Source organism: Mesocricetus auratus, unplaced genomic scaffold, assembly GCF_017639785.1.
Source record: "Mesocricetus auratus isolate SY011 unplaced genomic scaffold, BCM_Maur_2.0 Super-Scaffold_4256, whole genome shotgun sequence".
Classification (NCBI taxonomy): Eukaryota; Metazoa; Chordata; class Mammalia; order Rodentia; family Cricetidae; genus Mesocricetus; species Mesocricetus auratus.
The window spans coordinates 74600772-74672860 of NW_024429182.1; the positions used below are offsets into that span (position 1 = coordinate 74600772).

Here is a 72089-nt window from a genome sequence, read left to right on the forward strand (position 1 = left end):
GAGTTTGTAGAGTTTCTGCAATTTGTGTTGTTGTTGAATTCTAACTTTAAATCATGGTGGTCTGATAAGATACATAAAGTTATTCCAATATTTTGTACCTTTTTTTTTTTAAATTTTATTTTCCAGTTTAAATTTAGATAAGAATCAAGGTTGCTTCACAAGTCAGTTCCAGGTCCCTCTCCCATTCCCTCCCTCCCTCCCGTGCCCTCCCCTCCCCCCCCTCCCCGTTATCCTCTCATTTCTCCAGGGAGGGTGAGGCCCTCCATGGGGGTGTCCATAGTGTGTCATTTCATATAGGGCAGGGCCTAGACCCTTTCCCAAGAGTTCTGGGTGAGAGTGCACCTCACATTGTTCTATTGGAGTCCAAAGTCCGTGTGTATACTTGGGATGGGTACTGATCTGCTGCCCAAGGCTCAATAGACTCCCTAGGCCTCTTCACTGACACCCACATTCAGGGGGTCTTGATCAGTCCCATTTTGGCTTCCCAGGCTAATGCCTGGGATTCAAGAGTTAACCTTTGTCTGGTCAGCTGTTTCTGGGGGGTTAAACCAGCCCAGTCTTAATCCCTTTGATCATCAGTCCTCCCTCTCTGTTACTGGCTTTCTTGAGTTCAGCTCAGTACTTAACCAAGGGAGTCTGCCTCTTCTTCGATCAGCCACTAAATAAAGTTTCTGTTTCCCAGACTCTCTGGCCATAGGATTGTAGGCTGGCACTCCCCAGATCTATTTTGTACCTTTTAAAGTTTGCTATGCTGCCAAGTATGTGGTCGATTTTTGAGATGGTTCCATGTGGCTCTGAGAAGAAGGTATATTCTTTTGTGTTTGGATGGAATATTCTCTATATGTCAGTCAAAACCAATTGGGTCATAACTTCTATTAGTTCTTTGTTTCTTTGTTAAGTTTCTTTCTGGTAGTCCTGTTTAGTGGTGAGAGTGGGGTGTTGAAGTTTCCCACTATCAGTGTGTGAGGTTTTATGTGTTATTGAGTTTTAGTAATATCTCTTTTACGAATGTGAATGGTGTTTGGGGCATAAATGTTTAGAATAGAGACTTCATCTTGGTGGATTTTTCCTGTGATGAATATGAAATGATCTTCTTCATCTCTTGATTGATTTCAGTTTAAAGTCTAGTTTGTTAGATATTAGGAATGCTACCCCTGCTTGTTTCTTGGGTCCATTTGATTGGAAAATCTTTTCCCAACCCTTAACTCTGAGGTAACATCTGTCTTTGAGGTTTGTTTCTTGTATGCAGCAGAAGGATGGGTTCTGTCTTTGATCCATTCTGTTAGACTTTGCCTTTTTATGGGTGATTTAAAACCATTAATATTGAGGGATATTAATGACCTTTGATTGCTCATTCTTGTTTGTTTTGGAATGGTTGGTGTTGATGGAATTGTGTGTGAATTTCCACCCCTTTTCTCTTTTGGCTGTTGGTAAAGTGGTATTATCTATTACCTATGTTTTTCTGGTTGTAGCTAACTTGGATTGGAGTTTTCCTTTTAGAACTTTCTGTAGGGCTGGGTTAGTGAATATGTATTGTTTAAACCTGGTTTTGTCATGGAATATCTTGTTTTCTCCAGCTATATTGATTGAACGCTTTGCTGGGTATAGTAGTCCAGGCTGGCATTCGTGGTTTCTTAGTGTTGATAGCATATCTATCCAGGACCTTCTGGTTTTCTGAGTTTCCATGGAGAAGTTAGGTGTGATTCTGATAGGTTTGCCTTTATATGCTATTTGACCTTTTTACCTAGCTGCTCTAAGTATTCTTTCTTTATTATATATGCTTGGGGGTCTTGATTATTATGTGGTGAGGGGACTTTCTTTGTGGTCTAGTCTATTTGGTGTTCTGTAAGCTTCTTTTACCTTCAATGGCATGTCTTTCTTTAGGTTGGGAAAGTTTTCTTCTATGATTTTATTGAATATGTTTCCTGCCCTTTTGATGTGTTTTTCTTAACCTTCTTCTATACCTATTATTCTTAGGTTTGGTCTTTTCACTGTGATCCATATTTCCTAGATATTTTGTGTTAGGGATTTGTTGGACTTAAGATTTTCTTTGGTCGATGAATCTATTTCTTCTAGTGTGTCTTCAACACCTGGGATTTTCTCGTCCAAGTATTGTATTCTGTATGTTACGCTTGCTTCTGTAGTACCTGACCCTTTCCCCAGTTTTTCTATTTTCAGCATTCCTTCAGACTGCATTTTCTTTTTATTGTCTCCATGTCAACTCTCAACCCTTGTACTGTATTTTTTGCTTTGTGTTTTCCTCCCTTTTCTGTATTTGTATTTCTGGTTTTTTTTTGTTCCATTTCTTTAAGGGATTTTCTCATATCCTCTTTGAGGGATTCTATCATTTTCATGAAGGTGTTTTTAAGGTCACTCCCTTCTACTTCATCTGCACTGGGGTGTTCAGGTCTTGCTGGTGCAGAATCTCTAGACTCTGGTGGTGTCATATTTGTTTTTCAGTTGCTGTGTGTGTTTTATATTGCCTGTTTCCCATTGCTTCTTCCAGTGGGTGTAGAAAGAGCTTCTTCCTCTTCAGGTGGATAGGCAACCATGGTTCCCTTTCGGTGGGTGCAAGCAAATTCAATACTCTGGCCTCTGCTCTCTGCTCTCTGTCCTCTGTCCCTTGTCCTGAGTGCGGGCAGGAGTTGACCAGCTCTCTCTGCAGGCTCCTGGTTGTTTGGTCATCCATCGGAGATGTGGCTACCTGGCTGTGGTTCCCAGGCCAGGAGATCTAAGAGAGGGCAAGCTGGAAGAATTCTGGTCTAAGATGGGGACCCAAACCCCTCTACCCTGAGTGTGGGCAGAAGTGGACCAGCTCTCTCTACAGGTTCCTGGTCCCTTAGTGGTCAGTCCCGAGTCGACCTGGCTGTACTCCCCATGTCAGGGGATCCGAGAGGGGTGAGCGGGAGGAATTCAGGTCTAAAATGAGGACCCAGAGGTTACCTCTCCCATTTGTATCTTTTTATGAAGGATTTAAGCGGTCTGCAAAGCCCATATTGAACTGGTTTAGGAATCTAATTTGCACTGGCTCACATTCTCTCTAATTACAAAGTATCTATTAGGCATTGAGAAAAAGAAGTAACCTTGGGAAATGTTGCATCCTCACCAACATCCACATGTCTTACTAAGAAAGAGCTCTTGGTTTGGATGAATCTAACTTTGCTCTTCAGTTGATTAATGCATACTATTACTGTCCTTGATGTGTTTGGCTTAGGGATTAGGCTGATCAACTAAATTAGATCACTCAGTGATCAGTTAAGACTATTTTAATGTTGGGGAAGAAAAGCTCTCTTGGGTTCTAACAATACTTGTTCATAAAGGAAGAAAATATCTGCTTCAGTAACTTGATTACCAAGAAGACAAACTCAGAAGCCAAGCTTGACAGTTGGCAGAAACTAAAGAACACTAATTGGGAAACACACCTGAAACCTGGATACTCCCTGGGAGGTAAGCCCATACATTCTATCCATATTCTATCTAATTTGATTAGGTTTTTAGTAAGCAATATCTAAAAATCGTTATTGCCTTAGACAAAAAAAGTTCACATACTCCATTCTGAGGCTGATTCAAATAAAGACAAGCTCATGTGCAAGGTGGAGGGGACAGGACAAGTCAGGCAATAGGAACAACATTAAATGTTTGGTAGGAGGACTAAGTGTCAGTGTTTTGCATTTGGTGGAGTACGTGCAATGAACAATAAAAATGAAGCAATATAAATATATTTATATATACATATATATCAAAGTGGCCTGGGAAGATGGCTTCATTGGTAAAGTGTTTGCCACACAAGGATGAAAACTTGAGTTTGGATCCCCAGCACCTATATAAAAAGTCAGCGAAGCAGCATGTGTCTGTAACCCCAGCAGTGGGAAACGAGGAGAAAAGTGGATAGATTTCTGGAGTCAGCGGACAAGCCAGTTAGTCAGTCAGTAAAGCCAGAGCATCAGAGAGGGAGAGCCCGTTTCAATAATGAGGGTGATTGAGAAAGACACCTGATTTATCTACTTCTCCCTTCTCCATATCACACATCCATTTACACATTCTCTCTCTCTCTCTCTCTCTCTCTCTCTCTCTCTCTCTCTCTCTCTCTCTCACACACACACACACACACACACACACACACATACATACACCCCAAAACACTAAAATAAAATAAAGAAGAGAAGAATTTGAATGAACTCATAAGAAATATATGATCAAAGTTTAAGATGCTGGATATACACACTAATTATCCAGGCCTGATGATTATGCAATGCAAAATGGAGTCATACATGTATACAAACATCTTATGCTGATCACAAGTTTATAAAAAATAATTGGAAAAAGATGGACACTGACATTAGCCAGAGTTGGAACTAGAGCAAAGCACATACCTATAAGCTACTGTTTCTTTTCTTGAAATGTTTGGCAAAGTCTCCCTTGTGGAAGCTCTCCAGCAGAACAACTGCATGCTGATTGACCTGAGGATCTAGTTAGAATTTAGATACATATGTTCTCACGAACGTCTCTCTGGCCCTATTGAGGGAGGCTCTGGTCTGGCTTCAAGCAAAGAGCAGACTGTGCAAACAAACTTGCCATCATCAAAAAGGGCCCTGCATACACAAGCCTTATCTAACATTCTTTTTCTTTAGGCTCTGCTCTGTAAGAGGGGAACTGATTTAAGCTGTGCATTTGTGAAGTATAGCTTGCTCTGATGCCCGAGGGAACTCAATAAAGAGACCGCTGGCAGCTGATTAGGTCAGAAATGCAGGCGTATCAAGGCAGACTGTTGACAAGGTAGCATGAAGGCAAGAGCTCCTTTTGCCTATTAGGCCTCTGTGCTGGGCTCATTGTTTGCACACCTAATGAGGAAAAGGACTCAGAAAGAATTTGAGGGAGCACAATACCTCCCTCTCAGCCTATAACAAAACTCACTGTTGCATAAAGTACAATTTAATTTACCTTCCGGGAGGAAAAGTTGGTGCTTAAACAGCCGGAGGATCCAGAAATGTAGACTGCCTGGCCAGGCTCCCCTCAAGAAGCCTGCCTTATTAGAGGAAGGAGCAAGCTGGATCCCAGAGGGAAGTTGTAATCCTCTTTGCTGTGTCAAAAAAAAAAAAAAAAGGAGCTTAACTCCTGATTTCCTGGTCTCTGTTTGGCTACAGGTGTTTGAACATGAGTTTACAGAGAGGTTTCCAACTGCTAAGACTAGAGGCTGGGCATGCAGGAGAGACCCAGCTGTAGGATATGGTTGGACATAGCTGTTTACAGACAAGGTGACTGGTGTTACTGATAAGTACTGCTGCTGACATTTAAGCTGAGCCCATTTTATAAGGTAGTTTCATTTCTGTCCAGATATTGGAAGTATCTAGGAATCTTCATATACACACACTGGTATACAACAATATTAAAGAAAAAGAGGCCATAAATTTGAAAGAGAGAAGGGGGTGATAGTACCTGGAAAGGGTTTAGAGGGAGGTAAAGGTCTGGGAAAATGATATATTTATATTATAATTTCAAAAAATACTTTGATGAAAAGAAAAGAAAATTTATAGTGAAGAAATTCCACCCAAAGTGAGACTGGGAATGGGATATTTTTAAAATTATGTATTTTTATTTATTATCTGTGTAGTGTGATATATGTGGGCATGCATGTGCCATGGTGCAGATGTTGAGGTCAGAGGAAAATTTTGTGGAGGCATTTGTCTCCTTCCACATTTACATGAGCTCTCAGGGCTAAATGTAGGCTACCAGGTCTGAGCATCAGGCAGTCTAACCACACAAACCATCTCATCGGCCTGATGACTATTTTTAAACATGTTTCCAAATTAGTTTATAGAAATGAGAAAAAATACTACAGATTAGATTCTCAAACTTTGGGGTGCACAAATTTATTGCAAGTGTTGATATGCTACAGATCCTGACTTAGTAGTCTGGAGTAAGACCTGATACTACCTTTCTAGAAAGTTCTTAGATAGTGCTCGTATTGCTGTGTATCTTGCAGTATTTCTCATATTTAGGTGTGTTTAAGACTCACACAGGACTCAGTAGAGTAGACACACAAGATTTTTAAAGGTAGAAGTAGACCATGGCCTCTCTATAGATACTAAGGTCCCAGATGCTACACCATTTAATGCATTGATTTCCAAACTTGGCAGCACATTAGAAACATCAGGAAACAGATATTCCAAATCCCACCTGCTTCCAGTAAATGTTAAAATTCAACTATGACTTTGAATTACTGGCATTAGCAACTTCTACAAAACTTCCAGAGTAATAAGGATAGCAGTTTCCTTTACCAAACTGGAGACATTGCAAATTTTAATCAAAGAGATGGTAACCAGGGACTCTCTATATTTTTTTACAGGCACTACAGGTTATTTGTCAAGCAAGTCAAATTTCCAAGTAAACACACACACACACACACACACACACACACACACACACACACACACACACACATTGAATATGGAATGAAATGACCCAAGGAATGTATGATAAAATGTTTGCACTTTTGTTTTCATCCAGGATTATTTCCACCTTTCTAGCTGCATCCTGGAAACTTGGATGCCATCTAAACATGAGTCTTTGATCATGTTTGATTTTTCTGCTGCTGAGAACAGTTAGTGGTCTTGAGAGTCCTAGGGTCTGCTTCCTTCATTTACAATGGGAAGCTTGCTTGCTGATGAATGCTCCCCAGATGCCCACATGTTGCAGGGACCACTGGAAATAACCAAAACCTGTAGGAGGTGGGAAATAGTGGGCTGCTTCTAGGTCACTGAACAGTTACCATCATGGAGAAGGCATGGCTTTTCCAGGCTCATTTTGTTTCCTGGTCCAGTATGTAAGCAATAAGCTCTGAAGAATCCTTCCACTGTGACATACCACCATTTCTAGAGGTCCACTTGGAGCATCTAATCTTATACTAGAACCTCCAGAACAGAGAACCCAAATAAACGTTTCCCTTTATCAGTCAATTGCCTCAAGCATTTTGTTATAGTAATCCAAATCTGATCGACACAAGAGCCACTCCATTATTAAGTCTAATGACCTTTTTATAAATCTGTTATAGGAAGGTCAATGTAGGTTACTTCTGTTGTCTGTTTCCAGAAATTATTATGCTTTCTTTCAGTAGCAGTCACTGGATTTTTGAGGAGATTTCTTCCTTCCCACTTTCGGATCCAGATTTAGGAACTGGCACATAAACTAGAATCAAGTCAATCAATGCATGGAAGACGTTTCAAAGATGGTCACACCCATAGCCTTCTGACCCAAATAAAACAGTGAGACAAACAAAGGGCAGCTGCTGCTGGGAGGTAGGCATATTCCCATTATCTTAAGATGATAGGGTGTATGCAGGGACTACAGAACATGCTCCATTCTGTGGGAGGGCATCCATCATTGAGCCCCACACCACAAGGCTCCATGCAATGTGAAAACTGAGAGACAGAGAAAAGTTAAATTTTTGTTATACCATTTAGCTACTGAACCCAGCTATGCCTGAAGGCACAGCACTCTGTTTTATATTATGTGAACCAATTTAAATTTTACTCAAACTGAATTTGTAGATTTGAATGTTCTCTCACTTAAAACTAAATGTGATTTTACTAATTCTGTTAGTGTTGTGCAGATGACACGGATAAAACCCACAAGAACATGGAGCTTGACCTAAATCTTGAAAAAACAAAGTGTACCCCAGAGGTGACTGAGAATGTCCCTCCTCTGAGTATTTCCCATCTTGCAATAAGCACTAGATGGCTGACACAGATGTGTCATGCCAGGCTATTGTCCTCCACAGTGAGGAGAGACAACTTCCCTAGCCCATCTTGACAGCATCTGAGAAGTTCAGTGCACTCCCTAAGATGTGGCTCTTGATCTCAGTTCAGCAGCCAACTACCATGTGACCAGTTAGCACTATGAGTTTGGGGCATTTTTGAAAGATTCATGATGATTTTTAAAATAATAAAATCAGCATATGACATCTTATTAGTTATTAATAGGAACGAAACTGCTTGTCCTCACTAGAGCAGCCTTCTTAGCCAAGAGCTTTTCTGCTCCTGGAAGCACCGTTGATATCTAGAGCTGTGTCAATGCTGGCCTCTCCTGGAAGGTCAGGACTTCTGAAGATGCTGCTGACATCGTGTCCTATGCACAAACACTACTACCCATGAGACTATGGAATCACCAGTTCTTGGCGAAGCCAAGGCTGAGGTATTCTCTGTTCTGACTCCAGTTGTGTTTCTACCACTCACCTGGATGAATCCTGGCTGAACTAGCATAGGTGAGGATTAACACCCAAATTCCTCATCATCTTCTACCCAATCAGAAAATCAGGGCTATTAAGTTAAAGGTCACCAAATATAATATATTTAGTAGCAATTGGATGTTAAATGCCACCTCAAAGGTTCCTATGATAAGGTGTCTAAGTGGTGGCTCCATTGGAGATGATTGGATCATGAAGGTTCTGGTTTTGTCAATGAAGGAGTCCATTCATGAGATCAAGGTTGAATGGGTTATTATGAAGTAAGGAGTGGGACATTAGGGATGTGAGCTGCAATGGTATGTTTTGTGCTTCTCCCTTCCATCTCCCATCTGCCACCCCTTCTGCAAAGTCACCTTGAGTGAATAAAATATCCCTGCTCCAGCCCAAGCTGTCTACTTCATTATAGCCCACAAACAAGAATCAAAAGATCATGGAGTGCAGTTGATAAAATGTCTGCTATGCAGGCAGGAAGACATGATTTCTCAGATTCCTAGAACTTATGCAAAAGGCAGCATGGTGGCATCTACCTGTAACCCCTGTGCTGGAGTCTGGTGCAGGTGGAAGGCAGGTGGTGCAAGACAGGTGGATCATGGGAGCTCATTGGTTAGTCAGTCTACCAAATCAATGAGGTTCAATGAGGACTACAATGGTCATGTTGGTCTTGGTATGAAGTGCTCCAAGGAGGTAGTCTCAGCCATTAGGGGGGGGGCATCATCTTGGCCAAGCTTTCCATTGTCCCTGTTCGGAGAGGCTACTGGGGGAACAAGATTGGCAAGCCCCACACTATCCCATGCAAAGTGACAGGCCACTGTGGCTCTGTGTTGGTGTGTCTCATTCCTGCCCCCAGACGCACTGGCATCGTCTCAGCTCCTGTGCCAAAGAAGCTACTGATGATGGCCGGTATTGATGACTGCTACATGTCAGCCAGGGGCTGCACTGCCACCCTAGGTAACTTTGCCAAGGCCAACTTTGATGCCATCTCCAAGACCTACAGCTACCTGACCCCCGACCTCTGGAAAGAGACTGTATTCACCAAGTCTCCTTATCAGGAATTCACGGACCATCTTGTGAAAGCCCACACCAGAGTCTCTGTTCAGAGGACCCAGGCTCCAGCTGTGGCCACCACACAAGGGGTTTCATACAAGAAAAATAAAGTGAATTAAGTCTGAAAAAAATCAAAGTAACACAATAAAGGCAACCAAGACAGAAGAAGTTACCCAATATTGACCTCTGGCCAATGCACACAAGGTACATGTGCACATATACACACATGCACATACACACATACATACCATGCACATGTATACATATACACCATGCACATGTACACAAATACGCACCAAGTACACACGCACACACACACATACACACACACACCACATGAGCATGTGCATACACACCATGCACATGTGGACACATACACACCATGGATACGTGTGCATACACATATACACATCATGGACATCATGCACATGTGTACACACCCTGGACATATGCATGTACATACACTCACACCATGTACATATGCACACATACACAAACACATTGTGACACAGACAGGCACATAAACTATACATACTCTCACACATACACAAAATGCAAAGACAAAAAGACACCAGGAGCCAAAATGAAGGCTCCTTCCTTTAGAGGAGCTGGTTTGTTATGGTGAGGAGAAGCAACAGACAGGATGTCTGTAGTTTGTATCCAGGAGATTCAGAGCATAACAGTTGACTAAAAGCTGCTTGGAACTGAGCTGGAACACTGTTTTCTTCATCTTGTGTTTTTTTTTGTTTTTGTGACTAATGTTTGCAGTGTTTCTCCTTTTCTTTTTCTTCTTCTGTGCATCTGTTGTTTTGTCTTCCTTCTGGCAGGCCAATGTCCTGCATATTAGTCAGGTCAATTTGTGAGGGTCATAGCAGCACCCATGATGCAACCAACAACACAGCTGTGATAACAGTTTTAACAGTTCTCTAAGATCCTCACACAGTCCTGTAAGGAAGATAAAAAATGGTGCCAACAGAGAAACTCAGAAAACAAGGGGTGACTAAGTTGTTTTTTTCAAATGTCGCACAGCCAAAACAAACAAATGAAAAACAGAAGTAGAAATGGAGACTATTATTATAGCCCAAAGGAATCCCCTTACTTTGTTTTAAACAGCAGAAAAGTTTGTGTTCTTACCAATGAGTAAAGCAGTAGAAGCAACAGAAAGAGCTCTTGAAACTCTCCTAATGGCTCCTGATTGTGAAGCAACGATTCCTAATCCTGGAGGTTATTAAAAACCTTAATGTGGGGATTTGTCCCCCAAGATACAGGAGTGCTGGAAGTTATGATCTATATGATTCATACATTTCTAAGGAAGGATAGGAGGAAGAGCAGAAGAATGAAGAGGAGGAGCAGGAGGAGGGAGACAAAATGAAAGAGAGAAAGGAAGAAGGGAAGATGAAGGAGGGAAGGGGGATGAACAAGAAGGGGAGGAGGGAGAGGAAGAGAGAGGGGATAAAGATCAGGAGGGGTAAAGAAGGAGGAAGAAGAAAGGTGGGGAGAAAAGGAAGAGGAAGGGGAGGTGGGGAAGGGAGAGGAGAGGAGTAGGAGGGAGAGGAGGATAGGGAAGAAGGAAAACTATTAACTTGGAGCTTAAAGACATCAGAACATTCATAGGAACCCTGAACTCTCACAAATGAGATTTTCAGAAAGGTCTAAAAGCACGTGTCATCAGTTCCCAAAGTGTTTTACCTATATTAGGGCTGAGCACATGAGCATGTGCACCCTAGGTGATGAGGGCCTGATTTCTCACTAGCAGAGAAAGAAAAATTAGTTCGGGAGGAAGAGCAAAGGCTGAACACTGAGTGAGAGACAGTCATATTAGAGAAACATGCATAGGTCAGAGACACAAAGACAAGACTGGGGGAGGAGGGGGACGTCACAGCAGTGGGACCTAGAGGAAGACTTATTTCTGCCATGTCTTCATTTCTAACAGCAGACTAGACATGGAAGCCTTGTGTCTACTGTAGTACAGGAATCAGGAGATGCTTAGGAAACTAACACTAATCTGGGTGATGTCAGAGGGACACAAGAACCAGCCAGAAGGAAATTCCACTGAGGAGGCTGCATCAATTTGAATGAGAAAATAAGTGACATACCAGGAGTCCTGAGCCAAAGTGTGAATTAAATGCCCCTGGCTCCAATCCCATCCCATGTTAGTGTTGCCTGGAAGACCAGAAGAGAGCAGACTCCTTACAGAAAGACTGCTAATCACTCTCCTGCCCCTCCTCCAACTAAGAGATGGGAGTTAATTCCCTGCCTGTAACCAGGAGCTGGGCTCATTGCCTCCACCCTAAAGCAAAGGGAGATAGTAGCTTTAAACCAGGTAAGATCTGGGGACATGGCCAGGAGCTGACACCTGATTTCTAAGAGCAAGGGCCTGGGTTTCCTCCTTAGCATTGCAGGAAACAAGAAGGAGGATCAAGGTGACTTAGTCACAGTTGCCAGCAACTGCTGGGAGCATCGTTCATGAAGCCACATGAAGGGAAGGGTTGTTCACAACTGGCTTTCTCCAGGGTCTTAATATGTAGCTTAGGCTGGCCTGGAACTCCTGATCCTCCTGCCTCAACCTCCCAAGTAGCTGAAATTATAGCCATTCACTGTCACTTGTGGATTTTTAATTTTTTTGTCAGTGTGTTATTAAAAATAGGGGCAGTGGTATGAATGATACCTAGGATAGCTTTTTCTCTCTAGAAAATCCTTTCTTTAAAATCTGGAGCTATTTCAAAATTAAAGATTTTGAAAATATGTTTAAAAAGGCAGTGGCCTATGTGGCAGCTATGGGAAAACTTGCCTGTTTTCCCAAATACTTAATCATGTTTGAGAATTGTCTCTCCAACAAAGGGTAAGAAATTGCCCATAAGCTAAATAGGATGATGCAAATCTCTAGTTGCATCACCTGGAAGACTGAAGCTGGAAAATGTCAGGTTCAAGGCTACAAAGTGGAACTCAGCAAGTAAAATGGCAAACAAGTGAAAACTGTCCATGCTGGTCTCTGTGGCTAGATAGGAGCACAAGCTTGTATGTTTCAGTCACTGCTTCCTTTAAACAGACCCCACTGTGAACTACACAACTCGTCCATTTCACTTGGTAGTGTGAGAACCCACAAAGTTCATGTCTTACTCGGTTCATTTCTCTGCTCATGATAGACATTCAGGTTGTCACACTTGGTTTTCCGTATTTCCATACCTTTCCCCATCCAGTGTGTCAGTGACATCAGACAGAATGATCTGAAATAATATACTTGGGAGCTGGCTATATTTCTCCTTGGCAAAGGGGACAGAGATTTCTTCTGCCTGTTCTAAATCCTTTTCTGGTCAATGGGACAGTGGCTTGTACTGGAGCATTGCCCACATTTTTACTCTTGGGTTCACTCTTTACCCTTCCAAGCCTTAAGTGGAAAAACCATTATTCCCTGTGCTCTGGGCAGCAAGGTGGCAAATGGAAGAAGGAATCAAGACTAGTCAGAAATGCACTCATCAGGCAGGGTGTTGGACAGGAGCTGTTACACCTGGGTGTAAACATGACAGTGGGTGATGCAGGTACAGGATGTTCAATGCTGGTGTGGAGGGGATGTCAAAAGTGTGAATTGTGTCCTGCTCCTCCATACTGCCTGCCACTGCAGCTGTTCTGATTTCCATTTAGAATAAAAGCATAGCCCTGATAGAGGGAGGGTCTGCATTCCCAATGACTTTTCTCACCTCAACGGCATGCTGCTGTCACTGGTCCACTTCCACTGTGCATCAGCCTTAAGCTGATGAGCACTCCCAAGCTACACCTTGCCTCAGCATCTTTGCATACATGTTCCCTTGAATACATGGAGGGCAGGCACCGTCTCATCTCTTAGTGCACCTCTGCTCCCTTCCCATGGAACTTCACAGTCTGACTGTCAGTGCTTGTTTTTGCATCGTCTTCACTAGCAGGTAATGCCCTAAGAAGGATTTTAATACTTTACCCATGTGCTCCTAGTACCTGACACTCAGCCAGCATTCACTAAGTAATTGCGTGGATGCTTGTACCAAGAACTGCAATGTGCTTGAGGTATTTCCATTTGCAAGCAGCACCTTAGCCTGCCACAGTGTCACTGATGCTGCTGGAAGATACAAACCCTGGACCAGAAATAAAAGGCAAAGGTGCTGTTCACAAAACAGCAGTTCAGAGCTTCAGCTTCTTCTGTGGATCTCTGGGCGTGTCTTCACAGGCTGATGCTGGGTGGCCAGAGTGACACCTGAACAGGCAGATGGGGCATTATAGGAGAGGGACCCCAGGCTGGGCTGATCTTCACAGCAGGTACCTGCTCCATTTCCTGCTTCAGAGGAAAACTTCTCTTAGGCTCTTTTGGAGGTTTCCTGACACTGACCAATTCTCCATTTTTTTAGTTTTCTGTCATCAACAGAGTGTCCATCAATTAAATTGAATTGTAGCATCATGAGAAGCCAGCACAAATCAACAAGCTGGAGGATCCAGCTCACACTCCACTACCAAGACAGTCCCTGTCCCAGCACTTTTGACCAACCATGACCTCAATGGGTCAGATAATTTAATTTGCTCAGGGAGCCACTTCATTCACTATCGCCAATTTATTTCAGAAGATGCAGCCCAATTTAGTGTAAAAGATACAGTTCTGAAGCAGCCAATGGAGAAGGGAGACTATGAAAAGCATAAGACATGGGTGTGATAGCAGAGTTTTCACGTCTCTCAACACCAACCCCAAAGGCCCCATTCACGTGGTTTAGGGTTTTTATGGATGGCTCATTATGCTGGGATGAATGGTAAGATCATTGACCAGTAGTGTTTTCAAAAATTCTAAGTATGTAGTAGTTGTACAAAGTGGCAGGCTTCATTATGAAGCTCACACAAGTGTTTCATGGGCTTTGATCGTATCATGGACTCTGATGGTATCTACCCACTGTTCTTTCCTACTAACCTCCATCCTCTTCTCCCCCAGGAATGGTCCACTTGCACTTGCGTATTCTCTTTTCAAGTATAGATTTTTCACATAGGGGAAAACAAGTATGGCCCATTGCCTTCAACACAATTATCTACAGTTCCATCTATGCTCTTACAAATGACATCATTTTTTCCTTAACAACTAAATCAAACCCCACGGTGTATCCATTCGCTTACTGATTGACACCCACACTGATTCCATAACTTGCCTACTGAGAATTACATCATACTCATGATCAGCTCAGTCTCTACCTTCCTTGTAAAACAGAAAAAAGGCAGAAGTATTCAACCATCTTTTCACATGGTTGGTTGCTCTAGCAACCAGCCTCCATCCTGAATCAGGTGCCCACTATGATAACCCTCATTATCACAGTCTCAGGTTTGGTGGACAAAATGATGTTCCTGTCCCTCAGGAAATCCTAAGTGCCTTAGAAGCTCTGTGTCAATGGGAAAAAAACCAAATACATGATGAATTTTTAAATTATCTCGTGGGATTTCTATTTCTAAATGTGTGAGTAAATATGCCCTACACACTGAAAGAAGATGCAGCTTCTATCATGAGACAGTCTCCAACAAAATCAGCCAGGCTGTGCCCTCAAGAAATGCAGACACGGAGGAGACCCATGAAATCTCTAGGGAATAATAGTGGATATGTACTTTCAACGCCTAGGACCCTCTATTCTGAAGTAGTTTAACAAACCTGAGCCAGCTGCAGTAAATGCAGATACTGGTTACACTTTCAAAATATTCAGATACACCCTGTGGGATTCTCCTAGTGGGGATAGAAGCTTGAAGTGGTAAAGAGCCCTGGTGCCTGGAGTCGGCAGCTTTGGAAGGGCCAGCACGTGAGTTGGGGTGCAGCTCTTGGGAAAGAAATGAGCAGCAGAAAATAGAAAATAAAAAAGTGACACTTGCGTCCATGGAACAGGTAACCAGGGGTCTGAGGTTCTGTGGGGACAGGATAGTATGTGCCATTTGAGTCCATGGAGCAGGTACCGAGGGGCCTGAAGTTTTATGGGGACAGGACAGTATGTATGTGATGACAGCTCTGTGTCCCTAGCACTTGCTGCCATGCCAGCACGCAGAACTTTCTCTCCAATTATTTGTTGAACTAGGACCTGGATATTAGGATTGAAGAGTAACATTTTCAACCACAGGGTTTTGAATTTTCCTCTAAAGAGGCACAGAGCTTTTATGGGGGAATCTTAGAAATCCAAATAACTTTGTCAGGCCACAAAGTAAAAAATTCATTAACATTTTATTTTCACCACATTTGTCTAAGAATCAAAGAACCTTTAAATTCAGCCTTGAATAGACCCGACTATGTATAAACCCAGGCAACACAGGTCCAAGGGCCTAAATGGACAGCAGAAAAAAGCATTCTGAATTTTTATCCAGGAAGCTGGCACCCACTTTAAATAAATGTTTAGTTCTTAAACATTTAGTTCAAGTATGGTGGTATAGGGGAAGGGTCTGATAGGAGCAGAAAGTCACTGGACTGGTCCTTGAAAAAAAAACTCAGTCCTATCTTGGGCTTTGGGTGCAGGCAGGACATTTGCCCATCTGGAAGTCATTAGCAGACAACTGTGAGCCTTGATATAGCACTATTCATCCAGGGCCTCCCTGGTAGAGAACAAGGCCCTCCGGATGTGAATCAAGCACCCAGAAAGGAGGACAACCCTGGAGAAGCTGCCAGTAAGTATCAAACTGGGTCAGGACTGTGTCTCCCAAGGCCTGTTCTCACCTTAGAGGGTGCGCTCTCCTCTGCTCAGAATCAAATTCTCCCTGCATCACAATAGCACTCTATGAATGGAGAGCACAAGGCCTAGAAGTTGAAGGTGAGAATTCAGGGACAGCAGGCTGTAATCCTAGCACTCTGTGGATTGGAGGCTAAGGCAGCAGTGCTGAACATTTGAGGCCAGCCTGGGCTATATACTGAGACCCTATAACAATCAACTGAACCAACAAAATCAATCAATAAAGGGACTGGAAGCAAGAATTCATTAAAACTTACTTTACAGAACAGAAGTGAAGAAAAGGCTGAAGAAACCCCCACATGCAGGCATCATTGCAATGGATGTAAGTTGGCACTATCTGTTAAAGGACAAAGGGCCTCTGGGGTGCTGCTGTCACACTTTGCCCTTGAGACAGACCAGCCCATGTAATGCGGTGCTATTTAATTTAGTGAAATATCAAAAGTAACCTGTCTGTCAAGAAAGGAACCCCTAAATAAAGCTGAATGGAGTGTTATATAGCCACGAGGGGATGTTTTTGAATGGAAATGTAGCTGCAGGAATGATTGAGGATGATGGCGTTGGGCTTAGAAACATGGTGATTCTATTTATCTATTTATTTTCATATGTGTGAAAACTTATTTCCCAAGATGGCTGTAATGGTTAACTTAGGTCAAGGGAGGGAGAGATTCAGGAATTGGGCTGGTGATGAGAGCATACTTTAGCTTTTTAGGGGAAATATCTAGTTTCATAGAAGAACATATAAATATGTTCTGTGTGATCCAGTAAATAGAGACAAAATTTATCCAGATTCTTGCTTTGTCCTTCACTGTGTGGCTCTGAGTACTTTTTAAAGCTTCTTTGTGTATCACCTTTCTCATCCATAGGCAGCAATAAAAACAATGACAACGATGCTGAAAATGATGACATTAATAATACCACCTCCTAGAACATTGTATGTATTCAAAGTGTTAACGTAGGTGCAGTGCTTAAAACCATGCTTAGCACAGAGGGAGCCATCATTTAAGGTTAGCTACTAGTAGTGCATTTCAAACAATTTATAGCACCAGTCAGAAAAGGAATGAACCGGGAAAGGAAAGAGAAGAAAAGCTTTTGTTGTTCTTTCCAGAATAGAGGCAGGCTGTGACCAGCATAGCATGTTTACAGAGCAGAGTCCTCGGTGTCCTCTTGAAACATCACTCTCCTTCTCCTATCACAGGGAGATATCAAGGCTGAGAGCTATTTCTTTAGCAATATCCAGTTATCTTGTGGCATCCAGGACCTATGAGTTGAAGAAATACCTTTCTTAGTCTATCTCCTCCTTTTTAACATAATCTAAATTTAATAAGTCCATTAAAGCACATGTTTCAACAAGAGACATTAAACTGACTACAATATTTAATAAATTTTTCTCCCCAAGAAGGGCTTTTAAATACCAGAGAGGCACTGGAACAATACTGAATTCATCTCTTTTATGCTAAGGTCTTGTGGATGTTAGATGGGGAACCTCCTTTGTGTGCCATTAAGATGAAAGTAATAGTTATGATTACCTTTTAAAGTGCTATTTGTCCTTCCCAGTCCTCTTGACAATGATTTTGAATTCTGAGATTCAGCTTTTCACTTTTTTTCTTCTTACAGCAGAATGAGACACTGTTTCACTGGAAAGAAAAAAAATTCCAGCATCCTGAGAATATGGACCACAGTCAAAGATATCTAGTTTCCTTCCAGGCTTCTTGGGTGAGTCTAGTTGTCTAGATTTTATGCACTTTGTCTCCTGAACTAAAAGATAATTTGAAACTTGCCATTGCTGATCTCGGCCTCTTTGGTTGTGGTTCTAGTTAAATCGTTGCTGCATGGCTGTGGAAGGAAAAATTTTCCATGAGAATCGATTCTGTAAATGTGCAGCCTTCTATTGCTGTGTGTACAGGGGGGTGAGCCAGGTTTGGCTTATACAACCCAAGTTCCTCCGAACTCATTATTTGCCTACCAGCTGAGTGTTGTGATTACAGGTCTATTCCACAGTGACTGCTCTCACATCTTTTTTTCTGTATGGACCCAGGTCCATGTGTCACAGGTAATACTTTTCCCTGAAGTCTGCGGGTAGAATGTTTGACTACTTAGAAGGTAGGGATGTGACAGTAGGAACTCATGCTATTCCAGAAAAGTCTTTTCTGGCATGCAGATGTGACTCTTGTAAATAAAAATTACAGAAGTGACCTGGGTGTGATGACACATGCTTATATGTAAGCACTTTGGAGGCTGAAACATGAGGCCAGTCTAGGACATGTAGGGATATAATGGGCAAAAATAAACAAATGTATATGTGTCCGACTCAGCAGATCTTGTGACAATAAAGGATGGCATCTCTCAGTTAGCGCTCCATCCTCAGCATCCAGGGCAGGCCTGTTCTTTGGAGAGTGCATGATTTGGGCATCTGCTTTCCCATCTGCCCCTGCATTTCTCTTCTGTGGCTTATGGCTTGAGCAGGTGTTTGATATATTTGGGATGTTTAGGCATCTCAAATATACAGTCAGATAAAAGAAAGAGAAAAACCATTCCATGCAACCCCCCATGCTTGATGCCAGCCCAAGGGCAATTGCCTTAATAGTACCTCTTTAATGTCTTGGGGGACTATCTCTTCCAAGGATGTACTCAGCCGCAGACTTAATTGGAGACACTAGTATGAATCAGTTAAGTCCCCGGGGAAAGGAATGAATGAGAGACCTATGTATCATTGGTGTTTCCTTGCACATGGCTGTGGGCTGCTCACAAAAGAGCCAGGGAGGTCCCTATATCAGCTGGGCTGACAGCCTTATGCCCCTGTGGTTCCCAGGAAAATCATGCTTTGGTTGATCATGGTATTTCTTGGAACACTACCTCAGGCATAAATACACAGCCAGAAAAACGATGCCATCCTGGAAGATATACACTATGTTCCTGGCAAGCGATGCTGGGCATATCTCTTCCACTGCCCGCTGCTCTTCCAAGTACCCAGCTGCGTGGAGGGAGGGCCCACAGCTTTGAGGCTGAAGAAATGAAGGAGCTGTGCATGCATACTCTCTGCTTCCCCCAGGATACAGATGGTCCTGTAAGCACCCGTTTGAGGCCCTGTGTAGCTTGTACACAGCATCTCCCATGACAATTGACTGACCTCCTATAAGAACAGAAAGAAGTCTCCTTCAAGACAGAAGTGTGCCCTACCCTACCCCATCCACTCAGGGCAGCAGCACCCCTCCCAGAAATACAGAATCATAATATATAAGCAATATAGCTGTGTCTGAGAAGAAGGGAAAGAGCAACAACAGCACACACACTTACACACAATCTCACACACACACAAACTGTTCGTGCTCAGTTTTCTCCCCAGAAGCTTCTCATGCGACAGGCCCCTGGACCTCGGAAGACAAGACCTTAGTTCATCTGGCTCCACGCCAGAGGCCCCTGCTGACCTCAGAACCCAGCACAGGGCCCCCAGTACTATAGAAAAACAAGGATCTAATCCACAGGAGACCTAGTCCATAGTTCCATGATCTGGGGAAGTCTATAAATGCACTAACCTTGTGTTTTTAGCTTCTGTGGTTTTGCTTCTCACTGACTGTTCTTGCTAATGGATATGTGTCAACCAGGATATGGTTTTTGCACATAAGAGGTAAAGAACAGTGAGACCTGGGGTTACACAGTTTGGATAAATTCCCTGTGTAACCTGCTGGTCATCAAATAAAAACTTTGTATTGGCTTTGAGAGTCCATGTGTTTGGCTGTGGATCTCTGCATCTGCTTCCATCAGTTACTAGATGAAGGCTCTATGATGGCAATTAGAGTAGTCAGTCACCAATCTGATTACAGGTGATGGCCAGTTCAGGCACCCTCTCCAACAGGGCTAGGAGTCTTAGCTTGACCAACCTTCGCCCTCTGCATGTGTGTGACAGTTGTGTATCTTGGTCTGTTTTTGGAGCTCCTAGCAGTGGGATCAGGACCTGTTGGTGCACTTAAGCTGTATTTTCCGAACCTAATCCCTCATGCTGTGTTGCCTCTCTCAGCCTTGCTGCAGGGAGAGGAGCTTGGTCCTGCCTCAACTAGATGTGCTATTCTTTATTGACACTCATGGGAGGTCTGCCCCCTTTTGAAGGGAAAGAGGGGGAGTGGATGAGGAGGGGGAAGATGGGAGGCATCAAGGTGTGTGGGGGGTGGAAATGGGAGGAGAGAGGAGAAACTGGTTGTTATGTAAAATTAATTTTAAATTCTTAATTTAAAAAGCCCATGTGTTCTCTTGAGGGGTTACCTTGTAATACTTGTTCCCAGCAAACATTTTCTGCAATTCATAGGTGTGTGTGTGCGCGCGCGAGAGAGAGAGTGCACGTGTCTGCATGTGCATGTGAGATAGACAGAAAGACAGAGACAGAGACATACACAGAGAAACATATGATGAAATATATATTCATAATGGAAGAGAGGGAGTAAGAGGCACAAGAAACACGTGAATATCTTCTATAAAAAGAGATTGTATCATGTGTATATAAGTGTGTGCTTGCTTTGCTTTACACAAACACCAGCCACTGTTCCTCTACCTACATCTTGTTTTTGATCTCCCCGCAGCAGCCTATATTGGAAACCTTCCCATATCCGCGCACACAGATAAGCTTTATTCTTCAAAAAATTTTTAATATAAAATATGGAAGGAAATCGGAAACCACAAATCAGATTTGAGACTCAGCCTATTTGCTGCTCTGGTCTGTGAGGGTCACTGGCTTCCTTCTGTGTGCTCTCGCAGGTGCCTAGAGGAACTTATAGATAATTCAGCAGGGGGAGGTGAAGAGGGAGGATTCTGGCTTGCTTCTCATATTGTGTGTGTGCCCTCTGCCTCTCTCACATACCCAGTGCTTCTTTCTGACAGATAAAGAAGCTTGGCAAGTCTGCAAGGATAGGTGCTGTTAGTGCCTGGATGTGGGTACTGTGTCTCCACTCAGTTCTCTCAGAAATCACTTGCACAAACAACACTTGTTCCCACTTGAACCATGGCTGAACATCTGCTTCTTGGAATCAAGCTTCCGGGCATACCAGCTTCAGCACAGTACTCTTGAAGATCAAGCCAAGTCAGATACCACAAAGAGAGCTCCTTGTGTCAACCAGGAAGCCCCAAAACCACCCTCAGGTACTAAGGCTCACAGAACTAGGAAGACCCCCTTTGCTAAGGTGAAAGGAAAGACATTCAAGTTCCCCTGGGTCAGAGTGTAGCTAATCACACTGCTTATCTATATGGTGTATTACAGTGGAGTCCCACAGAGAGCACTTAATTCCCTAGGTACTGATGATACTTGAGAAGCAAACCCAACCAAGGAAGTTCAACTGAGCCGCAGATTTGAGGGGTTTTCTTGGAGTCACTCATAGCCACGGGATACCAACATGGCTAGCCTCAGCTACTGGGTCTCTAGATACCATACGAAGCATGGTGGACTATTGCTCTAGTGTGGTCCTAGGCCCAAGCATACCCAAGGATCAATCATTGTAGGTCCCATTGATGTGACCCAGGATGAAGGCACAGGTCATCATGCAGGACCTTTGGGATGTGCAGGTTTGGTGAACTCAGGTCTGCTGAGTTACCATTTCTTCACAGCACACAGTAGAGAATGTCAGGAAGTCCTTTCTCTCCCTGTCAGCCTTCTTCTCTGCTGACCCCCAAAGACTGCTACTAACCTACTAAAAGGCTGCTGCTCCATATTTAGTGACATCTCAGGTGATCTTTGAGATGATTCCTTGTCCACTATTGTACAGAAGACAAAAACCAAATTCCAAGAGCTTGGATAATTTATTTAATGTCATACTGTAAGCATGTTCAGGGAGAGTATTCAGATAGGACTCTGACCAGAGGGACAGGCTGTAATGCCTGATGTGTTGCTCACAGGTACCAAAAGTGCCACACCAGACAGCAATCAGTGTGGCATTTTTTAAAAATAAATACCTAGAAATACACAGTTTCATGGGTTTTTAGTGTTACCACCACAAAGAACATTCTGTGTATTTCTGAGTTTATTTCATTTTCCCTCATCCTCATAGCACAATTTCATGCAATGTGTGCTGAGTAAATTCATGAAGACATCAGGGATGCAAACAGGACCCCACTTTTGCTATGAAAAGCCAGCGACCCACACAGAATGGGCACAACTCTGTCAGCCATCATGGACACTCAAGCCAGACAGCACCTGCACATTCTGAGATTGGTGACACCTGGAGGTTTGGGGAGGGAAAAGCTGCTGAGCAGAAAGGGCATGGCATTTGATAAATCTTGGAAATACGGTTTTAAATGTTAAATGTTTAAATTTCTTGGACCCTGTGCCAAATCATGAATCACTGAGTATTTACAATTCCCCCATGTTGCCATTTACTGCTTCTTTGAATATATAGGAAAAATATAATAGTAATTATTTCAAATTCATAATAGCTATTTTCCTAATCTGTATAATAGGCTATTTGAACATTGGAATAATTTCTGACTTATTCATTGTCACATTTCCAACATTCAAAAAGTGCCATGTATTTAGCGGCATTTCAGTGAATACTCTGGGATGGATTGATGCAGTATGGCAGGAGATACATTCTCTCTAAGATGGTTTACTCACACACACACACACACACACACACACACACACACACAGAGAGAGAGAGAGAGAGAGAGAGAGAGAGAGAGAGAGAGAGAGAGAGGACTACTTTTTTGTCTTTTTTTTCTTTAAGTTAGAAACAAGTTTGTTTCACATATCAATCCCAGCTCCCTCTCCCTCCTCTCCTCCCCATCCCTCCCCATCAGGCCCCCCAGTTCCCCATCCAATCTCCACTCTGATCCCTAGGTAGAGTGAGGCCCTCCATGGTAAATCTCGAGTCTGTCACGTCATCCAGGGTAGGGTCTAGACCTTCCTTCAAGAGTCCAGGCTGAGAGAGCATCTTTCATTGTGGGATGGGCACTCAAAGTCTATTTGTATGCCAGGGATAAATACTACTCAAGGCCCCATAGATTACCTAGGCCTCCTCACTGACACCCAAATTCAGGGAGTCTGGATCAGTCCCATGCTTTCCACACGGCCATCAATCTGGGGTCCAAGTGCTCCCCATTGTTCAGTCTTAACTCCTTTGCCCATCAGCTCTCCCTTTCTGACACTGGATTCCAGGAGTTCAGTTCAATATTTATCTGTGTGTATCTGCTCTGCTTTCATCAGTTGCTGGATGAAGGTTCTGTTTCCCAGACTCTCTGGCAGTGGCACTCCCGTAATTCATGTCTAAAATCCATAAATGAGTGAGTACATACCATGTTTCTCTTTTTCTGACTGGGTTACCTCGCTCAGGATGGTTTCTTCTAGTGCCATCCATTGTTTGTTAGGTTTTTTTTCCCGCTGAGTAGTACTCCATTGTGTAAATGTACCACATTTTCTCTATCCACTCTTCAGTTGAGGGACATCAAGGTTGCTTCCAGGTTCTAGCTATTACAAATAATGCTGCTATGAACATAGTGGAACAAACATCCTTGTTGTATGAATGTGCATCCTTTGGGTTTATGCCTAAGAGTGGAATTGCTGGGTCTTGTGGTAGACTGATTCCAGTTTTCCTGAGGAATCTCCATACTGATTTCCAAAGTGGCTGTACGAGTCAGCATTCCCATCAGCGGTGAAGGAGCGTTGCCCTTTCTCCACATCCTCTCCAGCATAAACTGTCATTGGAGTTTTTGATTTTAGCCATTCTGACAGGAGTAAGATGATACCTCAGAGATGACCACTCTTACAGATGATTCACTGTTTCGTCCAAATGGACATAGAACAAACAGGTCCAGAAGCCAGTGTGGCCTGAGGTTGACTTTTAGCTGTGTGACATTTAAGATTATTACCTTCAGGACACAGGTTGAGCACACCTAAGTTCTTGGGACTAGAAGTATTGATTTTGATTTTTTTAGTTTTGAAGTATTTGAAATTATAGCATATGATATCTAGTAGGTAGGCCCCAAGTCAAAGCATAAAACTGATTTTTGTTTCATAAATGCCTCATACACAGAACTTGAAGGAAACGGTGTATAACTTTTGATTACATCACATTTTATCTGAAATACATCTGGCAGTTGGGTGTAAACTTTCAACCTTTAGTGCTATGCCCATGCTCAATTATTTTAGATTATGAACCATTTGGATTTCAGAGTTTTGGATGGGAGACTGTCAACCTGTGTTGATTATTTTATCTGTGTCTCTATTTTCTCATCTGTGAAGATGGAGATAGCTGGGGACTCAGAATGTAAATGTAAATGATGCAGGCTATGTCTCTGAAGATGGCTACAGCAATGTTTTCATCTTGTAAGTGCTATGGCACCATGAACTTGACACTCTTTCCTGAAGGGCTGGTCTGTTCTCTCTTGCTTCAAATATAGACTCACCCTGTCACACATTCTGTTCACTTGGTTATAGTACACAAAATCTGGATAACTAAGTCTTAAAAGACATTCTGCCACCATCTTCACCTCTTAGCATACTGTGTTTTGGAAAGCAACCTCAATGCTGTGAGGAAGGCCAATCACTCAGAGGAGATTCAGTGTGATACTGGTTTTATATTGTGTACAGCCAGCAGAGGATGAATGCCATCAATGAAGCTATTATAGAAGTGTGAAGGACAATGAGTAAATGACCATTGGAGTTTTGATAAAGGAAACCTATGCTATATGAGGGAGAAATACTGGGTTTTAGTTTACCTAAGGTGGAAAGTGAAAAACTGGACCAGATAAGTCTTGAATTGTTAATATTTCCAGCAGAATACTGACTGTATTAATTGACTTCTTCACTATATTAAAATAAATATGGAGTGGAGGAACACATAAAGAAGCAAATGTGCAATGTTCAAGCAGAATTCATATAAAATACTGTCAAGCATGAACTTCAGGTGTAGGAAAGGTATTTTATTTCCAGTAAAAAAGGAATCTTGAAGTGAATAAAATCCTGAAAGGAAATGGTCACATATCACAGAGTGCTACTAAAATATGGCCTCAGGTTTTAGATCAAGGAAAAGGTATGAATACAGTATTCTATATTAAGGCCTCCAATAAACCGAAAGAAGTACCTTGCAGACCCTAGCATCTAGACTAAAGCACCTAGGAAAACATTAAGGCTGCTGAGGCCTAGGATCTTAACCTCAACCCAATGGAGATATTACTTTCTTGTAGAGGTTTGAGGAGTCAGGCTGGAACTGACCAGTAAGTTCCTCACTATGAAAACTCGCTCTCCTGAGGTTGGAAAGGACTATGCAAGCAGCCAAGGAAAAAAGCAATCAATAGTTGTAGTTAACTATAAAGCCTATGTACCCACCACAAAAATTCTACTAAGATATCCCCAGTAATGCAGCAGTGTTATTTTTTATCTTGAGCATAACCAACACCTGTGTAAACTAGACTTGAGGTCCTCTCAATAGCAAAGAATTCATTCCTGGTACTAAATCTAGCTAACTACACAGGAGAGGGGTCACAGGCATTAGAGGAGAACCTACAACTGCCACTTTCCTAAAACAATATAACTTCTAATTGTATTCATAATGCTTATCCTTACACCCACAGATAACTGTAGCTCTTACCTGATGTGGAATATTATTTTAAAATGTGATGCATTTGTTTATTCTGTGGGACATTTGTTTAATGATGCAAAGATGTGTTGTATTCTTTTATGTTGCATTTGTTTAGCTTTGTGAAGCTGTGTTACTTTGCCTGTCTAAAACACCTGATGGGTCTAATAAAGAGCTGAACGGCCAAGGAGAATAGTGAAGCAGGAGAAAGAATAGGTGGGGCTGGCAGTCAGAAAGAATAAATAGGAGGGGAAGTCTGGGAAGGGAAAAGCAAGTAGCAAGAGAAGGAGGAGGGCTTTAGGGGCCAGCCACCCAGCTACACAGCAAGCCATGGAGTAAGAAGTAAAGAAAGTTGTACAGAAATAGAGAAAGGTAAAAGCCCAGAGGCAAAGGGTAGATAGGATAATTAGTTAAGAAATGCTGGCTAGAAACAAGACAAGCTGAGGCTGAGCATTCACAAGTAAGAATAAGCCTCTGTGTTTGTATTTATTTGGGAGCTGGGTGGTGGGTTCCCCAAAGAGCAAAAGACCAAAAGAGTAAAAAACAGACAACTACACTCATCCCTTTTCAAAGCCTAATTTTTAAATAGATGGAGACTATTGCAGAAATCCACGAATGTTCAAAATTCAGAGAAAACTTGACCATAGGTGCCAAATCCCAGTTGGTACATCTACATCATAATCTCTATACCTAAAGCTCAAGGGGTATCATAAAAGAGGGAGCAGAAAGATTGTGAGAACCAGAGGACCAGACTGTCTGCTGCTGCATGGTGCCTACTACACATGGCAAGGAAACTTCACCCATGAAATCTCAGTAATCTGATCCCCCATACAAGACCTGAATAATGAAAACTCCAGTTGGCATGCCAAGGTAGATGGGGAAGCTTTCACAAGGTCCTACTCATAGATGAAGAGCTACAGGCAATAGATGGCTGATATGAGAGGGTGAATCTATTTTCTTCAAGGATGAGCCCCTTGTTTGGTTATCTAAGCCCATGTGGTCAACACTAAACATACGAGCAACACTAAATGCACTCGGAGTTGTACATATGTACATATTTATATACGCATATGTGTCTATGTAACAGTAGCAATTTAAGAAGTCCTGAATTTGAGAGGAAAACATCCAGTGAGTTGCAGGTGGGAGAGGGAAAGACGGAAATGATGTAAATACAATAATCATGCATGAAACTCTCAAAAAATCTTAAATTGAGAAAAAGGTGACATTAACTTTAACTAAAAAACTCAAAGATATTGTATAATTTCATTATCTTTTATGTTTAAGTGTGTGGTGTTCACACGGGTGTTGCAGGAATGTGTGTTATGGGTGTACATGGGTACTTATGCGTATATTTGCATGTAGAGACCGGAAGTAGAAGCCAGACATCTGCTTCAATTCCTCTTCAATATTGTTCTTTTGAACATGTCTCTCAGGCAAATGCTTAGTTGACAAGCACGGCTATTCTTGCTATCCAATCTGCTCTCAGGACTTACGTCTCCATTTTTCCGAGGCTGTAATTACAGACTATTTATTACCCCAAGGATCTGAACTCCAGTCTCTCCTCTTTTTATGACAAGCACCTTAACTGCTAAGCAGTCTTCTCCCCAGCCCTGAGACAATTTTAAATGAAAAAACAAAAACAAAATTAAAAGGGTAAACCCTTTCTGGTCCCCCATATTTTTAAGAATGGGGAGAAGCTTGATGAGCTACTCATCTGTGAAGAGACCATTTTTAATGGAGAAAAGAAAATAATTACACAGAAGTCAAAATCCAGAGTTCAGGTGGCAGTTAGTACTGAGAAAAATGTCCAGGGAACACCAATGGGCTTTGATCCATTCCCATTCTCTTGCCTTCAGAGCAGAGAGAATTGACAACATGTGCATGAGATTTCAGAGTCACTCTGGACCAGTGATGCCTATGAACTTACCTTGCTGTTTAAGTGGCTGTGTGGAGGACAGTGTCACAGACCTGAAAAGAAACTACTTCTGAAGACCAGCACCCAAACACCCTCATTTAAAATCTGATGCTGAGGCTGAGGCCACAGAGGGGTGGGACTCTTGCTATTCTTGAGATGAACAAAAGCTGCATTTCAGAGTAATATAAGTTATAGCCGTAGGGTGGCTTTTTGCTGAGTCTTCTTTCCAATGACTCCCATTCAACCTACCCTTTGGCTGTGAGATACCAAAAGGTGAAAAAAAAAAAGTACCCACCATGAGGGATGCTCTCTCAGCCTGGACTCTTGGGGGAAGGCCTAGGCATGCCCTGAAGGAAATGACAGACTCCAGAGATTCCTTCATGGAAGGTCTCACCCTCCCTGGGGAACAGAGAGGGGACTGGATTGGGGAGGCTGGAGAGACTTTGGGGGCAGGTGAGGAGGGGAGGGAGAGGGAGCTGGCATTGATTTGTGAAGCAAGCTTGTTTCTAATTTAAATTAAAAAGACAACAAATAAATAAAGCAACCCAAATATCTAATAGTGGGGGCTACTACATGAAATAATATGTAAGACACTAAAATGATGCAAGAGATGAACACTTAATACCATTCTGTGAGTGATGTCAGTGACACATCTTCAAATTTTTAAAATGTTTTTTCTTCATTTTATGTTTTATTTATAAGTACATGTTAGTAAGATTTTCTTTTTAATTATACATATTTATGACACAGGATATGAAAATTTAATATATGTCTTTTAATGTGTAATAGCCAAATAAAGGTACATAGTATTTTCTCTTCCTTAAACATATGGAAAGTTTTGAATGAGAAAAGACACAATATTGTCGGGCTGGAAAATGATATTTGGATATAATAGGCCTCAGCTCAATTCCAAGAGCTCGAATCTCCTATTGTCTTTTAGATGTCTGTGGCCTGCAGATGGCCTGGCCACAGTGGAGAATGACTTCTAGTTTGTGTAACAATAGACCTAGGCCCAGCACCCATCTTGGGGGCCAGTGGGGCCAGTGAGACATATCTGAAGACTTACCTTACTGGAGGTCTGAGGGTTTGTGTAAGTGCATTCTAGGACCATCTCTAGGGTTAAAGGAAGTGTTTCCTAGACAACCCTATATACATGATAATAGATGTCTTCTGTCTATCTGCTTCTAGAAAGCTATTTACAAAGATGCTTGAATAAACCCATGTCTCCAGTATTGACTGAGAGCCCTCCTGAAATGATAAGATGTCTTCATAGGACTTCCCTGATTCACACTCCCCCACTCAGGTTTGAACCCAGGGTTGTTCAGCTGGTTCTTGAACACAGCCCTAAAGACATTAGTCCAGGATAGATAATCACTGTAGCATAGGACTGATATAGGTCAGGCCTCGGCACAGTATAACATAAGTGTGTGTGTGTGTGTGTGTGTGTGTGTGTGTGTTCATGTGTACATGTTGATTGTTTCTGGTCAATAATATGTGGTGGGAAGGAGGTGAGAAGCCTCTAAGCTTGATCTTTGGAGGGCATCAGTTCACCTTTATCTTTTTGAACACCAACCTTGGTACCCAGTCTGCTTGCTGTGAAGAAACAAAGCAGCTGTATAGAAAGTCCAGCATGCAGAAGAACATTTTCCCAGTGTTCCCTGTGCTCCCACCAACCTCCCAAGGAGAGCAACTACATCTAGTCACAGAGTGTAGAAAGCAAATTGTGTTAAGTAGCTGCGTCTTAATATTATTTATTATCCAGTCATAAGTAATATTTTGATTGCCACTGTTTTAAAGCTGTTTCCATGATGTCTAACTTTCCCCTTGCTGTGGTCAGACCCATACTGAAGTCAGTGCACAAACAGAAGATGGTTTGCCGGGTTGTCCGTCACATTTACCGGCAGCCGAGCAGCTCTGCCCATCATCTGGTACACGGGCAGTTCCAGAGCAAATCAGGCTCCAGATTGAGAGACACAAAGATGACATGAATACCTGTCGGCACTATGATGAAATTTAACAAGGATGAATGCAAGGCCCTGGATTCCTATTTAAAAACCAGCTGCCCAAGGACATGTGGCTTAGCAGGAATACACTTCTTAAACTCTGTCTCTTTTCTTCTTACATTAAGCTTGTAAGTACAGCGAGAATGATGTGGCTGCTGGGAAATGGGCCGTGGCTAGCAACACCATTAAGGAATAGAAGTGAAGCACCCCAAGTGATGACAGCCGTGCACATACTCTAAGGGATTCAGAAGACACTTGGAAAGTTACACTGATCACCTGAGGCCAGAGGCCTTCACTGGAGGAAAACCTGAAGTGGTAACGTGACACATGACTCTCTCAACTTTCTCTTGGTCTTGAGGACATGTTCCAACACAGAGAGTGGCTGGGAATACCAAGCTCTGTGCACACTACTGTCTCTCCGACACCCATGCTGATGACAAAAGTTAAGCCATTAACTAAGTGTAACAGAGGATTCCCAACCGCTGACTAGCACAGACTTTAGTAACGTCAGCAAGCATCTTGCTCTCTCTCTCTCTCTCTCTCTCTCTCTCTCTCTCTCTCTCTCTCTGTCCCCTCCCATCTCTCTATTAAGTTAGAGGTATTTGCCTTTGTAGTTAAAGGAAGTGCTTCATGGCTCTCCCCTGGCATACTCAGTTCTTACACCCTGGGACCATTAGTAAGTACACTCGGAATTAGTGGAACATAAGCACACCATTATGCAAGTCAATCTGAAAATGACTAAGTAAGGGAAGTGTAACAAATGTAACCACACGGGACAAACTGAGGATTCATAACTTGGGTGGAATGGAGCAGGAGGGTACGAGATTTCACCACACCACTCAGAGCAGTACACAACTTATCCATTATATATTTCTGATATTTTTCCATTTGCTATTTCCAGACTGACTTATCCCAAATGACTGAAGGAGTAGGAAACACAATTCTGGGTAAGAGGAAATGACTGTGCTTGAAGTAATGTACACACTGATGCATCAATAATGAGGCATTTTGTTTTTAAAGCTTGCAAATGTCCATCCTATACTTGGTTTTTATCCCTTGATTTAACAAATTATTATCAAATAGATCATGAGTTTCCAAAATGAGTTTGTGACACATATGCTTATAAAACCAAGTGAATGAACAAGACCGTTTGGGAGAGTGATGTGCTGTGAAGGAAACAGATAAAGATGCCAGAGTAGGGACTGTCTAGCGGATCAAAAGTCCTTCAATTTTGTTATTCAAAACAGTTCTCTCCAAGGTAATGCTATCTGAAATGGAGCTTAACTAAGAGAAAAGTCATCAGAACCATAGTGTTCTGGGAAGCAGGAACAAAAAGGGAAAACTTACAAGCGTGCACAAAGTAAAGTGGTATAAAGTGTGTGTGTGTGTGTGTGTGTGTGTGTGTACATCATGTGTGCATGCATGGTGTGTTTGTACATACATGTGTGTATGTATGTGTGTGTGTGTACATGCATGTGTGCATGCATGAGTGTGTTTGTACATACAGGTGTGTGTGTGTGTGAGAGAGAGAGACAGAGAGAGAGAGAGAGAGAGAGAGAGAGAGAGAGAGAGAGAGAGAGAGAGAGAGAGAGAGAGAGAGAGAGAATGATGCTGGTATAGCAGGACCACACAGAAAGTTTGGACTGAGTGTTGCCTGTGAGTTTATCTGTCCTAGTGGAGGTGGTATTCACTGTCCCAAAGCATCTTCCACTGCAATGCTTTGGGTCTTAAGCTAGGTTTAGAGTTTGACTGACATGATTATTGTGCCTAGAGGAGATGAGGTCAGCAACTGAAGGTACAGCCGTGGAGTTTCCTAGCATCCTCAAAAGTCCATGTTTATCCTTCTGGAGAATGTGAGTAGGCATAGTATGTGCACAAAGCTTATATTTATTTTTTTTTATTTTTGGTTTTTTGAGACAGAGTTTCTCTGTATTGTTTTGGAGCCTGTCCTGGAACTCACTTGGTAGACCAGGCTGGCCTTGAACTCACAGAGATCGGCCTGCCTCTGTCTCCCGAGTGCTGGGATTAAAGGCGTGCGCCACCAACGACCAGTGCACAAAGCTTTTCTAATGGACTCGGAGGAAGATGTGGATGGTAGGTCAGCTCAACAAAGAACAGATATTTTTAGTCATATCTGTAGCTAATGATGCAATCTGCATTGGTGGGTCATGCATCTAGTGACAAGAAAAGTCCAGGTAAAGCCTGGGCACTGCCTCATGGTTGTTGGAGATGGATGACAGGCAATGGCTATGTTCATGCTTCCCAGAGCAGCATAGCCACAGTCAGTCATGGTGGTTGTTACACAGATGGCTCCTTAAACAGGAGCAATCCAAGCAGTAACGGGAGTTTTCCTGTTGCATTTTCTTTCAATTATTTCAATTTTTCAAGGAGAGCCACTCACGTCACTTTTGAACTTCAGCCCTGTTCTTTTAAGGAAGGGAGAGAAGTCTGTAAGGGGCACATTTTACAGGTGGCAGGTTTGCAGGGCTTTATCAATATCACTGTCTTCATTTGTTTACACACACATTTATGCAGTTACAGCTAGCAATGTGGGGTTGTATTTATGGCAGAATGTAGCGATTACTTTTATAAATTGATTACCTTATAAAAGAACCATATTGATTAAAATAAAATACACCTAGGCACAAGTGATCTATTCTGGAACCGTAACTAGGTGAAAGTCATTATTCTAGTGGCAAGCACATGGGTGGCATAAAGGCCCTGGCAAGACCTTGAAGTCTTTCCCAACTCTGAGCTCTTTAGAATCCACACAACAAAACATGGCGTTTCTTGAGCAAAACTGATAACTTTTCTTTTTTAAGTGAAAAGTCAGTGTGTCTCACTGTATGGAGGACATATCTCTATGGATTTTCACTCCTCCTGTTTTCATCTCAGTTGCAAGGTTCAGAAATTTGGCTGTGGTGACTTGTCCACTTACTCACTCTACTATGACAGCGGGCTGCTGGCTCAAAATCTAGCCAACTCCATGCACTTGCAGGAAGATGTTCTACAAGTGACTGACATTTACAATCTGTTGACTTTAAGCAAAGCTTTCCTAATCTTGGGTGAGCCTGTGTCAATCAGCTGGAGAGTCTGAAGTCCAAACTCTAAGAAGAAAGTCATGTCCAAACTGAGAGAGACATTCTCCTTCAGATCCCAGACTTGGGACTTGAGATTTTACAACTGTCAGTTCCAGTTTGTGAATCAGATTAAGACAATCCTTTTTTCCACTTTGGCTGTGTCTCTTCTCTCTCATGAACCCTCAACTGATTTGGAAACATGTGACTAATACCCAAACTCCAGCCACTGAATTATAATCCAGCAATATCACAACCTCCCAAGTGGTGATTCTCCAAGGAATTTTTTATTTTTTGATAATGAGACAAATGTGTGTGAGTTTCAGGCAATGCTTGATCCAGAGGACCAAGTGAAAGCTTACCCACCCCCATTTCCTGATTATAATTTCTTAGTGCTGGTCACCCTTGAAATTTCCAGGTTCACATCCTTTGGTGACCACAAGTAAGGATAGCATCACACACACAGTTCAAACATTTACCTCAAGCTTCAGTGTCTCTACTGTGAATTAATCATTTGTCTGTCTTCAAATGACATCTTTAGTGTTCATCCACTTCCCTGAAGGTGTTCTGAATACTGTTAACAGAATTTGAGGGACAAGTATAATAGAGATTCATCATACAATAAAGACTCAGGCACTAGTGGGCATGGCAGCACATGGTGACTGGCACAGTGAAGATGTAGGCTCAGTTTGTCTAGAGTGGGGCTTTGCATTCTTCGTTATAATGAGCTCCATGGGACTCTGATGATAATTCTCTGACTGGGCTGCTAGTACCAAGGCATTGTACAAGTCTGTGTCAGAGTCTTGGTAGTGTTAAAAGAGCTTTGGTGGTGGTAAAACAGAGCAGGGTGCATTCTGTCTTGACACAACTTCCCGACTTTCCTGCTGCCTCTTGTTCTGGGCCTTGGCTCTAACATCCTGAAGGAGACAACTATCCTGCCTGAGGATGGAGCAGAAAGCCACCCAGACACATATGTTATGCAGCACAAGCCCCAGAGGCTGTTCTTTCTTGCCCCATGTAAGTGAGGACAGATAAAGATGTCCCCATCTCTGGGGTGCCTTCATTCAGGCATCCACAGGCCCAAAGATTTACGCAGCTCACTAGCTGGATCAGAGAAACAGCCCAGAGCTGCTGTTTGTATGCTATGCGTGAGATTCACTAAAGAAAAGCAGAGGTCAAGGTAGAGTCATATAATTTCATGGTTGAAGACTTTAGCCCATACCGCATACTCCTCAGATAAGGTGTTTATTGCTGTAGGGGAAATTTGAACTTTGTTGGACAAAGGAGACCAAAGTCTTTTACTTTTTAAATATCATGTTAGTCTTTCAGCTGAAGGCTTATAGTGAGCGCCTGTGTCTGGATTTTAAATAGTGCAGGACTTGGAAGGCACATGATACGAGAGAATCACTGAAGCTTAGAGAAAATGTCTACAGTTGGATCAACTGTTCCAAGGCATATGCCAAACTGTCAGCAGCCGATTCAACCAGCCTGTGAGTATAGGGAGGAATACTTAAAACTTGTTAGAAAAATCTTATGAATCAAAGGCTGATCCAATTCGAGGATATTGACCACATGACTGTCAAACAAATAAATAAAACACCTCAAAACCATCTTTTAAAGAAGTGATGTTGGGCTGGAGGAATAGCTCAGCCGTTAAAGCTTAGGCTCACAACCAAAAATATAAAGAAGTGATGTTTTAGGCCACAGAACCTGACCAGGATTTGACCTTGTAATTCTCACCATGTTTCACAGGATGACAAAGTATAGCCTAGGCCAAAGCAGAGGCAAGGAGTGGGTGAGGCCAGAGGTGTACAGAGGCCAGGGGTGGGCACAGGCTAAGGGGTGAGCAGAGGCCAAGGAGGGGCAGGGGTCAGGGGTGGACAGGGGCCAAGGGGTGTGCAGAGGCTGTCAGCAGAGACCGGGGTGGGAGCCTGATTTCACATCTGACATCTGACTTCCTTGATAAAATAATTTGAAGGGATGGAGGATTTGTCCCCTCTTGCTACCTTTCATTTCTTTATTTGATCTTAAATTCTATGAATGTGCTCATGAATAAATTCCAAAGTGAAACCAAGTCTTCAGTGGGAAGCATAGTCAATCAGAAACATTTGGGCATTTTCTTTGTTTAAATGTACTGTTCATAAGGACAGAAGGAGTCTTCCTTGGTCAACATGAGTATCTACCACCTACTACACCATGAAATAAATACCCTTGATACCACTGCATTATCTAAAAACACATTGATTTCTGGTGGAAAAGATAGTATTGTGGGAGGAAATCAAAACATATGCCATAGGAATGGAGGCATGAAAGCATCTGGTAGTACAACCAGGCAAGATTAAGTACCCATGATGAAAAGCATGGAGAGGTGGTCACAGCACACGCATGAGAGGGTAAGAGGGAACTAGATTAGGATGCATTCCATCAGACACATTTGCAAGAAACAGCATGGGATCCAAATTAGCTTAATCATAAGAGAAAATGGACTGTCACATGTAACTGAGAGGTTTTTTCCTCAGGTGTGATGGGATCTAGGTGTCAAATCATGCCATCAGGGATATTTCTCCCTTTATATCTTGGCTTCACTTTCAATCTGTTTTCATTTTTATGTAGGCTTTCTGCAAGAAGTAAAGTGTGAGAATCAGCAACCCCATCCTGCCTATTTAGGAGTCTCAACAGGAACATATGTGTTTTATTTTATTTTATTTTTCATACTTATTTTATTCTCTCATACAATATATCCTGACCACAGTTCCCCTCTCTAGTACCCCAAACTCCCCTCTCCCCCAGATCTATTGTTCACCCATTTCCTTTCAGAAAAAAGTAGATCCCACTGACATCAACCCAACATGATATAACATGGTGCAATAAACTAGGCATGTACCATCATACCAAAGCTGGACATGGCAACCCAGTAGAAAGAAAAGGGTTGTACGTGTAGGCAAAAGACTCAGAAACACCCCAACACCCACTATTAGGAGTACAATAAAACCCCCAAATAAACAACCAAAGAATGTATGCAGAGGGTATGTCACAGACCCATGCAGGCTTCACAGTTGCCACTTCAGACTCTGTAAGCCCCTATGAGCCCTGCTTAGTTGACTCCTATAATCACTACTCTCCTATTCTGTGGGGTCCAAGCTCCTCCTAATATTTGAGTTTATTTCTCTTCATCTGCTCCCATCAACTGCCAGAGGAAACCTCCCTGGTGACAATTGTGCTAAGTACCAATCCTATGAGTATAGCAGAATATCAGAATATCATTGGGAATAATTTCATTCTCTCTCTGTCTCTGTCTGTCTCTCTCTCTGTCTCTGTCTCTCTGTCTCTGTCTCTCTGTCTCTCTGTCTCTCTGTCTCTCTGTCTCTCTGTCTCTCTCTCTCTCTCTCTCTCTCTCTCTCTGTGTGTGTGTGTGTGTGTGTGTGTGTGTATGTGTCTTGTCTTTGGTTCTATTCTAGTTCTCTGAGCCATCCATCTTCCAGATCCTGTCCATCTAGGCTTTGTTGGGCATGGGCTCCCTCTCCTGGCTAGTGTGGGTCTCGGGTTAGACCAGTCATTGGCAGGCCACTCCCACAAGCTCTGAGCCACCATTGCCCCAGCACATCTTGGAGACAGGACAGGCTGTGGGTTGGTCATGGATTTCATGGTTGAGTTGGTATCCCAGTCCCACAACCCACCTGGAAATAGACTGGTTACAGAAGATGGCTGGTTCAGACTCCATATCCTCCATTTCTAGGAGTCCTCTCTAGGGCCAACCTCATAGGTTCCAAAAAGTTTCCACTGCACTTGGTTTCCATATTGCCCTTAAATGCCCACCTATTTCAGGCATGTACTCTTTCCCTCCATTCCCCCTCCCCAACCTGGCCTCTTCTGGTTCCATTCCCACCTGCCCTTAGTCCACACAAAAATCTAATCTATTTTCCCTTCACAGGAAGTTTCATTTGCCCCCTCCAACCTCTCCACTCTGTCTAACTTCTCTTGGTCTGTGCACTGCAGTGGGATTATCCTTTATTTAACAGCTAATGTCCACTTACAAGTGAGTACATATCATATGTTTGTCTTCTTGGGTCTGGGCTGCCTGGCTCAGGATGATTTTTTTTATGTTAGTCTAGAATAAGAGTCATATTTTTCTTTAAGCAACTGGTGATATCTCAGGGAATATAGTATTCTCGTTGACCAATCTCAATCATATTCTTAACCATGCATCTTAGAAACATGATCAAAAGACATTGGTTAAACTTGCAAGTAAGAGTTCTAACCAAACAAAAGTAAAACTAAGGTAAAAACAAGAAAGAGATTCCTCTATGAAGTTTGTCATCACTTATGTAGAATTCTACTACACCCAAGCTAATTCAGATTAGCCATTGCTACTTACCAGTGCAGAAAGAAACAGAGAAGATGAGTGACAAAGGATACAGAACAGTTCTCAAGCAGTGGGTGTCTTTGTTATCTTCAGTATTTCCTGCAAAACTGCTGACCTGTTCTAGTGTTCTATAAAGCAACAGTTGATATTAGTTTTCAGTCAGATAAATTACATAATTAGTGACTTAAGACCATACAGTAGAAACTCCAGTGAGAATTTTAGAATGGTAGTTGTTAGTATGGAAAGCAGGGGTCTGCTGAGACATACTAGATGTCTTGTGTGTCTTCCAACTTATCTTTGACTTAAGACTTTGTACTGGCAGCAGGTGACACCCGTAGCACCTTACCTCAGCTTAGTCACATCTCTCCTTCTTTACCTTTGTGTGGGAAAATTTGGAAGTATGAACATCCAGAGTGGCATTCTTCTGTGGCCCTCTGTATGGTGAAGGTTTGTATCCTCTGCTGAAGGAACTTAGTGAAGCAGCGTTTTAATAGGACTAAAAATAGGTTCTCCCACAGTGAGGATCTTCTTCAGGGTCTCTAGGACTCTCCCACAGTTCCAAATGTCCTTGGTGAAACTATGGAGTGAGGTACAGAGATTAGTGCCAGGTGGTGGGGTCCCTGAACAGAAAGAAGATGATGACAGTGCCATGAGTCATTTGTGTTTGCTTCCATATGACCAATGCCATCTGAAACAGAGGAGGCAGGAGCCAGGGAGAAGCAGTCGTACTATCAAGAGTGCTGCCCAAAACTAAGCTATAAGAAGAAACTGGGAGCTATAGAGCATTGAAGGAAGAGGAACAGAAGACAACAGAAGGCCAATATAAAGAATAGTATCTGGCCAGGAGTGAAAAGAATAAAGGTCTCTTGTAGCCAGGGTTTTTCCATAGCATCTAAAAGGTCTTTTTGCAAAGGCTTCAAGAAGAAATGGAGCTGATGTGAGAGCCATTGAGAGAGTATATGTGGAATACTTTGTTGGGATATAGGGGGAAGTATGATTATTTTAAAGGGGATGTATTCAGTAAGTTAGTAAATCATTTAGAAGATGGGTTACAAATGTAAGTACAGGAATAATAAGGAGGAAAGAAATGATCAGGTGGAGGAGTCAAATTGATAGTGAACCAAAAGTCCATACATAATGGGAGGCTTGTGTTTGAGTTTTGCATCTGGTCCTTTTGGTTTTGGCCCCCATCTCAAACCAGTTAGGACTGGTTGATAGAGAAACAGCATGTACACGGAGAAGGGAATAATACACATCCTTAGCACTGGTCAAATTTAGTCTTGAAATATTGCAGCAGCCAAAAAAAATGAGTTGGTTCTGAGAGACGTTATGCTTATTTGAAATTTCTTTAAGGTTTTCTGAGAAGTGATGAGCAAGACAAGTTAACTGATGCAAAGAAGGCTTCAGTACAGTTGTTATAGTTCTGACTCCTGAAAGCATTCCAAAAATGCCAAGAAGAGAGATGACTTAAAGACCACAGCCCCTTAGTCCCCCTCTCAGAGGTCAACCAAACTCTTTCTGATGTTTTGGGGCATTGATCTCTCTTAAGTACTCTGAGCTCACAAAAGCGCAATGTATAAAGGGCAGCAGTTAGAGTGCCTTACAGAAAAATCCATCCAAAGGACCACAATAAAGCTTAACAGATGGCCCATAACATAAGACAGCCATTTGGTGATAGTAGGTACTCATGTTATGCAAGGGAGGTAGTACCTGCAACATAAACAGTGAGTCCATGAATACTGTTATAATTTTTGTTAAGGGTATAATTAAGAAAATAGGGCAGTTTTGTCCTCATTAAAGAAAGAGAACAAGCAAGGAGACCATCTAAAGGATCTATGACAAACATTGCCACAAGTATTAGCTACTGACTGACAATTTGTGTCATTGTTGTTGATAACAAGATGGAAGGCCATTGGTTTTGTGGAAAAACTTGAGACACATTTTTGTTGTGTCTTTTTGTTGTTGTTGTTTTTTGCAAGCATAAGTTCAGAGTCATCTTTCAGATCTTCTCAATCACAACCTTGTTGGAAACATTAAGATTTTAACATCTCGATTTATACAATTTTTGTTTAGTAAGGTGAAAAACATTAAGAGTTTGACAACATGATTTATAAAATTTTTATCTAGTAAGGTGAAATACAATTGTACAACTGACTGGACCATGAACAGAGCTATATAGAAGGATAAGGTAACTATAGTTAGCTGTTTGTTTCATCCGATTCCTGCACAAGAAACAAATACATAGAAACTTGGTAAAGGAAATCAGTTGTTATACTCAGCATCTGACTAACAATTTAAAAGAGAGATAGAATCCCATTGGGTATTTTAATAGGATTGTTTAGCAAAGTTCTGAGGACATCACTTGGATATTCTCAATAACTACTCAAAGCTGTGAGTTTGATGATAGAGTATCTGGCAGCCTTCTTTAATCAAGGAGCATGGGTGGTTAGTTTATGGACCCTGTAACTAGGTTTTCAAAGAAGAATGAAAGCCAGAATAAAAGGCGTGACCAACTGAACTAGTATGTAGGTCACATACCAGTCAGGTGGTAGCTTAGGTACAAGGTTCCCTGTTCACAGCATCCCCATATGTCAGTTAGGGAGACACTCAGTACAGTGATTACTATTTGCCTCTCTGTTGTTTAGATGCTTTGGATGTGGGTGCCAACTCTAAGACCTTCTACTAGGCAAGAGAATCCATCCCCCTGCCACATGAAACATGAGGAGTAATTCATCTTCCTTATTGATAAGAGGAGGATTTTCTCTTCTGGCATACATAGGCAGAGCTAGTCAGGCCTCTACAGCTGGGGATGGGAGCAGACAACTTCTAACAGGTCTTATTTCCTCATGTATCCTTATCCTCCTATAATGAGGCCAGCATGCAACTTACTCTGGTGCCCTATCTGAATGAAATTTCACTACTTGAGCTTGGGTGAGTCCTGCCATGCAAGTATATTATAATTTAACCCATTTACTCAAGCATTAATTTTAATAACCAGTTTTTAGAATACATATTTTGGAATATTATTTTTACATTGAATTAACCTTAAATTTACTCTAAATTTGTTTTGAGTTACTTGCTTAGACATAATTTTGACAATATATATAAAAGATTGTATAATGGGAGATCTAAATTGGTAATTCTTTCCAACCGCGTCTCTACAACTGAATTACATTTGTACTTAGCATGACTACAAACACAGTTCTGAGCACATTAGAGAATTTGATCATTTCTGAAGAGACTGACCATTAAACTTTATGCCTTAATTATCTTTGTTTTAACAGTTTACCATAAATTAGGAACTCTTATAAGAATTTTTTCTTTAGGTAATTCCCGTTCTTTTTTCCTTTTATATATTTTAATTTATTTAGTAATACAATTACAATGTTCTGTTCCCTTCTCTTTCCTGACTCCAGACCCTGCCACATAACCATCTTTCAAATCCATGGCCTCTGTTTTCTTTTTTCCCATTTTTTGATTTTTTTTATTTCATTTTACATTCCAAACACAGTTCTCCTCCCATACCCCATTACATCCTCCGTAGACAACCCCAGTCTATTCTGAGATTAGAAAGATTTTTGAGCCTTAAAATTATAATTATTGAATTGAAACTATTTTAGTATCAAAAATAAAGTTTAAACTTTAAATGAAGTTCATGGAGAGATAGGGAATGTTATGTTTCCTGATCTTATTACAGCATATATTATAAAATATCATGGTTTTATGTGACTCAGTTTCTCCAAATAGTTTAAACTTAACAAAGTTAGCAGAGCCTTATGTGATTAGACATTTATCTTTATGTCAGTTTTGTCAGCATGAATAGACCATTATAACCTTAAGAATTTATTAACATTAGTCATCAAGCACACATCATCCTTAAGTCCTATCCTTCATAGTCCTTGTATAACTTACTTGAATCTTCTGAGACTAGCTTGAAGCTTTATCCTCATCTGTCTTTTTTTATTATTCTTAGGACAAATTTCACTTCATCATACAAGATCCATCCTTATCCAAAATACTTGGACTTTTTATCAAAATGTAATCTTATATTTTATATCTATTTAAAATTTTTTCTCAAACATGCCTACTGTTTCTTTATTTTTCCCTAAACTGGAGTTGTACTCAAGTTATATACATGATATGCTGTAGCAAAATTAAGATTACTGGTACATAAACTTTTAGCTATCAACTTTTTTGTTTCAAGTTTTAAAATAATTCTTCTCTGCTTGGAATTTGAAAGCCTTTTTGCCATCTTCCCCAGCAGTCTTACAGATCCTGACGAGAAAGTTTGTTAGCAACAGCTTCAAAGATATCCATGACCTTCAATGAGAAAACATTGTTGTAAACAAGAACCATGAGGGGAGTATTTAGAGAGATAAACATCTGTGGTTACACCTAGCCATTTTAACTTATATATATATAACTCTTTCTGGATTACAATTTTAAGATATCATGAGGCATAACAATAAAACATTAAACTCACCATTTGTTATAAGAAAAGTTTCTAATGGGAAATGTCTGGCAATATCTGGGACCTTAACTGAGTGTGTACTACAGCTTCTCTGTTCCTGCAAAAGCAGACTCCCTTCCCATTCTTAGCTTTTAGCCTGTATTCCATAATTTGTCCAGAAACCCTTGAGGTCTTTTCTTAGGTAGGGTTTCTATTGCTGTGAAGGGACACCATAACCATGACAACTCTTAGAAAGGAAAACATTATTAGATGGTGGCTTACCAAGGTTTAGTTCACTGTCATCATGGATGGACATGTTGGTGTGTAGGCAGACATGGTGCTGGAGAAGGAGCAGAGAGTTCTATATCTTGATCTGTAGGCAGCAGCAGGAGTCTGTCCCACTGGGCAAGACTTGAGCTTATACGAGACCTCAAAGCCCGCTTCCACAGTGACATAATTTCTTGATCTGTAGGCAGCAGCAGGAGTCTGTCGCACTGGGCAAGACTTGAGCTTATACGAGACCTCAAAGCCCGCTTCCACAGTGACATAATTCCTCTACCAACAAAGTCACACCTACTCCAACAAGGCCACACCTCCTAATAGTACCAGTCCCTATGCCCAAGCATTCAAACACAAGAGTCTATAGGCGCCATTCCTATTCAAACCATTACAGGTCTCATGCAACTGGGGCCCAACTGCGTATAACCAGCTGGAAAGAGTAACTGGCTACTTGGGTGAAGGTTCAATGACCTTGCCTAGCTCCTCCTTCTTTGAATGAGTATTAGTATTTAACAAGTTCAGCTGTAATTATTTTAAGCAGACACAATTGGAGTTCTTACTGAGAGATTTTATACAGAGATCTCCTTTTATCCTTTTCCTGTATGAGTTTCCCATTAGATATTTTTATTCTAGACACCTTTATACCAGGAGATAAACAATAGTAGCCTCTATTAGAAATGCTGTACATTTTAACTGTTCTCAAGCACATGATGCCTTTTTTCCTAGGCTTTTCTGTTTTCTTCTTCTCCCTGTAACAGAGTCAGAGGGCCAGCCTGATCTGGGATAGAAGCTCTGGAGGAAAATTTGAGAAAAAGTGCTTTGGTCTTAAGTTAGCAGGCCAACTCCCAATTCCAGTGCCATCTTTTCAATGAGTTAAACCATGTGTAGCAATTTCCCAATAGTATCCATACCCAAAAGACATTTGAGTCTCTATAAGACAGAGCCCAGTGATATACACATCCATAACAAATGTGTGTGTGTGTGTCTGTGTGTGTGTGTGTGTGTGTGTGTGTGTGTGTGTGTGTGTGTGTAGATGGGGGCAAATACCTTAAAAGCCTAAAAAGTATTTTTTTTCTTAAAAAGACATCCAGTTGCAGAATAAATTAAGTGCCTATAACCTAGAGGCCATCAAACAGAAAATTATATAAACAAGACATTTAAGGCAACTCAGAAAATTATTGGCATCAGGTAGCTTTATAACTGAAAAGTATAAATAAAAGCAAGAGTATCCAGTCTTCCTGTGGCAGATACAAAAACAGGCCAGAGCTATAAGGTTAAGAAGTCCCAAGAACGGGCACTAATGCCCTATGTAGTGTCTATTGTCATTCTCTCTCCAAGTCACAAAGCATGACACTCCCAGACACAGAGAAAGATTTGCCCTGTATCTGTGGTGATTCTGGGGTGGAGTCCCGGACTCATCATCTGGCATGGTTACCAGGATGCAGGAGGTCTCAGCAGGGATAAAGAAGTGGGAGATAATGCTGGACATTTTGGAATTCCACTCTACCGCTCTTACAGCCATTATTCACCTAGTTTCATGGGCTGTTATGCCTGGGAGATGGTATTATGCCGACTCTGTGGCTCACTTCCTGTGGAATGGAGGAGCTCTTTGTAAGAACGGGGTAGAAATTATTTCAGCACCTTTTCAAGCAAGAGCTCAGTGGCAGGGATGAGAAGGGTTAATACGATGAGTTGTGAATTATACAGGGAGAGGGGCCTTGTGCAATTCCCCACTTCATTTTATGAAGTTATATAGATCAGTTTTGGTTAATTAAAATCCAAAATTTCCAATTCAGACCACCGATGTCTATTATCTCATGTATATAAAGGCCAGAGTTGAAGCCAGAGCCACACAAGTGTGGCAACTCTGAGGTTGCTCCCAAATGCAGTTCTTTTAGATTCACCTGCAAACAGGCCTGGAAAGTAGGAGAGGCATCCCCAGACTAGTTTGTTTTCAGGAGTCAAGATACCCATCACTGGTGAAAAGTTCCTCAACCTTTCAATGGAGCATATCTCAAGACAAGACAGAAGGTGGCTCCCAGAGCCCCCAAGACCTAACCAGGGCACTCCAGAGTTAGGTCTCATGAGTTGCCTTGTCCAGATATTTTGGCTGTGTTGGATATGGTGTCTGATATAATGGAGAGTGGTCTCCCATCTTGAGGTCAGACTATATCAGAATGAATCTAGGGGAGAAAAATGGTAAAAATGGAGAATGAAAGAAATGGCTTCCTGAGATAGACAAATGGTCCTGCCAGACATATGCAGGACTAAGGACAGCAAACAGATGAGAACAAGGGAGTTCTGCTACTGTGTGTGTGTGTGTGTGTGTGTGTGTGTGTGTATGTGTGTGTGTGAGAGAGAGAGAGAGAGAGAGAGAGAGAGAGAGAGAGAGAGAGAGAGAGAGAGAGAGAGAGAGAGAGAGAGAGAGAGAGAGAGGGAGGGAGGGAGGGAACATGCTATAAATACAAAGTGTTTCTGCAGTGTTCATCCACAGTGCATCACTGCAGCCATGGTTCTGAACAAAGGACATGCACACTTTCCCCTGCACGTGTCATCATGCCACACAACACCAATGAAGGCTGCTAAAAACCCCTAAGCCCAGACTGCAACTGTGGTACATAAAAAAATATTAAGTTATTTTTTTTCTATGTCTGCAAGGGTTTTTGCTCTTACTGAAGCAGGATGGTTTAGTTATGGAAAACAAGGGCTTGGAGTTTTCTCTCTTGTCATTCCCTAGCATGTCAGTGTCAAGTTAGTACATCTTTTGGATTGTATTGTGTTAGAATGTTTGAATTCCAAAATTGCCATTTGAGTTTCTGACTGTTTCCATGAAACATCATTAAGTGGATTTGGTCTTCAGATGGAACAAAATTTCCAAGTTTCTAAAATAGCCTTAAACAACTGCTGCCATTTTCCCTATGAATGTATATAAAGTGGTTTTCTCAGCACTGACAATTTTAGAACCAAAATACTGATTAGCTCAGAAGAATAATGAAGATGCTCTACATATCAAATATCAATTATTTATCTGATTTAATTATCTGTGTAAAAATAAACAGAATCATTCATCTCATTAGTGTGCAAGTTTGTTTTCATTTTTAATAAATGGTATTTTATGTATATTGAACAAATTTTAGATACATTTCATTATGCTTTATTATGAGTAGGTAAAGTTTGATTTGTGTATCTGTTTCATACACCCAGATAGCCAGAGTTGTGCACAAATGTCTGTACTGGAAAGTTGTCACAAACAGAAAAAAATTAAGATATTTGTTCTCAACACCACATGAAAGTTTGAAACTCTGAATCCTCAGAGTGTGAGGCGTCTAGATAGGTGGATGGGTAAAACGCTCTGCAAGTGGTGCTGATGAGATGAACTAAGGGGTTAATGTCAAATGTGAGTCAGAGTGGAAGAAAATTATCCAAAGTAGAAATGATAAGATGTGGTCTTTTGACTGGAAGAGAATGGGAGCCATGATACACCCTTGACTTTCTGGGACATCAAGGTAGTCCGTAAACCTAATGTTACACCAAATATCTATGATGTAAGAGCATCTAGGACATATAATTCTGAGGACTAACTGTTTTAGTTTGCTGGGATTTTTAAATTGTGAAGAAAATAATCTAGGTGGCTTTTCTCATGCTACATTGGTGGTTTATCAACTATCCCAGGACTTCAAATAGGCTGAATTTCAAGTCCTGATACAACACTGATGAGGTGGGGGAATTCGGCCGGGACACAGCATGGGTGGCTGGTCTAGACATTGTATTATCTTTGTCCTCATCTGGAAGACTCAGGCTGGTCCTAGAAACTCTATAGTTGTCCCATTTGCTCACAAGTGTGGCTGCAGATACAGACTGTCAGCTGGAGGCTTACTTCCAACATGGATGTGTCCCAAGTCTTTTAAATGCAAGTAGCAAGGCACACAATGGTGTTTCTTTGGTGAAGGAAGCCACAAGTATCTTCTTATAATTAAGTGACTGGATGATAGTGCCCATACTTCCAGGGAAGCTTGTTCATGTCAAGTGGTAAACAAAAAGGCATAGGTCACATGATAATTTCCTGTTGTTGTATAAATTATCACAAATTTAGCAGCTTAGAGTAGCATGTCTTTAATCTTACAGACAGTAGTAGCTGGTAAAAATATAACACAGGCCACATTGTAATTGTAAAATTTCCAGGAGTTATTTGGTGAAGTAAAATATTTCAGCAACATTAACTTGAATAGTGTATTTTTTTACCCCAACACATCAGTGTTATCATTTTAACATAAAATCAATTTAATAATTACTAATATAGTTTACAGGTTGCATACCAGAAATTCAAAATTTATTGCATATATTTCGTTTTCAGTACCTCTTAATTTGGGTTAGTGGCAATTGGATTATACAGCTCCAAATGAATGTTGAAGTTATTTAGACACTGACTATGAATGAAACATCTAACTAGGAGGCCAAGCTTACATACACAGTCAGACAACAACATCCTCCCCTCCCAGAGGGATGATATTAATTTTAGAGGGTATTTTTCCATCCTTCTTAGGGTACATTACACTTTGATGAATAATCATAGGTTGAGAGAATGGGAGGGCTGATCATAAGATGATATAGTATGATTTTCAACAAATGGTTCTGTCTTGGAAGCTAGGATCTCAATTGCTGTGATGAAACACCATGACCAAAGGAAACCTGGGAAGGAAATGGTTTATTTCAGTTTACAGTTCCACGTCACAGTTCATCACTGAGGGAAGTCAGAACAGGAACGCAAGCATGGAAGGAACCTGGAGGCGGGAGCTGAAGCAGAGACCATGGAGGCTGCTGCTTAGAGTTTGTTCCTCTTGCTTTTCTCAGCCTGCTTATATCATTCAAGACCACCAGCACAGAGAAAGTACCACCCACAGGGAACCTGCCCTCCCACATCAGTCATTAATCTGAACAATACTCAACAGATGACTTGTCCACAGATAATTCTTATAGAGGCATTTTCTCAATTAATATTCTCTCTTTCCCAATATGTCTAGGCTTGTATCAAAATAACAAAAACCAAACAACTAGACACTCAAACCCATTACTTATTAAGTCATAATCTTTCCTTTCTCGTCCATCTCCAAGATCTTATATTAATATCAATATCATAATATAAGACCTTCTAATTTTTAAAAGTCCCACAGTCATGAATAATTCAAACACCTTAATAATTCAGTATCTTTAAAACACCCTTCTCTCTAAAATCTCCAAGGTCTCTCTAAAATATCCACAATCTCTTAACTATGGGTTCCAGTAAAATTTAAAAAAATGTTATATACTTTCTAACTCTCAGAGGGAAGAATTAGGGTACAGTCACAATCAAATCAAAGCAAAACCAAGATTCAACTGTAAAAAGTTTACTGCATATCATCTGGGACCTACACAAGATCCTCTGGGATTCAGAAGGCTCCGTTTCTCCAACTCTGCTATCAAAAACACACAGCATGTCTAGATACTCGGAGAGGCTCCACTCTGCACTTTATGCTTTCCTTGTTTGTTATCCTACAATACTGGGATTTTGGTATGTTGGGCTTTCCACTGCAAGTGTAATCCAGCTTTACCAATAGCTTTACTTGGGTTTTCTTCAGTGACTCTGATCACATGGGTGCCAAGCTTCAATTTCTCTCTACAATTCCTTCAATTCTGGAGCTTCTACTACTATTGAGCCTACACCTTCACCAACAGCTTCTCCCAGGCTTTTATAGTGCCAAGTCTCAGATGTTCTTCATGCTTTCAAAAGGGAGTGAAGACCATGCTGGGGAAACTCACAGAAACACCTGACCTAAGCAAGTGGCAACTCATGGACCCCAGTCTGACAGCTGGGGAACCTACACAGGACCAAACCAGGTCCCCTGAACATGAGTGTCAGTTAGGAGCACTGGGCAGTCTTTGGGGCCTCTGGCAGTGGAACCAGGACGTATCTCTAGTGCACAAACAGACTTATGGAGCCCATTTCCTATGGAGCGATACTTTCTTAGTTTAGATACACAGGGGAGGGTCTATGCCCTTCCCCCTAATGACTTGACAAATTTTAATGATTCCTCATAGAAGGCCTCACCCCCTCCCTGGGGAGTGGATGGGATGGGAGGAGTCTTGGGGAGTATGGGAGGGAGAGGGAAGTGGGATTAATATGTAAAATAAGATTGTTCCACTTAGGAGACTCTTACACATTACCAAGTTCTGCTGTCAGCATGAAATGCAGCCTCTGGCCCCTCTAAACCACAGCTTCTATGTGCGGATGCTGAAGAAATAACTCCAGGTTTATGATCACCAGTGGTTCTAATTTCTTGATCAAAGCTGACTCTTCAGCCTCAACTGACCAGCATCAAATGTCTCAGTCAAGCAAAGGTTTCACGTTAATGCTTCTGGATCTCATTAATTACAGTCAATTCTTCAAGCTAGATGACCAGAGCCACACATTCTTAATACAAAATATCGCACAAATGGCCAGTGGAATTTTTACTTCCTTGTGAATTTTCCCAAGTCAGGCCTCCATCACCTGCATCTCTCCCAACATTCTTACCCTCCAAGCTTCCCTAGAACAGTTCAGTCAGCACTGAGCACTCAGTGCTTTTCCAGCCCAAAGTGAAAATGCCACTGTAATCCCCCCCAAACACATGGTCAAGGCTTTCACAGCAACACTCCATTTTCCAGTACCAATTTCTGTCTTAATTAGGGTTCCAACTGCCGTGATAAAACATCATAATCAAAAGCAACCTAGGGAGGAAAGGGTTTACTGCATTTTACATTTTCCACATTGCATTTCATCACCAAGGAAGGTCAGGGCAAGAACTTGGAGGCTGGAGTGAAGCAGTAGTAACAAAAACTGCTGCTTATTGGCTTGCTCCTCATGATGGCTCAGCCTGGTTATACCAGCCAGAGTCAGCAGCTAGGGAAGGCACTTCCTATAGTGAGCAGGGTCCTGACATCAGTCTTCCATTAATCAAAAGTAACTCACAGACTTGCCGGTCTTATGGAGGCATTTTCTCAACTAATATTCCCTTTCTGGATACATATAGATTCATGTCAAGTTGACAAAAATTAACCAGCACATATTCAAAGTTGCTTGGTTTAAACCGACCTATTCACTTGATGTTCCATAGCTGCAGAAAGTATTGGGATAGATGATCGAGGCAGAACATGGTAAACCAACTGGGAAGGATGAGAGCTCCCTTCTGCTGTACTTTTTGATGCTCACACTACATGTGTGCATCCCTACACTCAAAACCCAGATCTGAAATGCTCCCAAATCTCAAACTTTTATAATATCCTCATGACTATATAAGTAGATGATTCTATACCATCAAATTTTTGCTCATGTACAAAATGATTTCAAATAGTGAATGAAATTGCCATGTATGTATGAAATAATATTGAATATAGACTCAAGCCTCATAACTGAGATATTAGATAGATAGATACATATACAGATTCTAAAAACACAAAATCATGTGTGAAAGCAACTCTGGTCCCAGGCTTTTCAGATAAAGGATGCTCTGCCTACAGATTAGTCCACAAAGAGCAAGTGCCAAGTCTTGCACACAGTAATTTGCCTTCCTCACCAGCTTCTCAGGTGCCATAAAGTCTCTGGATGCCATATAACTGACTGTAGCAAAGAAAAAGATGAGAGCAGGAGGCTCAGTCTTTTTTCATACTCATAGCATAAAGAATGTTCTATTTTCCTTCAGGCTCCTCCTCTTCTGACTATACAGGAGGCCCCTGACCCCATCCCTTTTCACTCAACGTAATGACACTCTCCTTGGTAAACCTTTGATAGCACCACCAATCAGTCACTATTTAGTTTCCGCCATACCAAATTCCTTTGTCTACCTTCCATCTTCACCTTTCACACTGCCATTCATCTCTTCCTTCTCTATGATTATCACAAGCCTTCATCACAGCAGAGACTCAGTCTTGAGGACTGCTTTGGTTCATTGAATAGAAGAAACATTAATTGGCCCATATGGGAAAATGAATGTGTGACCTTGGCTTTATCTAATCCCAGAGCTGGCAGACAGAATTTGCATGTTTTTGTTGTTCTGGGCCAAAGGAGCCAGAGGCAATTCAAAGTACTAGGGGCTGAACACGGAACATGTGACAATCCACCTCTTTAGTTAGATAAAGAAGACCTATTCATACATGGTAGGGAAGGAATCAATGGAGTTCCTGGCCCCCTTACCTGCAACAATGGCCTTTCTGTGCAGCCTCTTAGAAGGTGATTAAAGTGAGTTCCTGCTGAGAACTTCAAATTGATCTTGCCAAAGAAAATGTCATTTCTCTGCTTGTTCTTTGACTTCATAGAGAAACTATGGAACAGAAAGTTTCAAACATCCTGGAATATACACGAGATGTTTTAAAAGGAGACACTGGGTACAGACCATCCTGGGGTAAACATATGCAGGACTGTCCTTCATCCTGAAGATTCATTTCATTATCATATGCCCCCCCCTTTCAGTTTCCTGGGGCTTTGTTCTTCTGCTTAACCAGGACACACCTGGCATTTCACATGTTACTCTGACCTGGGCAATTGATTCCATAGTTACAATGGAATAGAGGCATGTCAGTTTCCTGATGCTGTCTTCAATTCTGGGAAAGTAGAAATGAATCCCATATGGTTAAGCTCCGTGTTATGATGGGAAAAAGAGACAAAAAAAATGAAATTATAGCCTATGGTCAGGAATCCTGTAATAAGTATTCCCATGGAAGATGCTTATGATATAGAGGAAAGAGTATTCACTTTGTCCACTTATCCAACACACATGCACTCGCGCGTGCGCGCGCGCACGCGCGCGCACACACACACACACACACACACACACACACACACAGTGGTCCTGTGTTTTACCACAGTGAAATGTCAGAGATGCTGTTTTCGAGGATCTTTAGACTTATAACAGCTGCGGCTGTTCAGAGATCTGAAGAGACAACTGTGTGGCTGGACTTGGGCCTCAGAGGACCCTGTAGCCTCAACAAGGGTTCAGACAGGGTGAGGACCACACATAAAACGCTGCAGGCTGTTTTATGACAATATTTTGCTGTGTTTTAAAAATTTTTTGTTATTGTTGCTGTTGTTTTTCTAGGTGAAAAGTTTGGAGCTCATGAATAACAGGATGTGATTTACACCTTTGAACAATCTTTCTGGCTTCTGAAGAATAGATTTGGGTCAGGTGTAGAAGCAGAGAGATAGGCTGGAAAGTAGTTGCTGTAGCTTAGTTGAGAAATGATAGTGTGTTAGACTAGGAGGTGACAGTACAGAAGGAGAGATGTGAATGAAGGCACACACCCAGGCAAGCAATAAGGCAGGACAGAAAAGATTATCACAGAAGTGCGAATCACGAAGGGTACATGAGTGAAAAATGGTTGGGAATTTGTCTTGTTAGTCACCAGGAATAGCAGACCATCACAGCCATCATCATCACCATGATCTTTACCATACCACGACCACCACCATCATCACAAGCATATCATTACCATCATTACTATGATCACCAACATCATCACCATAGTCACTACCACTATCTTCATCAGTGCTTACCATTACCACCCTCATCATCTCTTATCACCACTACCTACCAGCACCAGCACCACCCATCATGCCCATCATTGCTATTGGTATGATCTTCATCGTTTTCATTCTTAGTGCCATTGTAATGAATAATTGTTTTAGTTTGTAGTGAACAACATCACTATTGGCTCATTAGAATTTATTCTTTAGATTTGGGAATTTTGGTTTCTCTGACTATAAACATATATGTATTATTTGAAAACTTTTTCACTACTCCATTAACTGCTACTAGATGGTTAGTCTCTAGATTGTGCCTGCTTACGCCCATTGTCTTTTCTACATTGCTCAGTAAGCCATTCCAATATCCTTTTATAGTTTGGTAGGTTTCATCATGCCTTGGACACCTCATCCCTGTGCATTCTCATCATTCCTAAACTTTGATTCATTTTGAGTGTTTGATTTTTATTCTTATGAATGCCACAAGATCTTACATTAAGAAACCTATAAAATTTGACTTTCCTCAGTTCTTTTCCTGAGGAAAATATATTAAGTCTCTAAAGCATCTTCACAACTTGGAAACACAACATTATCTCATGCCCTCACTATTCAGTTTCTCAGTGAAGAGCCTTCAACCCCATTTCAACGAAAACTCCCATATGACTTCTAGAACCTTCTTTATTCTTCAGTATATGATCTTTTGTTGGACCTTTATTTTCATTATTTCAGCTTATCCTTGTCACTCATCGAATAACATAATCAATTTCTGAGTATTTACTCATTCTTTTTTCCTTTTTTATTTAATTTAAATCAGAAACAAGTTTGCTTCACATGTCATTTCCAGCTCTCTCCCTCCCCTCCTTTCCTGCCCCCCTTCAACCCTCATCAAACCCCTCCCCCAATCCCCACTCCACTCTACAAGGAGGGAGAGACCCTTCATGGGGGGATCTCAAAAGTCTGTTATAGGATTCTGGGCAGGGCCTAGGCCCTCCCCCATGTGTCCAGGTAGAGACAGCATCTGTCCACATGGAATGGGCTCCCAAAGTCCATCTGGATGACAGGGCTAAATGCTGATCTATTGCCTCAGGCCCCAAAGAATGCTGAGGCCTCCTCACAGACATCCATGTTCAGGGGGTCTGGATCAGTCCCATGCTGGCCTCTCAGCTATCAGTCTGGGGTCTATGAGCTCCCCCTTGTCCAAGTCAGCTGTTTCAGTGGGTTTCACCTTCCAAGTCTTAACCCCTTTGCTCATTACTCCTCCCTCTCTGCAACTGGGTTCCAGGAGTTCATTTCAGTGTTTAGCTGTGGGTGTCTGCCTCTGCTTCCTTCAGCCACTGGATGGAGGCTCTAGGATGACATAAAAGTAAGTCACCAATTACATTATCAGGGAAGGGCTCTTAAGGTAGCCTCTCCACTATTGGTTAGATTGCCAGTTGGTGTCATTCTTGTATGCCTCTGGACATCTCACTAGTGCCAGATCTCTCATCAACCCTGTAATGGCTCCTTCTATTATGGTATCTCTCATCCTTCCCTCCTCCATTCTTCCCCTGACTTAACTTTCCTGCTCCCCCCATGTCCTCTTCTTCCCTCCTCTTCACCCCCTCTCTTTCTCCCAGATTCTTTATGCCTTTCCCTGTGAGCCCAATCCCCTCAGGAGATTCTGTCCTATTCCCTTTCTCTGGGCTACCATGCATAATTCTCTTAAGGTCCTCCCTGCTTCCCAGACTCTCTGGCTGTGGGATTGCAGGCTGGCACTCCTCTGTTTCATCTCTAAAATCCATATATGACTGAGTACATACCATGCTTGTCTTTTTGTGACTGGTTTACCTCACTCAGGATGGTTTGTTCTAGTGCCATCCATTTGCCGACAAATTTCAAGATTCTGTTGTTTTTTTTTCCACTGAGTAGTATTCCATTGTGTAAATGTACCACATTTTCTCTATCCACTTTTCAGTTGATGGACATCTAGGTTGCTTCTAGGTTCAGGATATTACAAATAATGCTGCTATGAACATAGTGGAACAGATGTCCTTGTTGTATGAATGGGCATCCTTTGGGCATATGCCTAACAGTGGATTTTCTGGGTCTTGTGGTAGGCTGATTCCCATTTTTCTGAGGAACCTCCATACTGATTTCCAAAGTGACTGTACAAGTTGGCATTCCCACCAGCAGTGAAGGAGTATTCCCCTTTCTCCACATCCTCTCCAGCATAAATTGCCATTGGTGTTTTTGATTTTAGCCATTCTGATAGGAGTAACATGGTATCTCAGAGTTGTTTTGATTTACATATCCCGGATGGCTAAGGATGTTGAACACTTTCTCAAGTGTCTCTCAGACCTTTTAAACTCCTCTATTGAGAATTGTCTATTTAATTCTGTACCCTACTTTTTAATTGGATCCTTTGGTGCTTTGGGGACTTGCTTTTTGAGCTCTATATAGATTTTGGAGATCAGCCCTCTGTCAGTGAATATCTTTTCCCATTCTTTGGGCTGCCTTTTTGTCTTGCTGACTGTGTCCTTTGCCTTACAGAAGCTTCTCAGTTTCAGGAGGTCCCATTTATTAATTGTCAATCTCAGTATCTGTGCTACTGGTGTTATGTTCAGGAAGCAGTCTCCTGTACCAATTTGTTCAAGGGTATCACCCACTTTCTCTTCTAAAAGTTTCAGTGTGGCTGGATTTATGTTGAGGTCTTTGATCCATTTGGACTTAAGTTTTGTGCAAGGTGATAAACATGGATCTATCTGCAATCTTCCACATGCCAATATCCAGTTATGCCAGCACCATTTGTTGAAGATGCTTTCTATTTTCCATTGTATATTTTAGCTTCTTTGTCAAAAATCAAGTGTTCATAGGTGTGTGGGTTAAAATCAGGGTTTTCCAATCGATTCCATTAGTCTGTCTATTTTTGTGCCAATGCCAAGCTGTTTTCAGGACTATAGCTCTATAAGAGAGCTTGAAGTCAGAGATGGTGATGCCTCTGGAAGTTCTTTTATTGTATGTAGTTGTTTTTGCTATTCTGGGTCTTTTGTTTTTCCATGTAAAGTTGAGTATTGTTCTTTCAAGGTCTGTGAAAAATTGTGCTGGTATTTTGATAGGGATGTGTTGAATTTGTAGATTGTGTTTGGCAAGATTGCCATTTTTACTTTTTTAATCCTACCAATCCAAAAGCATTCTTTATTAAGAAATCACATACAAAGATGTCCTTTTGAAGGGTTTAGGTTCTTTTTTGACTGGTGGTGGTATTGATAGCATCCACCTGTGTGGTATTTTTGGTCAGCAATCTTTGGTTACTTGCAAACATAGCAGAATTTGGAAACTCTATCACTTATTAATCACACTGGATGAGTAAGATGCTGTTTTTACTAGTGGGTCTCATTATATTCACATATTCTTTAAGAACTTTGTCTTCCCGCATACACAAAGATGCTGACACTCTCCATGCAGTCATTGGGGCATCACTCTTTAATCAGCAGTGCAGAGTTTTTAACTAGTATCTTCAAGAGCTAGACACTGTTTACATGGCAGTAACTCAAAATTTGGCAGATCCACAATTCAGGAAAACCATGCAGAGATTACTTTTAAAGTATTTTTTGTGATTTCTGATATTTTGTGCTATCTATTTGGACAAAGCCAATCACCAAATTGCTAAGAATCTAAAGAATATTGTACATATGCCTTAAAAAATGCCTCCAGCCCCTCAAATTATGTTTTAGTAGAATAACTTTACATAGTGCAACAATCATAATTAAAAACAAAAAATCCAATCATGGACAATTATATGAATCCAATTTGATTCTTATGTCAAAAAGTGTCTATTCTCCCTTAAAAATGTCTTGCCTTAATTTTACAGCTATTGCAACTAACAGAAAAATAGTGGACTTTCCTCAGGAAGTTCAAGTTAAAACATATGCTTCACCTTTTATAGGTCTCAGGATCTTATCCTTACTCCGAATTTGACTGCATGTATACCTCTCAGTTGTTCTTCTGCTGAAGAATTTTACTCTATTTGTAACTTGCATTCATTGTGGTATTGCTTGCATTGGTAGAAAGTCATTGTGAATCTCTTCTGAAAAAGTGAGGGCACAGCTAAAATATATTGTCTTTATTTCTAGTATCTAGTCTCTCTTTATTGGTGTTAAAGAATGTCAATGAAGAACAAGAGAGCTGCTGAGATGGGTAAAGTGATTGCTGCTAAAGTCCAAGGACTTGAGTTCAACTTCCAGAACCCATGCAAAAACTAAACACTGGACGTGGTGGTACATAGTTGTAGTTTCAGTACTAGTGAGGTATAGACTGAATTATGGAGCTCAGTGGCCACCCAGCATAGTTTAATCAGGAAATTCCTAGTCAATATTATCCAAGGCTGTTTTCTGGCCTTTACGTACATGTTATAGAAGGGGAGAGTCAATTTGACTCAATCTAGAATCGTTTGAAAAGAGGAAATAGCAATTAAGAAAATGTCTCCATAAGATTGATCTGTAGGCAAGCATGTGAGTACATTTTCTTGATCAATGGTTGGTGTGGGAGGGCCCAAGCCAAGTGGGTCCTGTTCCATTCCAGCCCCAACCCACCCCAACACACCTCAGGCAATTCTGCCTTGCATAAGAAGGTAGGCTGAGCAAGCCTTGGGGAGCAACTCAGTAAGAAGCACTCCTTCATGGTCTCTGCTTCAGTTCTTGCCTTACGTTCTTTCCCTGGTTTCCCTCAGTGGTCGAGTGTGAACTGAGAGTTTCAAGCTGAAATAAAGTTGGTTTTAGTATTATAAATTAAAAAACAATGACAAGTTTATGTAAATACAGTACTCACATATGAAATTCACCCCAAAATATTGATGAAACAAGAAAAGGCACTTTTTTTCTGGGAATTTATTCTGATTAGTTCTTTGAGAATTTTATGCAATGTGTTTTAATCATATTTTTACCCAATCCTCCAACTCCTCTAAGGACATCCCTCCTTCTTTATCCATTCAAACCAATGTCTTTTTTACCTACCACTCATCAAATCCAGTTTGTGCTGCTCATATATTCTTGGATGTGTGACTTTCCCTGTCACCAGGGAGTGGCAGATTTACCAGGAGCAACATTCTGAAAGAAAACTGACTCTCCTTCTCCCAGAAGCTATCAATTGCCAATAACTTCATGGAGAGGTGTGGGAATTCATGGCTGACATCTGATCTGGCTTGAGTTTGCACAGGGCTTGTGCATGCTGTCACAAACTCAATAATGTGTGCCACTTCCTTGTTATCTGTTACCTCTGCTTCTTGCAGTCTTTCTACTTCCTCTTTCTCAATGATCTCTGAGCCATTACAGGAGGGGATGTGATATAATATTCCATTTAGGAGTGAGAACTCCACATTCTCTTGTTATCTCCAGTTATATGATCTTTGTGTTAATCACCATCTACTACAAATAGAAGCTTGTTTGATGAAAGTTGAGAGACTCACTGACCTATGGGTATAATGATAAGTCATCAAGGGTTGGTTGAATGCCATGTCCATTTAGAATTAATTGTTAGGTTCACCACTAGAGCCTATGGCCTGCCTAGCCACATCTTTGCTGAACAATGGTTCCAGGTATTATTTCATCTTGTGTAGTAGGACTTGGGAACAATATGAAAGGGGTTAGTTACTCCCATGACATTAATGTCACCATTGTAGCAGTTTGTGACTCAGCTAAGCCTGTTCATGCCTTCTCTCTAGATAAATATTTCTCTTTGGGGCACAACCTGTCATTTCTCCCCACTGAGTGCTTCAGTGTGTCCCTAGATATCTGTAATCATTTACACAACTATTCATTTGGTATTTACCATCCTCTAACTTATATAACTCTATTAAGACAAGGGCATTTTACAGTTTATTTCAGTCTTAATTATGGTTTCTGTTGCTATGATAAAGCACTATAAGCAAAAGCAACTTGGGGCAGAAAGAGTTTATTTGGCTTATATTTTCTGATCACAGTTCAACATTACGAATTCAAGGCAGGAACCTGGAGGCAGGAACTCAAAGGAGAAAATGAGGGCCATGCTTACTGGCTTGCTCCCCATGACTTGCTCACCCTGATTTCCTATAGCACCCAAAGTTACTTGCTCTGGAAAGATATTGTCCACAGTGAGCTTCTCCATCGATTCCCATATCGATCATTAATCAAGAAAATGCACAACAGGCTTGCCCACAGGTCACTCTTGTGGGAGAATTTTCTTTATTGATGTTCTCCTTTCCAAAACTGACATAAAAAGTAGCCAGCAGGTTCTCATAGCCTGACTGTCTCATATTGAGGATGGAGATAGTATACCTCAACATATAAAATAATAAGGATATGTTTATCACATCCTTATACACATATATGATTGTGCACGTTTCACATATGAATTCAGTCTTCATCATTACCCAAAGGATTATTATACTACTACTACTATTATTATTATTTTCATTATTATAATTCTTTTTTATAGGAGGCAATCAAGTCAGATTTGCTCTAAATCACAATGCTGCTGAATGAAGAGTGAAAATTATGGGTCAGGAACTTTGGTTTCAGAGGCCATGAAGCTATGTTGCATCTTCACCCACATGCACAGTCTTTTTAATATTAGGAACTAATACAGTAGGCTTACTCTTATCCTAGGATGCCCAGAAGTTCTTAGGCCCATATGGTAATTTTGGAGTCCCCAGCACTTAAAGACTTTGTAATTTTTTCTCATTTGTTCCCATTAGAATTCAGATTTCAGCCATGTGGTGGTGGTGCATGCCTTTAATCACAATTGGGAGGCAGAGGCAGGAAGATCTCTGAGTTTAAGGCTATCTTGGACTACAAGAGTGAGTTCAAGGAAAGCCAGGACTACTCAGAGAAAGCATGTCTAGAAAAAATATATCAGATTTAGAGGGGCTTAAGTGATGATGCAGTGGCTAAATGCACTTGCTATCCTTGCAGAACATCAGGGTCTGGTTCCCAGCACCCATATGGCTGCTCACAATCTTTTCTAACTCCACTTCTGGGGAATCTGACACCTTCTCCTGGCCCAGTGGGTAACAGGCCAATATATAGAACATATACATACATGCAAGAAAACACAAGCATAACATTAAAAAAAAGAAATTATGAACTCCTATCCCCTAAGATATGATAGTAAGAAGTGTAGCTTAGGGGGATGTAACTGAGTCATAAAGGTAGAGACAGGATTATTGTCCTTGTAGGGATGACCGCTGAGTAGGCATCTACCTTTTCCACCATGAGATAGTACAACAAATTGGGCAGTCTTTAATTTGGAGGAAGGTTCTCACTACAGAGTTCACTAACATTCTGACAATGGACATCCAGTCTCCAGAATGGTGGGTAATAAAGGAATGCTTACAAGCAGCCTTTTGACAGCAATGTTTAACCAACTAACAAAACGTACAGAAAGTTATGGCCTGCTAATATCTAGGTACTAAAGAGTTCTAGAGGAAAGAGTCCTTTCGGTTTTCTAGATGACTGACTCATTAGGACCATATCAACACAGATGGTGCCATCAACTATAGTCTTGCAAAGGCACTGCTTTGTTAGCGACTGGGCGCTGGTGATGCCAAGCCTTGACTGTGAAACACATTATTTCATTTCTCATTTCCTCAATCCACATTTGCCCTGGGAAATTCTCAGTCCTAACTCTTTAGATATGAAAATGCATGAGGCAGAGTGTCAGGAATGTCCCTTACCACCTTCTTAACCTTTTGCCCCTTCGATAGTCTCTGAACACAGTGGGTATCAAGAATCACATATGTGTTTGCCTTCAGGTGTGGGATGGTTGTCACTGTCTCATTCATCAATCTTCTCTAATACTTTGAAGAAAACAGCTTTCAATATCATGTGCATGCCCTGCAGCGTCATGCCTTATCACTTTCATGTCTGAGGAATTTTATTCCAATAGTGTCATCATTATTGATTATGTGTCTGCTCTGTGCATAATGATAACACTAATAACTTACATCTATAAAGTTCCTATAAACACTGAAATTTGCAAGGAAGCCCCAAGGTCATCCCCTCTACCATGGATCACCCTACTGGTCCCAGGCATTGATTTTGTCTTGTTGAATCTTCAGAATCATGTGAAGCAATTTAGACTATTAATCCTAATTTACAGATGGTAAAAGTCAGCATGAATGACTTACCCAAGGTCACCTGAGAATAAATGACTGAGCTGGGACACTCAGACAATTGTCCTTGGAAAGTGACACAATATGATCAATATTGTCACAACTTGTCTCTATGGTTTGTATGCATCTGCTTTTACCAAATAACAAATGCTGTGTGTCTCATCATAGTCCTGGCTATGGTTCTGTGACATGAGCTGAACATACTTTCTGACCTATCTATTCACGTTGCATATATGAGTTTAATGCCCTGCAAAGATGGAAAAGGCATAAATATTCCTTTATAGCAAAAAGTGATTGTAATAACATTTGACTAACTGCTGTAGGAAGACTGAGTTATGAGGTATATGCATATGAGGTATACTTACCCACTTCAGGATGACTCAGATGTTTTAGGGTCTGCTTTAAGTACACCTCCATGACTTCAAACACTTATAACTTAATAAGACACTAAATGTATTAGAGTTTCCCTGATGCTATCTATTTACACTCCACAATTTGAGTTTATTACCCAAAATTCAAAGACCCATAAGTCAGGACTCCTGTGGCTATAGCTCAATGCATCTAATGTAAGCTGTATAGGCAAAACAAATACAAAAACCATCTGTTTGTTTGCATGGTTAGAACACAGGTCCTCTCAATTGTGCTTGTTGATAATCTTGTAAAAGCTCCCTCTTTCATTCCAAGTGTGCTTCCCTCCATTTGGATTTTAATTCACTGGTGGTGCCATTGTTTTTGCAGAAAAACCCAGCTATTGTAAAAATCCAGGTTCAAAACTTAGCAGTTCAAGGAAAATAGAATATTACAGCATCTTATTCCTGGTAGCTCTGGTAGAATTCCAAAGAGGATCCGTATTACATAGACCTGAGTCATGGATCCAGCTTAAATCAATCACCATAGTCAAAGACACAAGTGCTTTGTTCCATCAGAACTAGACCATGTTCCTGATGTTAGAGCCCTTCACAAATATGAGAAATACATGTTCAAAGAAAACTTAGTTACTAGGTGCCAGCAGAAGTCAATGGTGCTGACAAGAGAAAGAACCTTGGATAGCCACAATATCAATGAGAAGAGTCAGAGCAATGGACTCATGTCTCTAAAATTCACTTCTGGAGTAGTCCATCCTTGTTGACATATCCTGATGGTATCCTGATCAGTTATACTGTGAAAGCACCAGTCAAAATAGTTGCACTTATAACCATCATCGTAATATTGGCTTAAGTTCTAAGTCCTTTAGCATTTTATTTAATTTTATCCTATTTTGTCTTATTTTATAATGTACTAGGAATCAAATCTAGAGGCCCTCATATATTAAACAAGTGTTCTACTACTGAGGTACATCACTAACTGCATATGAACTTACTTGCCTTTACAGCAAGCCCAGTAGATGGACAATACTATTATTCCCAACTACAAGGTGAAGAAACTGTTCTTGGGAGATTAAGTGACCTGGTTTCTCTTGCAGAAACCTTAAGTTCAGTTCCCAGCACCCACAAAGAGTGGCTCACAATCTGCTTTAAATCCAGTTCCACTGGATTCTTCTTACTGCTTCCACATGCACCTGCACTCATATGCATATATCCACACACAAATCCACCCACGTACACATAATCAAAAATAAAATAATCTAAAAATAAACTACATAAGAAAAGTGTGCGGCTTACCACTTAAAGCATATCCACACAAACATCTCTAAAGATAGGATTAGTAGCCCAGTGATGGTGGCACACACCTTTAATCCCAGCACTCGGGAGGCAGAGGTAGGCAGATCTATGTGAGTTTGAGACCAGTGTGGTCTACAAGAGCTAGTTTCAGGCCAGCCTCCAAAGCCACAGAGAAACCCTGTCTCAGAAAAAAAAGAAAGATAGGATGACATATGCCCAGACATATGCCCAGTAAGTGACATGCATCCCTAAACTCCCCTCCATGAATTTATGCATTATGCTAGATGTGAGAAGAACCAAGCTTAAGTGAATCCATTTATAAGCTATCTGGTGATGGGCAAAACTTCGGATACCGGAAATAGATGAGTCCTGTCCAGAGTTGGAGTGAGGGGCTGATTCTAAAGGAGCACAAACGGAGTTGTGAGAGCGATGGAGTTTGAAGTCTCATTCATGGTGTTTATTTGCTAATGGAATGCATTTGTCAAAACTCCTGGAAACGTGTGCTATAAGGTTGGATTTAATATATGCAAATTGTACCTTAATAAAAATAGGGGCAAGCCTCAGAGACTGATCACTCTTGGCCATAAACACATTAGTATCTGTTCTCTTGAAAACCAGTGTTTTAATACATTTCTCCTGTTGGGAGAATGCTTGTGGCTTTTTTTGTCTTCTTTTCCCAAGAGGTGAAACCCATAAGCTTCGGAATCGAGTCTTTCTAGGTCAGATAGTGGCTCAGCACACAGGGAACACAACCCTCACGCAAGCCAATTGTGCTTCCTCAGTCTTACCCTTGTCTTACCCTTGCTTCTGGCTGAAGCCTGGTGCTGATTGTGTTTCTGTCACTGAGCCCTTGACTAAAGGAATTCTGTTCATGAGATCTGTTGCCAGTTGGCCAGCACATCTGTGAACAACCTACAGTCAAAAGTCCACCATCAGTGAAAGGCACGGCTGGCTATGGATTTGTTACCTCCCACAGGTTTCTTGCTCTTCTTTCTCTTCACTGTATTGTAGAGTTTTCCATGTGCAGTGGCTTGTATGATAACAAGATCCTCACTGGGTTTGGCCGAGGTATACAGTAGCAGGAAAGTGGAGAGGAAGAAGGACATCCAGGCACTGTCCTTCCTACGCGGTTGCCATGGTTTCTGGGGCAAAGGCTGCACATCCCCCTTGCTTTTGATCTTTGGAAAGAGAAAGACCTGACAAGAGTGTCTAGGCTTTGGTGACACAATCTCTCAGCCTCTCTATCCCTTATTCTTTCTTTCTCCAAGACTCAACAGCAACTTCTTGTTGTTGCTTATGTGTTGTCATGTATTCTATGTTGAGTCCCCCCCCATCTAGGCAGAACAATTCCTAGTGTAAGATTCCTTCTTTTTTAGACACTTAAAACCTTTAGTATTTTCTGCTTGGAAGTAAGCAGACTTATCCTTTCTCAGATTTTCACTGGCCTTGGTTTCAAAGCTGTGAATGTTATTCTTCTCCCACATGTATCATGAGTCCATTATTAGGTCTTGGCCAAGGTCATAAATAGCACCTATGCCATCATTGTAAAGCCATGCTGAGTACTGAGGACTAAGAGCCTCTGCAATGCTGAAGCCTTTCCCCGAGGCATGCTCTACTGTTTTCATTTTCAGTCTTGGCTACATATTCCTCTAGGAGCTTCTCCTTATGTGATTTCCAGTTATTAAATGATCTGGGCTAAATTCAGGCTGTGGTGATTGAGTGACCTGTCTGGAAGCCTCATCATGCCACTCTGGACCAAATAGCTAGCATCCATAGTCAATACCTTTAAATTTGCCCTGTCCTGAAGTCATAGGCTCCACCCTTGGAGTAGTAGCTGACTCCTCTACTTACACATGAGGAAGCACACAGCGACAGAGGCAGCCAAATTTACAGTTTGGAAATGGGGACCTCACCTGTTTGTGTTTTCTGTGATTTAAGCCTCTCGCAGATGCAACTGTGACTATAAAATTACCAATTTTCCCCTTTCCCTGAACCATTATTTCACTTTGTATAGAGTATTCCTTGAGATTCTAGTGGATAAAGCCTTCATTAGGGCTGTTTTTAGACATCATCATGCCTGTTAGCCTCCACCACTGTTCATGGTAGTAATGCCCTTCTCTTCATAACTTTTGTGTTACAAACCTTGTCAAGAGCATTGACTCCATTCCTTGTTTAATCACTGCCACAACACAACAGGAACACCTCATTGGGTAACTATGATATCACTGTGGCGAGCTGTCATGAATAACAAGAATTTCTTACTTTGGCTTACGCTTGCAAAGGGTTCAAAGCTCGAACTCATTTGGGTCCATGAGCTTCGCAGATTAACATGGCAGCAGGAACCTGTGGTAAAGAGAGAGATGGGGGTAGGGAGAGAAGGAGATCAGGGATAGCATATTCCAAAGGGCCTGCCCGTAGTGGACTATTCCTTTCATCTAAGCCTTACCTCAAAGTTTCCACAGGCTTTTGAAATGGTACCAGCAGCCTGGGACTTGGCTCTCAACACAGGCGCCAGTGGAGGATGTTTCTTACTTAGCTCATAAGACCAATATTAGACACTTTTACTTGAACCTGATTTTAGACATCCTGTTACCGTCCAAATACTTGTCAACTTCTCAAAGAGAATTTCTTTGACAAGCCCTTCAATCTGCTGAAGCCATGGCCTCCCCTTCATCAAGGTTCCGAGGCAGCCTAGAAAACAAGGCACTGACTCTTCAAATTCCAGATGTCCTCTCCAAGCCAAGCTTGACGCTCTCTCTCATCTCTAGGCAAGGAAGAGAGAGAAGTGTCATGGTTAACTGGGCACTGAAAGATTAGACCCATGTTTATTTTTGTCCTGAAGGACTGGCTGTCCTGAAATCATTTGTTTTGAGCTTAATGATGCTTCTAAGCCTAAAATCCTGAGGCATAGGGGTCTCTGAAATAAAGGGTCTACAGCTATCCAGAATAAGGAACAGGGCAAGGCAGCAGTTAAAAAATATTAGCTGGACCAAGAGCTAAGAGGGCTTTCATAAGCTTTGGGGGAAATGTGCTGAGCCTGTTCGAGTTGTGGATTAGAGGGTTGGCTGGATGAGGGGCTTGGAAAACTTCTGGGATGGAAGGCAGGACTAAGGAGTAGTTGTTTCTGGAAAGGCTAAGGTGGCACCTAGACACTTCACACAGAAACATCAACCCCCTGACCAACAGGACTTACGGTTTTTACATACAATCAGCAAATGCTTGACAGTAAAGCAATCATCCATTCTTTGTATCCTGTAACTTGTCACTGATTAACCTCCCATCATCTCGACTCCTTTCTGTCCTCTGATACTTGGTTAATTAAATTTAAGGTGTCATTTTTTTATTTTTCCCTGTTAATTATGTAGAAATTTCTGTAACAATTTTTGTCACTGAGCATTTATTTTGAAACAATTATAGATTTAAGACTGTAAAACAATAAAAGAAAATCCTGTGATATATCTCATGTAATTTCTCCATTTGCATCGTTTAATAATGGAAACAGAGTACTGCATAGGCACACTCATGATAAAGAGTACTTACTAGCCCACAAAATCCCCCATGTGTCTTCATCTTATTGTACCCACTTACTTTTCATTCCTACCATCTACTGCACCTCGGGTGACCACTTATCTGTTCCCCATTTCTATAAAATTAGTATTTCAAGAAGGCTTTTTGAATAGACTCACACAGCATGTACTGTTTTGTGATGACTTCTCATCATTACTCAGTGTGTCTCTCTCAAGATCTATCTGCATACTGTGTATAAAAACTTCATTGTGGTCACTGAGTGTGTGATATTGAAGGGCCTGAACAAATTACAACTTGTTTCCATTTACCCATTAAAAGACATCTGGGCAATTTTAAGTTGGGTGTTATGAATAAGATTGTTATAAACTTTCATGTATCGGTTTTTATGTGAATACCAGGTTTTATTTCTCAGTGATAAATGCCCACAAATATAATTGCTCTGTCACATGGCACTTGCATACATTAGATTTTTGTTTTATAAAATAAATTGCCAAAACGACTTCCTGAGTGGATGGAGCATTCAAATGCCCTCCAACAGTGTGTGAGGGCTCCAGTTTCTCTATGTCCTCACTATTTAGTATTAATGTTAAAATTAAATTCAGACTTTCTGAAACGCTCTCTGACTATACTCAGTTGTCTGAATTTGCACTCTCCTAATTGCTAAGGATGTAGACACCTTTACATGTGTTGTGTTGCCATCTACTCGGCCATCACAGTGAAAGACCTTTTTGTGTCTTTTGTTCATTGTGCTCTTGAAGACCTTGGGTTCTGAAGACCTTGGGTTCTTTGTACATTTGGATACTAGTCTCTTGTTGGATATTTTTGGCTTACAGGCATTTTCTTTCATTCTGTGTCTTTTCTTTTTCTTTACTTCATATTACTTTCCTTTTGAGTATATTTCTCACATTCTTCCCTGTTTCTATATTAAAAACAGCATCATGCTTTATAGTTTAATATACACACCAGCTTAGATAAACATAGAAAATGTGAGACTTAGGTAGAGGCTCGTTACATTTGTTTAGCCTGTGAGTCCCCACACTACAGTGTGCTTTGTCCATAAAGCTGAACTATCATGTTGACGTACATTGGCACCTGCATGAGGAGAAGGCTTGCACTACTTACAGGGGTCTGTCTCTGGAATTTCTGCTTGTGTTTCCATTGATCTGTTTCTGTCTTTCCACCAATACCTTGGAGCATTGATTACCATGACTCTATAGTAAGTCTTGAAATAGGGAGTGATTCTTTCCATTTTATTCACCTTTCCAATAACCATTTTTTGGCTATTTTAATTCCATTACCTTTTTGTATAGGAAAAAAAATCCTTGTCTATGTAAAAAAACTCTCTTGGATGTTTTTAAGTTATGTTAAACAAACATACTCGTTTACAGGGAGTGGATTTTTTTTTACCATTGGGCACTACAGGCTGATTGGTGTGTTCCTTACAAACTGAAAACTTCATTTTCCTTGATAGTTATAAGGTTATTCAAACTATCTGCTTTATATTGCACAAGTTCTGGTAGTTTGTACTTTCCAAGAAATTGTCTCATTTAGTGTAACATGTCGAATTGGTATATAAAAGAAGCTATTCATGAGACTCCTCCATTAGTGTGTTCGTATCTTATTGTTGAACTCTGACTGGGGTAATTTTATCTATTCTCTGTGTTCTTTGTGAGTCTTTCTAGAATATTCGCAGTTTTGTGATATTTCTAGCTATTGTTTTATTGAATTTTCTCCACTGTTTTCTGTTTTTAATCACACAAATTTCTGTTCTCTGTTACCTTTTATTTTACTCATTTTAGAATTGGTTTGTTTTTCTTTTTCCGAGTTCTTGGAGAAAAACCATCGGTGTCTTTTTCTATTTCCTGCTGTCTGTTCTTGCAATTTTCTTCTTCTTTTTAGCTCTGCTTTAGTTGTCACCCTCTAAATTGTTAATTACTGCATTTTCTTTTAATTAAAGCATTCATGGTTCATATGTGTTTTCCTAGGGCTTGCAATGGACATGTATTCTGCCAGTGGCTGTAGAATGTCTGTTAATGGCAAACACACCCTGTGAGTGGATAGTACTGTCATTTAGCCATGTTTACCACACAGCAGCTGGTAACACATTTTCCCAGTTCTCTTTTATCTGTGAAAGTCTTGATTTTTGCCTTCATCCTTGAACAATATTTTTCACTAGATACTGTCTTCTGTTGCAAATTATTTTTATTTTTCTTAAAATAATATACTGTGCTGGTGCCTTCTGTATCCTTGGCCCATGAAGAATCTTCTCTGATCCTAATTGCTTTCTCCTATGTGTAAGATATTGTCGCTGGGGGGTGGTGGAGCATGCCTTTAATCCCAGCACTCAGGAGGCAGAGGCAGGCGGATCTCTGTGAGTTCGAGGCCAGGCTGGAACAACAGCCTCCAAGACAATACAGAGAAACCCTGTCTCGTAAAACCAATATATATATATATATATATATATATATATATATATATATATATATATTGTCCCAGTCACACCATTGTCACCTATATTAAGGGAATCTAGTTTGGTCTTATGCAGGTTCCCCTTTTGTCAGACCTGAGTCAGTGATCTCTCACTAGCTCGGGTCTGTTGATTCTGTGGATTTCCACATCATGGTCTTGAATCCTTTGTTCATATTATTTATCCTCCATCATCAATGCACAAACTGACCTAGTGGAGCCCATTCTATATGGAGGGATACCATGCCCAGCATAGACACAGGGGTGTGGGGGTGGAGAAGTGCCTTGTATTGCCTCAATGAGATGATGTGACAACTTAGTAGACTTCCTAGGGGAGGCCTTACCGTCTGTAAGGAGCGGACAGGAGGAGGGGATGAGGGCAGTGGGAAGGAAGGGGGAAGGGAGAACTGGGATTGGAATGTAAAAAAATAACTTAATAAAAAAGGGGAAAAAAGGAAGAAGCTTCTTGCATGTTGAACCATCCACACATCTCCAGAATGAAGCCAGCATGATGATGAATGATGCTTTTGATATCTTGGATTTGGTTTGTAGTATTTTATTAAGAAATTTTGCTTCTATGTTCAACAGGTAGATTAGTCTGTAATTTTTAAATTTTTATGATTTTATCTGGTTTTGGTATCAGGATAATGATAGTTTCCTTCTTTAAGGAGTTTTAAGGTTTCCTTCTTTCTCAGTTTTATGGACTAATTTAAGTAGTATTAGTATTAATTCTTAGAAGTTATTCTATAATTCTGCAGTGATTTGTTCTTGTACTGGACTTTTTAAAGTTGGGAGACATTTTGTTGATTCAATCTCATTATTGATTGTGAATATGTTTAAGTTATTTATTTCACCTTGTTTGAATTTTAGTATGCAGAAATTAATTTCTTTTATATTTTTAAATTTAATGGAACAGAGGGATTTTTAATGTTCTAAAATTTCTGAATTTCAAGAGTGCATTTTGCAATGTCCCCATTTTCATTTCTATTTTTATTAATTTGGATTATCCATCGCATGAATAGATTCAAATATAGAAATAATGCAATCATCTAATTATAAACAAAAATCTTTTGCAAAATCCAACATCACTTCATTGCAAAAGTCATAGAGTGATTATGGATGGAGGGATAATATCTCAACATAATAATGGCTATATTCAGCAAACATCCTGATAAATAGAGAACACAAAGTGTTCCACAAAGATCAAGAAAAAGACATGGGTGTCTACTCTCTCCACTCTTATTAATTGTTGTGCTGGAAGTCTTAGAGCAATAAGACAAGAGAAAGAGATAAAAAGGACAAAAACAGAAAATGCCATATTACCCCTGCATGTGAATGTTTATTCTAAATACAAGAGATCCTAAAGATTCCACAAAGATACTCTTAAAGCGGATACTTTTAGCAAAGTGGTGGGATACAAAAGTAACATGCCTAAAAATATGCAGCCTTCTTATATGCCAACGGCAAACATATTAAAAAAAGAAATAAAGGAAATGATCCTTTTCATGATAGCCACCAAAATAATCCCAAGCAAACAATAGCAACAACAACAGTGTTGGAAGAAGCCTACATAAAGAAACAATAGACCTTTTCAATGAAAACACTAAGATCATTAGGAAAGAAATTGAGGAAGAAGCCAGAAAATGAAAAGACCTCCAATGGTTATGGGTTGACAGAATTAATATTCTGAAAATAGGTATATAGCCATAAGTAATATATAAAGTCAATGCAATCATAATCAAAACACCACCACTTTTCTCCATAGAAATAGACAAAATAATCCCCAAATTACTATAGAGACACAAAAGACCAAAGATAGTCAGAACAGTCAGAACAAAAAAGAATACTGAATATTGCTATAGAATACTGAAGGTGGTAATATTATACTTGGTTTCAAATTATACTGCAAAGCCATGGTAATAAAACCAACATGATACCAACACAAAACAGACACTTAGAGCAATAGAATAAATAGTTCACATGACCCAGATATATTCACATGTAAATACGGTTAACTGAACTTTGGCAAGGACACCAAAAATATATGCTGGAAAAAATATGACATCTTCAACAAATGATGCTGGGAAATCTGGATTATAGCCTGCAGAAAAGTGAAACTAGATCATTACCTCTCATCTTTCACAAAGTTCAGAGCTCCAAATGCATCAAGGGCCTAATCCTGATTCCCCAACACAGCTAGATGGAAACAGAGAACACACTAAAACTTATGGGCACAGGTAGGGGCTTACTGAAAAGACTGTAGTTGCTCAGGAAATACGTACAAAAGTTAACAAATGGGACCTTGTAGAGCTAAAAAACTTCTGTTCAGCCATACAGCAAATGACATGGTCAGTCCTTCAAAGAGGTGGCTGGCAGAATGGGAGACAGGCTTTGCTGGCATCTAACAGAGGACTAGTTTCTGGAATGCACAAAGAACTAAAAAAACTAAACTCCAAGGAAACAAACAACATAATTTAAAAATGGGCTTAGGACTTTACATAAAGGTGTCAAAAGGAGAAATATGAAACTTTAGGAAACTCGGCAACAATGTTAAACATCCACAGTGATCAGAGAAATGCAGATTAAAACTATGTCCAGATCCCAACTCACTCCAGTCATAAGTATCATCAGCAACACAAATGACAGCAAACACTGGTGTGAATTTGGGGAATCAGGAAACTGGCACTCTGTTGGTGAGTCTTCAGACTGGTACATCCACTCTGGAAAAGAGTCTGGTAATTTCTCAAAAACAAACAAACAAAAAAGAAAACTAGAAATAGGTCTACTATATGATCAAGCTATACAATTCCTGGGTGTGTACCAAAGGACTTTGTATACAGAGATACTTTCTCAGCCATGTTCATTGGTACTCTGTTATCAATAACTGGAAAATAGAATCAATCTGTCTGTCCTTCAACTGAGAAATGGGTAATGGAAATTAGGTACATTTACACAGTGGGATATTTGTCATCTGTTTACAAAAGTGGAATCACAGAATATGCAGGTAAATGGATGAAGCTAGAAAATAATATACCAAATTAGGTCACCTGGGCTCCAAAAGGCAAACCCCACATGCCCTCTCTCGTATAAGGGTTCCAGTATAAAATCTTTTGTGTATTTAACATGGAGTATGTACAGAAGCTAGGAAACTAATAACAAGTTATTGGTGGAAAGGAAGTGATTGTAGATGGAAGATAGTAGAATACAGGTAAAATGAACATTTATAGCAGCAATAGTGGGGGCACAAGTGTTCATAAAGCTAATGGTGTGATGGCTGCTATATGAGAAACATTCACTTTTCTTGGACTCAATGGGACTCAATGTTGAATGAATGAATGAATGAGTAAATGAGCGAATTATTAATGAATAATTACAAAAGGAGGACATGAAGTTGGGAAGGAGACGAGAGAGACAGGAGACAGGATCTTTAGATAACTTGAAGGAGATAACATGAGGGTTCATATGACAAACATGTTCTATACATGTATGAAAGCTTCAAAGAACAAATACATGCTTTTTATAAAATCTTCCATTTACATGCTTAAAATTCATCTTCTGAGTCACCAGAATCTAAAAACGTTGCAGTTTCTCCAGATGACAATACTCTGTGACTTATTCTGCATGGGATTGACTGTTTCTTGATTTTATAGATACACATCTTTTGCCACATTAAAATTTTTTGACCCATTATTTCATTAAATACATTTTCCTCACCTGCTCTTCTTACTGCTTCTGGAGATCTCCTGGCACACACTGAGATCTCTGCTCTAGTCTCATATACTCTTTTAATTTTTAAGTCTTTTTTTCCATGTTACTTACATTTTCTTATTTCTCTTGTTTTGTCTTCTGCCTCTCTGGATCCTTTTCTGGTGTCTCCATTCTGAGTGTAACACTGAGATTCTTAATAGTTATTGGACATTTTTCCCTGCTAAAACTGACTTTGCTTTTTCTTGGGGGGTTATTTCTTTATTTTTAAATGTGATTAATTTTCAGTGCTGGGGGTTGAGCCCAGAATGTCACACAGACTAAGCACATTCTTTATCACTGAGCTATACCCCACACCCTCTTCCTCACTAAAGCATCTTTTACCACAGCATACCTGTCATCGCCATACTGGCACTGGCTCTCTCTCTCTCTCTCTCTCTCTCTCTCTCTCTCTCTCTCTCTCTCTCTCTCTCTCTCATTGCACTTAAGGTTTTCCAGCTCTTGGAACGGTAAATGTTTTTTTTTCCTTTAAGGCTTAGGCATTGTAGAAACAATATTGTGAGACTATAAGACTTACAGCTTCATTTTTAGCTCCCACTCTGTGGGGCTGCTCTGCAGCCTATGCAGTGAGGTAGGGAAAAAGTCTCAGGTGCCTTACCCATATATTGAATGCTACCCCACATAAAATGCCCAGTCTTGTGAAGGTTCCACACACATAACCATGGATGTTTTGATTTCAAGTAGGTACCAGTTGTGTTATACCTAGAAAACAGCATTCCACAACATCTCTCCTGCAAGTTCTTGCTCCTCCTTCTCCATGCTCCCACTCCCAACTTGGACAGTCTTTTTAAAAACTTATTTAGCCTTTTAAATTTCATTTTACATTGCAACCACAGTTCTCCCTCCCTAGCGGTACCACTTACATGAAGTATCCCCCATCCTCTCTCAACTGCAAGTGGTCTTTATCTCCTTTGAAGGATTTAGGACATCTTTTGTCTTCCTGTGCTGGGGTTATTTCATGTCCAAGATGTTTATGGGATCTCTTTAAGATAAAGGTCACACAACACCCATCTATAAACACACACATTTCTTCCTCATTGGGAAGACATATTGAGTGAATGAAGGAATAAATGAATGAAATAAAACAGAAGGGGTGATGCATTGAAGCCCATATCCTATTGTAAATGGAATAAAATTGTCACCTGTACAGTTGTGACTTAGATTAAGGCTCTTGAAATTGTGAGTTGTCCTGGGATTACCTTGGGGACAGAGCAGAGTCCCAGCAATTACTGTAATCTTGAAAATAAGTCAGAGCTAGCACAGAAAAGGTAATGAGATGATGGAGTAATGTGCTACAGCCTTGAAGATTGAAGATAGAGGGAATTCAACAGCCAGGGAGCAGGCAGTTTCTAGAAGCTAGAAATGGTAGGAAGGGGATTTTTCC

The 72089-nt window shown here is 40.9% G+C and overlaps 1 pseudogene; it reads left to right on the forward strand.

Annotated features, from left to right (window-relative positions):
- Positions 1-8755: 8755 nt before the first annotated feature.
- LOC121133952 lies at positions 8756-29476 on the forward strand (annotated as a pseudogene).
- The last annotated feature ends 42613 nt before the right edge of the window (positions 29477-72089 follow it).